Raw genomic sequence first — 60948 nt, 5'->3', positions numbered from 1 at the left:
CATAGGGAAGCTGATGAGGAAACACAACATGCACACTATCTACAGACCCACCAAGAAAATCCAACAAATGCTTCGTTCAGCAAAGGACAAGAGGGATCCTCTCACCTCTGCAGGAGTCTACCATGTACCATGCAGCTGTGGACAAGTCTACATAGGGACCACCAAACGCAGCATTACCCAGACACGCATCAAGGAACATGAAAGGCACTGTAAACTACTCCAACCAGAGAAATCAGCCATAGAAGAACACCTGATGAACCAGCCTGGACACAGCATATTATTTGAGAACACAGAAATGCTGGACCACACCAACAACCACCATGTCAGACTACACAGAGAAGCCATTGAAATCCACAAGCATGTGGACAATTTCAACAGAAAGGAAGAGACCATGAAAATGAACAAAATCTGGCTACCAGTATTAAAAAACTGTAAAATTAAAACAGCTAAACAACAGAGAGGAAAAAACCAGGCACAGATTAACACCTCCCAGCAAGAGATTTTCCCAGGCTCAGGCAGGCCTTCAAATGCTAATGAAGGTGATCAGCTAAACATTCACACCTAACTGCAGCAGGGAAGAGCTCCTTGCCCAACCCCAGCCATTCCACAGATATATAAACCCATTTTTCCTACTTCCAACAGACCTCACAACCTCTGAGGAAGCTTGCCATAGATGCAGGCGAAACGTCAGGAGAAATGCCTCTAGAACATGGCTCTATAGCCCAAAAAAACCCACAAGAACCTAGTGATTCCAGCCATGAAAGCCTTCGACAATACAATAAATATAAGAATTATATTTTTACATTACATATAATACTACTAATAGTGTTACAGTATAGTGTCATAGTACAATACAGTAATACATAATACTAATATTGTGCTGTGCTAATAATATAATATACTGTATTATTTCCATCTTGTCTTTCTTTCCCTCCCAAGGGGAAGGGAGGAAGGGGGCGGAACCCTTGTGTCCGGAGGCGGTGTTGCGCGCCGGCTCCTTTTGTGTGCTGCACCGCCAGGGGCCTTCGCTGGTGTTCCCGGAAACCATGGCCGGGTCCGCACTCTCTCCCAAGGCGCCCTTGCTGAAGCACCGCCGGACCACCCTCGAGCGGGCCGAGAAGTTCGTCTCCGAGGCCTACTTCCTGGACTGCAACCTCCGGGGAAGGTGGGCTCGTCCCTCGGCCACAGTCTTCCCCACCTAGGCCATCTCCTCGGGAGAGTTAACGCGGTTCCATCCCGCTCTGGGTCCCGGAAGTGGGAGTGTGGGGAGGCAGCGGCATGCCTGGTCTAGAGAAGGCCGGAAAGCAACTCCCACAACTCCCAGGATTCAGTCGCATGGCGCCGCTCCAGTTGAAGTGGTACCAAACCGCGTTAATTCTCCCGTGTGGATGCACCTCTGGGCTCACCCTCCCCTACAAATGCGCTTTCCTCCCTATCTCCTCTTTGAACTCTGTAACATTTTACCTCGTACATTTGCCTGGTTTTATTATGCAGTTTTAGATTGCTGATTTTATTTGTTATTTCATATTTTGTGAGATATATATATATATATTGTCGTGTCAGGAGCGACTTGAGAAACTGCAAGTTGCTTCTGGCGTGAGAGAATTGGCCGTCTGCAAGGACGTTGCCCAGGGGACGTTGCTCGGATGAATGGATGTTTCTATCATCCTTGTGGGAGGCTTCTCTCATGTCCCCTTTGCATGAGGAGCTGGAGCTGACAGAGGGAGCTCATCCACAAACTTCCAACCTGTCGGTCTTCAGTCCTGCTGGGACAAGGGTTGAACCCATTGCGCCACGGGGGGCTCCTAGCCAGACAAGTGACAAAATGTCATGAATGAAGAGTGGAGACTAGGACGCGGAACAATGGCTTCAAACTACAAGAGAGGAGATTCCATCTGAACATGAGGAAGAACTTCCTGACTGTGAGAGCCGTTCAGCAGTGGAACTCTCTGCCCCGGAGTGTAGTGGAGGCTCCTTCTTTTAAACAGAGGCTGGATGGCCATCTGTCAGGGGTGATTTGAATGCAATATTCCTGCTTCTTGGCAGGGGGTTGGACTGGATGGCCCATGAGGTCTCTTCCAACTCTTCAATTCTATGATTCTATGATTCTTTGCCACCTGGAAAACTGACCTTGGGACAGGGTCAGCCTGATCATTCTTGGAAAGGGTCTTGGAGCCACCACCAAGAAGCCTCTCCTCTTGCTACTGAAGGCCTTCTCCTAAAACTCTTCTGAGAGGCTCATATCAGAGAATACAGTCAGTCAACTAAATATCAAGAAAGGGGACTACTCAAAGGATTCGAACCTGCAATAATAATAATAATAAACCTTTATTTGTACCCCGCTACCATCTCCCGAGGGACTCGGTGCGGCTTACAGTAGGCCGAGACCCAATACAACAATAAACGAGACAACAACAATACAGCAGTAAATAAAACTCAAGCAATAACATTAACATTAACAACACAACGCAATTAAAACCAATGTCAGGGCCAGATGTAAAGGTTAAAATTTAAAAAGCTGGGCATGACCGGGTGAAATGGATAGATATTTTGGAGAATAGGTAGGGCGCGCAGACAGTCCTAGATCTCTAGTAACGTGCATTTGGGACAAAGTGGTTGGAGTTTCCTATTCTGTGAAGGCACACTGAAACAACCACGTTTTCAAGCTCCTAAAGACTGCCAACGTCGGGGCATGCCTGCTATCCTTTGGGAGTGAGTTCCAGAGTCGACGGGCCACCACAGAGAAGGCCCTGTCCCTTGTCCCCACCAATCGCGCTTGCGATGCAGGTGGGATCGTGAGCAGGGCTCTCCGGAAGATCAAAGAGGTCATGTGGGTTCGTATACTGAAATGCGGTCACACTTGTAGGCGGGTCCCAAACCGTTTAGGGCTTTGTAGGTAAGAACCTGCACCTTGTATTGGGACCGGAAAATGAATGGCAGCCGATGGAGCTCCTTAAACAGGAGGGTTGACCACTCCCTGTAAGGAGCACCAGTTAACAATCTGGCCGCCGCCCGTTGAACCAGTTGGAATTTCGGGGCTGTTTTCAAGGGCAGCCCCACATAGAGTGCATTACAGTAGTCTAATCTGGAGGTGACTAAGGCATGGACCACCCTAGCCAGATCCGCCTTCACGAGGTACGGTCGCAGTTGGCGCACGAGTCTTAATTGTGCAAAGGCCCTCCTGGACACCGCCAGCGCCTGAGCTTCAAGCATAAGTGAAGCATAAGTGAAGAGTCAAGGAGGACACCCAGACTGCGGACTTCAGGGGGAGTGTAACCCCGTCCAACACAGGTTGCCACCCTATACCCCGATCCAGTTTACGATCGACCAGGAGGACCTCTGTCTTGTCGGGTTGATCTTCAGCTTGTTCCTCCTCATCCAGACAGCCACAGCGGCCAGGCAGTCGTCTAGCACCCGAGGGGCTTCCTTGGAATTAGGTGGAACAGAGTAGTAGAGCTGCGTGTCATCTGCGTACAGATGGCACCCAACTCCAAAACTGCAATACTTTGTGATGATGTATTTTGTTATTGTGTGTTTATTGTGTTGTATTGTTTTGGGCCTGGCCTCATGTGAGCCGCTCCGAGTCCCCTTCAGGGAGATGGAGGCGGGGTATAAATAAAGTGTATCATTATTATTCATTATTTATTATCTCCCAACACCGAAACAGATTACAAAGGATATTCACGAGAACGGCTTTGACGCTGCCATAGAACATCCGGATTATCTTCTCTGAACGGGATTATCTGGCAGTGTCATCATCATCCTCATCATCATCTTGATTTATAGACTCAGAGAATCCTGGAGTTGGGAGAGGCCATCCAGTCCAACCCCATTCTGCCCAGAAGCAGGAATATTGCATTCAAAGCACCCCTGACAGATGGCCACACAGCCTCTGTTTAAGAGTCTCCAAAGAAGGAGCCTCCACCAGACTCTGGGGCAGAGAGTTCCACTGCTGAACAGCTCTCACAGTCAGGAAGTTCTTAGAATCATAGAATCCTAGAGTTGGAAGAGACCTGGTGGTTCATCCAGTCCAACCCCATTTGGCCAAGAAGCGGGACAATTGTGTTCAAAGCACTCCCGACAGATGGCCACCCAGCCTCTGTTTAAGAGCCTTCAAAGAAGGAGCCTCTACAACACTCTGGGGCAGAGAGTTCCACTGCTGAATGGCTCTCACAGTCAGAAAGTTCTTTCTCATGTTCAGATGGAATCTCCAACTTATGGTCATCTAAAACATCTCTAGATATCTCCAACTTCTGGCCATATCATAGAATCATAGAGTTAGAAAAGACACATGGTGGGCCATCATCCAGTCCAACCCCATTCTGCCAAGAAACAGGAAAATTGCATCCAAAGAACCCTCGACAGATGGCCACACAGCCTCTGTTTAAAAGCCTCCAAAGAAGGAGCCTCCACCACACTACGAGGCAGAGAGTTCCTCTGCTGAACAGCACTTCTCACAATCAGGAAGTTCTTCCTCATGTTCAGATGGAATCTCCAACTTATGGTCATCTAAAACATCTCAAGATATCTCCAACTTACGGCCATATCATAGAGTTAGAAAAGACACATGGTGGGCCATTATCCAGTCCAACCCCATTCTGCCAAGAAACAGGAAAATTGCATTCAAAGCACCCCCGACAGATGGCCATCCAGCGTCTGTTTAAAAGCCTCCAAAGAAGGAGCCTCCACCACACTTGCAGCAGAGGGTTCCTCTGCTGAATGGCTCTCCTTACAGTTAGGAAGCTCTTCCTCATGTTCAGATGGAATCTCCTTTCTTGTAGTTTGAAGCCATGGCTCCTAGTCCTAGTTTTGAGGGCAGCAGAAAACAAGCCTGCTTCCTCTTCCTTATGACATCCTTTCATGTATGTAAACATGGCTCTCATGTCTCCTCTCAACCTTCTCTTCTGCAGGCTAAACACGCCTAGCTCTTTCAAGTGCTCCTCAGAGGGGTTATTCGTGGTCTCCAGACATTTGATCCTTCTAGTTGCCCTCTTCCTCTGCATACCCTCCAGATTGTCAGTATCTCTTTTGAATTGTGGTGCTCAGAACTGGACGTAGTATTCCAGGTAAACAGGCCTCACCAAAGCAAAAGAGAGAGTAGAATCATAGAACCTTAGAGTTGGAGGAGACCTGGGGGGCCATCATCTCGTCCAACCCCATTCTGCCAAGAAGCAGGAATATTGCATTCAGAGCACCCCTGACAGCTGTCATCCAGCCTCTGCTTAAGAGCCTCCAAAGAAGGAGCCTCCACCACACTCCGGGGCAGAGAGTTCCACTGCTGAACAGCTCTCACAGTCAGGACGTTCTTCCTCATGTTCAGATGGAATCTCCAACTTATGGTCATCTAAAACATCTCTAGATATCTCCAACTTGGTATCAGCCGTTGATTGAGGTTCTGGGTTTGAGCCTGCCACTTTTGGACTCTTGCTTGCTGAGGTGTTCCTGTCTCTGTTGATCTTAGGAAGCTATTTCTTGATTTAAGGCATTGCTGGCTGATATCCAAACAGAGGATGGGCCAGAGATGTCACTGTCTTGGTCCTTTCATTGCTGGCTGCTACTTCTCGATGGATGTCAGGGGGTGCAATACCGGCTAGACAGTGTAATTTCTCCAGTGGTGTGGGGTGCAGACATCCTGTGATAATTTGGCATGTCTCATTCAGAGCCACACCCACTGTTTTAACATGGTGAGATGTGTTCCACACTGGGCATGCGTACTCAGCAGCAGAATAGCAAAACACAAGGGCAGATGTCTTCACTGTGTCTAGTTGTGATCCTCAGGTTGTGCCCGTGATATTATCTCTAGCACCCACTTTTTGCTTGACATGATAAATAAATAAAATAAAATAATTATTATTATTATTTGAAACACAAGAAGATGAGTCCACAGCAGACAGGATCACTCTTCTGGCTGTTGTATTGGATCACACGTCGTACACTTCCCAATTGTCTAGGACTGTTGTTGTTGTTGTTGTTGTTGTTATTATTATTTGGATCTACAACAGGCATGGGCCAATTTCAGCCTTCCCTGCAGGTGTTTTGGACTTCAACTCCCAAAATGTCTAGTAGCCTACCGGGCATTAGGAATGATGGGAGTTGAAGTCCAAAACACCTGGAGGGAGAGCCCAAGTTTGCCCATTCCTGCTCTAGAGCGACCAGATAACGTAGTCCCAAACTACAGTATATGGCAGTGTAGACCCAGCCTATGTGTGGCTGCAATATAGAGCTGTATATTATTTAATGATTTATATTATTTAATTCCAGGCTGTTTGGCGACACCTGCTCACTGGCCGCTCTCTCTTGCTTTGAAACCTCTCAACGAATCCCGTACGAGGAAGCCATTCGGCAAGAGTTCAGACCCATCAAAGTCGGGGAGGCTTTTGGTCTGACGTAAGTATTTGTTTAGAGAATAACGACCCGGATACTTCACTTTTGTCACATAGAACCAACTTCCGCCCTCCCTTCAGGTGTCTTGGGCGTCAACTCCCACAATTCCTAACAGCCAGTCGGAATTGTGGGAGTTGAAGTCCAAAAGGAGGGCCGAAGTTGGCCCATGCCTCATTTACACTGTGAAATTATGCACTTTGACACCACTTTAACTGCTACAGTGCAATGCTGTATAACCCTGAGAGTTGTGGTTTAGTGAGGGACTGGCACTCTTGGGCAGAGAAAGCTAAAGACCTTGTGAAGCCGCCGCTCCCGTGCTTCAGTTGCACTTGGCTGAGGCAGTTAAAGTGGTCTCAAACTGCATTCACCCTCCAGTGTAGCTGCACCTTGAGTTTCCCATCATTTTCCTGGCAACCCAGTAATCAAAACGACAATGAGCAATTTTAAGTGTCTGCTTGAAAAAGCAAACAAAATAAAATGGGTAGATTTTGGATTCAACTTAATGCTCAGATCAGTCAAATCGAAGGCCCGTCTCCAGTGCAACGCTTGCCCAATTCTGTATACTGTTTGCCTTTAAAGAGCATCCTTCTGTCCTTTCGCGAAGGTGGCACACCTGCTGGTTCAAAGCCGAGCTCGGTATCCCCGAAGAATGGGCCGGAAAAGAGGTGCACCTTCGTTGGGAGAGCGAAGGAGAAGGAATGGTTTGGAGGGACGGCCAGCCTGTTCAGGTGAGTGACTAATGGGTTGGTTGGTCCTTGTGCTTGGCATTGAGCTCTTTACAGTTCTAGCCCAGCTTCCTGGTCCGAATGCATCTGCCTCTATTTCCCATCCTCTGGGGAGGCCCTGATCTCGCTTCCGTCAACATCGCAAAGGCGTTTGGCGGGGACGAGAGACGGGGCCTTCTCAGTTGTGGCCCCCCGCCTGTGGAACGCTTTTAATTCCACAGAAAGGTGACTAGCCTGCCTTTCTGCTTTGGAAAGAGAGCAGTGAGCAGATTATGAAACAATGGGCTAATTTACACCAGTAGCTGTGTCCCTGGCTCTCTTTCTGTCAGACATATTTTATTGTATTTGTTGTCCTTCTCAGGGCTTGACCACTGAAGGTGAGAAGACCAGCTACATCCTCACCGATAGTCTCACAGAGACAGATCCTCACAGGTGAGCAAGGAAGCCCTCATAGACTTGCAGGTGGATTCCCTTTTGTTTCTTGTTCGTTTGAGGTCCTACTTTCTCCCTGATATGGGGCCCAAGACCTCTTACGGCCCCTCTATAAAGGCACAAGTCAAGTTTTCCCCTTGACATTAAGGCTAGTCGTGTCCGACTCTGGGACTCTGGTGGTCATCTCCATTTCTAAGCCAAAGAGTCGGCGTTGCCCGTAGACACCTCCAAGGTCATGTGGCCAGCATGACTGAATGGAGCACCATTACCTTCCCGCTGGAACAGTATCTATTTATCTACTCACATTTCCATGTTTTCGAACTGCTGGGTTGGCAGAAGCTGGGGCTAACGACGGGAGCTCACCCCGTCCCGCGGAATTAAAACAAAATATAGCAACAGTATTAAAAAAAAACCCAAATAAACTATGGCCAAGAAAAGGTATTTATAAAATACTTCTCATCTGAGAGAGGTCGCCAACCCATCAGGTTTGATTCAAATATAGACCTATTGAAAGAGCTAATTTTGTGCGAGAGTGCGGTCGGTCCCAAGAACCAATCATATGCTGTCGTGGTCTGAATGTCGGATAAAGAATCATAAAGTCATAGAATCCTAAGAGTTGGAAGAGACCACATGGGCCATGTAGTCCAACCAAGCACAATCAAAGCGTCCCTGACAGATGGCCATCCAGCCTCTGTTTAAAAGCTTCCAAGGATGGAGCTTCCACCGGACTCAGAGGCAGAGAGTTCCACTGCTGAACAGCCCTAAGAAGTTCTTCCTCATGTTCAGGTGGAATCTCCTTTCCTGCAGAGGCCAGGGTTTAAACCTTTGCTTGCGCTTCGACTTTGGGCAGGCAAAGGCAAAGCCTCTCTTGCTGAGAAAGCCCCGCGATCAGTGTGCCTTGGAGTGCTGTAAGTCTTGAACAGGCAGGAATATTTTAAATATAGATGTGTTATTGTGATTTTGCATGCTTATATTGTCTTGTTCATTTTATGTTTATGTTGTTTACTTTATGATGTTACTTGGAAACCGCTCTGAGACCCCTCGGGGAGATAGAGCGGTATATAAATAAAGTGTTGTTGTTGTTGTTCTTGTTGTTGTTATCAGTCAGAAATCTGCCTGGAAAGCACACAGCAGCACAACTGCAATCTCAATACCGTTTGAGGGCGGCTGGTTGGGGAAAGTGGTCTCAAGCAGAGGAAGGAGGGTTGCTGACTGTCCCCCCCCCCCCCCCCCCCCATTTGCAGCTTGACGTTGTACGTGGAGGTGGCCTGCAATGGTCTCTTTGGAGCCGGCAAGGAGAGCATGATCGCACCCCCGGATCCGAACAAGACGTTCTCCTTGCGCAGAGCGGAGCTGGCGGTCTACAACAGGGATGTCCACCAACTCCTGCTCGACTTGGAGATCCTTCTTGACATGGCCAAGGTGCACTTCACATTTCGGCAGCTTTTATCGGCAACTGCAGGAGAGATTTTATGAATCCTTCCAGTATTTTCTGTTAGTCAGAGGAGTTCTGTGTGCCAAGTTTGGTTCAGTTCTCTTTGGTGGGGTTGAGAATTCTCTTTGATTGTAGGTAAACTATAAATCCCAACAACTACAGCTCCCAAATGCCAAGGTCTATTTTCCCCAAACTCCAAATGTTCACATTTGGACATATTGAGGATTCGTGCCAAGTTTGGTCCAGATCCATCATTGTTTGTGTCCACAGTGCTCTCTGGATGGAGGTGAATTAGAACTCCCAAACTCAAGGTCAATGCCCACCAAATCCTGTTGGTTCTGGGAGTTCTGTGTGCCAAGTTTGGTTCAATTCCATCATTGATAGAGTTCAGAATGCTCTTTGATTGTATAAATCCCAGAAACTACAATATTTACATGACGATTCATAACAGGAGCAAAATGACATTTATGGAAGTAGCAACGAAAATAATTGTATGCTTGGGGGTCACCACAACTTGAGGAGCTGTGTTAAGGGGCCGCAGCATTAGGAAGGTTGAGAAATACTGCTCTAGCTCAAGTTTAGTATAATTAGTATGGTACAATTAGTATAATTGAAATATAGGGCTTGCTGTTATTTGCAATGTCAGGAATCCCTCTTTCCTGTGTCTTGGAAGAGATCCCAATGAAGATGAGCGTAGTCCTGTAGATGGAAGGCGGTCTAATGAATTAGACGAGGGCTGGAGAACACATGAAACCCAGCTGGATGAGGCCCGATATGTTTACGCTCTGCATTGTCTCGGGTTGCCATTGTCATTCCTTGTTCAACAGCTGCTTGGGGAGGAGAACCAGCGGAGTTTCCAGGCCCTTTACGCAGCCAATCGGATGGTGAACCTTTGCGACGTGACCGACCCTTCGACCTTCCCTGCGGTGCACGAAGTGGCCTGCTCAGTCTTCAGGCAGAAGAATGGGGAGAGCCAGCACACCGTCCATGCCATGGGCCACTGCCATATTGATTCTGGTGAGAGGAATGCTCTAGGGGAAGAGAAATCAGGGATAGGGGACCAGATTTGGGGGCGCACACTGAAGCGAAGGGATCGTTTTTGGGGAAGAACAATGTTCAGACTGAAAAAGAAGAGGACAGAGTGGTTTTTCTCTAAATTTCCTCTATATTTCCAGTGCTATGCATCTTGACATTTAATAATAATAATAATAATAATAATAATAATATCCTGACATATAATAATAATAATAATAATAATAATAATAATAGTAATCTTTATTTATACCCCACCACCATCTCCCCAAAGGGGGCTCAGGGCGGCTTACTATTTCCAGTGCTGTGCATCCTGACATTTAATAATAATAATAATAATAATAATAATAATAATAATAAACTTTATTTATACCCCGCCACTATCTTCCCAAAGGGGACTTGGGGCGGCTTACTATTTTCAGTGCTGTGCATCCTGACATTTAATAATAATAATAATAATAATATCCTGACATTTAATAATAATAATAATAATAATAATAATAATAATAATAATAATCTTTATTTATACCCTGCCTCCATCTCCCCAAAGGGGACTCAGGGTGGCTTACTATTTCCAGTGCTGTTCATCCTGACATTTAATAATAATAATAATAATAATAATATCCTGACATTTAATAATAATAATAATAATAATGCAAACATGTAAACAAAGCAAAAGTACAGCTAACTGAAGCCTGCACTTCTCATCTCAGCCTGGCTGTGGCCTTACGAGGAGACGATTCGTAAATGCGCTCGCAGCTGGATCACGGTTGTTCGGCTCATGGAAAAAAACCCAGAGTTCACCTTTGTGTGCTCACAGGTAGGAATGCCTCTCTTTTATGCCTTTTTAGATGTTATCTATGACATTGAGAAGTTCACTGTGGATGGAATGCAAGAGAGAGAGGGTTCAAGGGTAGGAGAGGATCTCTTTCACACATATTACCAGGTCTAGATTCCCTGATTGGAATCAATAAATAATAATAATAATCATCATCATCATCATCATCATCTTTATTTCTACCCTGCCACCATCTCCCCAAAGGGGACTCGGGGCGGCTTATATGAGGCCAAGCCCAGTAGTGCCATCAATTCTAGGCATATTCCATTAAAATGTCCAAATAGCAGGTAATTGTTTCCCCATTAGCGCAGATTCCTTCCCTATGTATTGATTTATTTGTTCAAATGTTGTACCCTTAATAATTATATGTATTGTTGAAGGCGTTCTTGTCTGGAATCACCTGGGGCTCCAGTGGCGCAGTGGGTTAAACCCACTGAAGACCGACAGGTCGCAGGTTCGAATCCGGGGAGAGGCGGATGAGCTCCCTCTATCAGCTCCAACTCCTCATGCGGGGACATGAGAGAAGCCTCCCACAAGGATGATAAATCATCCAGGCATCCCCTGGGCAACGTCCTTGCAGATGGCCAATTCTCTCACACCAGAAGCGACTTGCATCCTCACTACCTCTGAGGATGCTTGCCAAAATGCAGGCGAAACGTCAGGAGAGAATGCCTCTAGACCATGGCCATACAGCCCAAAAAAACCTACAACAACCCAGACTTACAGTTTCTCAGGTCGCTCCTGACACGACAAAAAACCCCCCAAAAAACGGGTTGCTCTGAGTTTTCTGGATTGTCTGGCCATGTTCCAGAAGCATTCTCTCCTGACATTTCACCCACTTCTATGAGAGGCATTCTCAAAGGTTGTGTAGTCTGTTGGAAACAAGGCAAGTGGGGTTTATATATCTGTGGAATGATGCCCAGGGTGGGAGAAGAACTATGCTAGTTTCTAACAGACCCCTCAACCTATGAGGATGCCTGCCAGAGTTGTGGGCAAAACATCAGGAGAGAATGCTTCTGGAACATGGCCAGACAACCCAGAAAACTCACAGCAACTTCATAGTTATAGTCAGCCATCAACATTGATTGACGTTAGGGCTGCAGAACCCTGCAAAAGTGGGGGAAATGGGAATAAGGAATGACTTGAAATTCCTAGGGAGCGTTGTTCTGTGAACCTCTTGATCCTGCCGTGCAATTCAGTGCTCATAGTTGTGCTAGAAACTTCTACAATAGAGATTCCTCTAGGCACCCTTTGAATCAAATCTGCAAAAGTTGAGCCTGTAAATATGGAGAGGCAATTGCAAATTTATTCAAAGCGCATTGTATGGGAAAGTGATTCAGCGTGACTTGGGTGATTTCTTAGCTTAACGGGTTGGTGCATTTCGGGTGGGTGAAGTGCAGTCTTACTGAGATTATGTATGCGTTACTTTTGGCGGCCGTCTTCCCTCCAGGCCCAGCAGTTTGAATGGGTGAAGGCATGGTATCCTGGATTGTATACTGAGATTCAACATTTTGCCAAAGAAGGGCGTTTCATCCCCGTTGGAGGCACCTGGGTGGAAATGGTGAGGATCCAGGACCCACTTTTGTGGGTGTCACACAGGCTGCTGAGACCAGAGAGAACATCGTATTTTTCCCCTGGGAATTTTCTAGGTCCTCTTTCTAGAAAATTGTTGTAGTTTATCCTTCGATGTTTCTGGGGATTCTTGGCCTGCAAGTCGGCAGGAGATTTTAAGTCCTGGAACGGAGTGGTCTCTGCGCCCAGTCTCTCATGAAGGCCACATTCCAGAGAGGGGCCCAGATGTGGGCGAGGGTTGCACTCCAGGACAGGAATAACCCTCTGACTGTAAAACACCACACGTTGAATAGGAAAACAATCCTTTTATTGAAGATAAGTAAAAACAGCAAAGTAAAGACAAACACTTTAAAGGAATAGGTAAATCCAATTAGGTAAGAAGATAAGCAGGAACAAATCAGTCCAAGGTAGAGTTCAGCAATGCCAAAAAATAAAGTCCACAACTCTAACAAAATCCAAAAAAACAGGAAACATTGATCCAAGGCATGAGCAGGTAATCCCAAGAGACAAAACTCTGACCAGGAAACAAGAAATCTTTTAAGCATGAATCTTCCAAGCAAGGCTTCTCTACGTCGAGGACAAGAACTAAACGATGCTTCATCTGACTGTATTTTCCATGCTTGGAAATTTTAAGTCTTTCCAAGCACTCAGAATCTGGTTTCACTTTCCTTGAGCGGCCCATATCTTTTTCTCTTGAAGCCTGCCAGAACACCGAAGGCCTTGCTCGGCTTGTCTGTTTTGACTAATTTCCGCCCGCCTATCTATATGTGCATTAGTTCCTGCAGGTTGTTTTCCACCCCCAAATCCTGTTTTCTGAGTTGTTTTCCACCCCCAAATCCTGTTTTCTGAGTTGTTTTCAAACCCCAAATCCTGTTTTCTGAGTTGTTTTCAAGCCCAAAATCCTGTTTTCTGAGTTGTTTTCAAGCCCCAAATCCTGTTTTCTGAGTTGTTTTCAAGCCACAAATCCTGGGAACTCTCTGGGTGCAATTCAGGGAGTAAACCATCATCCCTATACCCAGTAGGAATGTTCTCATGGGAAACTACACTTTGAACAGGTGTCTCTCTGTCATTCTCTGCATCAATATCACTGACCAAACCATTGCCATCTTGAACCTCATTGACATCATTCCCCGCATCCAAAGTACCCTGATCCTGAAACACAATCACAGGCTGAACGCCAACAGTGAGAAGGAGATATGATAGCCATGTATAAATATGTTAGAGGAAGCCACAGGGAGGAGGGAGCAAGCTTGTTTTCTGCTTCCTTGGAGACTAGGACGCGGAACAATGGATTCAAACTACAAGAGAGGAGATTCCATCTGAACATGAGGAAGAACTTCCTGACTGTGAGAGCCGTTCAGCAGTGGAACTCTCTACCCTGGAGTGTGGTGGAGGCTCCTTCTTTGGAAGCTTTTAAACAGGGGCTGGATGGCCATCTGTCAGGGGTGATTTGAGTGCAATGTTCCTGCTTCTTGGCAGAATGGGGTTGGACTGGATGGCCCATGAGGTCTCTTCCAACTCTTTGATTCTATGATTCTATGATTCTAAGCCCTTCAGTGGAAAGCAAGGCCAGAGTCAGAAAGGAGCTCAGAGGATGAGATTCCAGGTGGATGGTGTGTCGATAGATAGGAGATTTACATTCTGTGAACATAGAGCTGCTCAACAGAGTTTGCCAAGGTCAGAGCGCTTGTTCGCCAGAAAGTCGCTATCCGTTTCTCAAGGGAGAAGGCATGATTTTCTGTCAAGAGGGCTTTTTCGGCAGTCTGGTCAATGTTGATGTTTGAGGAGACATCTCTTGCCAAGTCAAACCTTCTAAGGGATTTCCAGTTCCATGTTTCCTGTTTATTTTTTTTCTATTTTTTCCTCTATTTTTTTCTTTTTCTCTTCTCTCTCTCTCTCTCTCTCACTAAAAATTCTTCCTTTTTCCCTTACTTTCCTATTGCTTCCAAATTTCCATGCTTCCTAATTTCAAAAGTTATTCTTTTTTTTTAACTAGATTTTTTATTATCCACAAAGGGAAAAAAGTATTTAGATTTTTTACAGAAAAAGTGTGGGAACATTGAAACAATAGGAAAGTAAGGGGAAAAGGAAGAATTTTTAGAGAGAGAAAGAGAAAGAAAAAAGAGAAAAAGAAAAAAATAGAGGAAAAAAATAGAAAAAAGAGTCCCATTGACTTCCAATCTTTGCCACTTCAGTTCATCCTTTTCTTTCATTATAAATTCAAAAATCCATGTGTATTTATAAAAAACAAAACATAAAAAAGAATACAGAAGAGTCTCTACTTGAATTTTAACTTTATAGTTCTTTTTCGTATTCCTCGACCAGACTCCAGTCAGTCCTTTTAATTGGACTTCCCAAAATATTCTTCAAAAGGAATGTCAGTTTGTCCATGTCTCTAATTTCTCTTAGTTTACGTAACCAATCCTCAATCTCTGGTATTTTGTCCAATTTCCCAAGTTTGGCATAGGAAATTCTCGCCACCGTTATCATATAGGGAAAAGGAATGTCCTGGTTATGATTCCTGGCTTTCGATGCGTGGTGTTAAACACAGGGGTGTTTCCAAGAGAAAGGACCCTAGAGTCACCCTGGAAGGCATCCCAGACGTGGGGAGAGACAGGGGAGTGACAGGCTTGTCCCTTCTCTGGAAGACGGTGTGTGTTTGTGAATCCTTTTCAGGACGGGAACCTTCCAAGCGGGGAATCCATGGTGCGCCAGTTCCTGCAAGGACAGAGGTTCTTCCACCAAGAGTTTGGCAAGATGTGCTTGGAGGTACGGGACTGGTGCATTATTTTTAATTTTTTAATTATTACCTTTGGCCCAGCCATAGGTTTTTAAATGTTATTGCGTTATTGTTGATGTTATTGTATTATTGTTATTGTTGTTTTTTGCTGATGTATTATGGGCTCGACCTCAGGTAAGCCGCACCAAGTCCCTTGGGGAGATGGTAGCAGGGTACAAATAAAGTTTTTAAAAAAATTATTATTATTATTATTATTATTATTATTATTATTATTATTATTATTAAGGAATGCAGTTTGAGATCACTTTAAGTGTCCTGGCCCGTTGCTATGGAACCCTGGGATTTATGATTTGGTGAGGCTCTTTCACTCTTTGTAAGAAGAAGCCAAAGACCTTGTAAAACTACAGCTGCCATGGCTTTATTTACAGTATTTATTTACTTTTTAAATATGATTTTTATTGAGTGTTTTCTGAAGTTACAGGGAAAGTGGGGGAATATTTCCAAGGAGATAGGACAGTAGGAAAGGATAATTATGACAAGAAAGAAAAGGAAAAAGAAAAAAAAGATAAAAAATTATATAAAAATATTTAGTTCTTCTTGACTTCCTGGGTATCGTTATTTGGGGTGTCTTCCTTTTCTTTCTTTTTTTTCTTCTTCTTCGTTTATACAGTTTCTCTCCTTCTTTCGCTTGAGGTCCAGTCCAGTTATTTTAAATTATTATCTTAAAATTCTTCTTTTTTTAAGTATTCTGTAACTTTTTCCCAATTTGTTTCCTTTATCGGTGTATCTTTATGTCTAGATGGTAGATATGTGAGTCTGTCCATGTTTCTTATATCAAGTATTTTTTGTGTCCATTCTTCTATATCTGGTATTTTCTCTAATTAGCATATTCTAGCAGCTGTTGTTAGTAAAAATAATAATTTGTCTGTATATTTATCCATTTTTTGTTTCGTCATTCCCAATAAGAATCGTTCCGGTTTTAGAGATATTTTTATGTCTAGCATTTTCTGTATTGTCTCTTTTATCTTCTTCCAATAGATTACTGCTCTTTCGCAGGTCCACCACATATGGTAGAAAGTTCCCTCTTTTTTCCTGCATTTCCTGCATTCTGTATTTACATTTTTATAACATTTTCCTAATTTATGCGGTGTTATATACCATCTATAATAAATTTTAATCCAATTTTCTTTTAGGTCAGTTGCACATGAATATTTTAATTTTTTAGACCAAATTTCATCCCATTCCTCTTTCTTTATTTTCCTTCCTATATTTTCGTTCCATCTCTTCATGTAAGCGTTTTCTTCTTTTCTTTCTTTGTTCCATTCTTGTAGGTTTTTTATATATCTTCGTTATTATCTTTTTTTCTGTTTGTATTATCGAATCCCAAAAAGTCTTTTGTTCCGCAAAACCCAATCTTTCGTCTTTTTTGAAGCATTCCCAAATCTGTCTGTACTGGAACCATGAGATTTTATCATTTGTTTCTTTCATTTTTTCTTGCGATTTTAAAATTATCCTTCTTTTTTCTTTTTTAATAAGTCTTTATATTTTGGCCAATTGTTCCAGCCCAGTTCTAACGGGGATATCCATTGTGGAGTTTTTTCGCATATTTTCTTTTTATATTTTTCCCAGATTTTGTAGATTGCCGGCCTAATAAAATGGTTACCTTTTTTTCCTTTTTTCACTCCTTTGTACCATATATATTGATGCCATCTGGCTCTCAAGTCAACTCCTTCCAAGTTTAACAGTTTTTCATCTTCCAATTTTGCCCATTCTCTTGTCCACACTAGTATTTATTTACAGTATTTATATACTGCCTTTCTCACCCCTTGGGGGGGACTCAGAGTGGTTCCATAACGTTGCGTCATGGCAGTTAAAGTGGTGTCCAACTGCACTCATTCTGCAGTCTGGAAATAATAATAATAATAATAATAATAATAATAATAATAATAATCCTTTATTTATACCCCGCTACCATCTCCCCAAGGGACTCGGTGCAGCTTACAAGAGACCGAGCCCAAAATACATCAGAACAAAAACACAACCACAACAATACAATACAACAATAAATAACTCATTGCAAAGCAAAAACAATAACAAAATATCGCGACACAATTTAAAAAACCTGGCAGGGCCAAATGTAAAGGTTAAAAACATTTTAAAAATGCTGGGCATGACAAGGATGGATATTTTGGGGGGTAAGTGGGTGTGCAGACAATTCTAACTCTCTCGTAAAGTGCATTTGGGACATATTGCTTGGGATTCCTTAATCTGGGAAGGCACACTGGAACATCCATGTTTTCATGCTCCTTCTGAAGACTGCCAGAGTTGGGGAGTGCCTGATGTCCTTGGGGAGGGAGTTCCAGGCCAGAAACAGGCCAGAAATCTTGTTGGTTTGTTTTTAAATTGTGTGTGTGCGTGTGTGTCTGATATTTCTGGCCATAACATGTTGTCTGCATTCAGGAAGGGGAGTTTCTTCCTTCTGTGCTTCCCTGGGGAGCTTTTCTGACAGCATTTGGCCACTTTTGCAGGTCCAGGGACCCCGGCAAGGGTCAGCGATGTGCTGTTGTTCTTAGCGATGTCTTGACCTGCTCTTTTCCTCCCTTCTCAGTTCTGGCTGCCGGACACCTTTGGCTACTCAGCACAACTGCCCCAAATGATGCGCGGGTCTGGAATCTGCCGTTTCTTGACCCAGAAGCTCAGCTGGAACCTGGTGAACACTTTCCCTGTGAGTTACGCAGGAAGCCAGGAGCTGGGCGGGAGAGCTAGAGATCATCAATCACAGCTCATGGGATGTCATAGAGACCCGACTATAACAGGGGGTGTTAAATAGGTCAGTTAGGAAGAGTGGAATGGAGGAGATCTGAGTTAGGATTTGGGAGGCCAAGGGTGTGGAAGGAGTTGGTTTGAAAACAGCGGGTTACGTTGCACTGTCTGTGATTTTGGAAAAATGGCATTCATAACCTTTGGGGAAAGGAAAAATGATGTCATATCCTTTTGGCAAATGCGAATCTCCATGAACATCTGGAGACCACCTTTTGAAAACCACGAATCAAGGAAAGGCCTTGTTAGAAGTCAACCCTTTTGAAAAAGTGATGTTCGCAAACATTCATGTAATGGCACATGGATCACTCAGCTGTTAAACCGATAAACCGCTTTTCTGTGTACGAACCCACACGATCTCTTCGCTCATCTGGAGAGGCCCTGCTCACGCTCCCACCTCCTTTGCAGGCGCGATTGTTGAGGACTGTGCCTGGAGCAAACTTTTGTTGAGAGGTAATTAGATGTCCCTGCCTGCTTCCTCTCTGTTGTTGTGCTGTTGCAATTTTTTACTACTGGTAGCCAGTACCAATAGCACAACAACAGAGAGGAAGCAGGCAGGGACATCTCTCAACAAAGGTTTGCTCCAGGCACAGTCAGCCCATTTTATTCTAATCAAGGTGGTCAGTTGAAACATTCACACCTAGCTCCAGCAGACAAGAGTCCTTTGTCCCACCCTGGTCATTCCACAGATATATAAACCCTTTTTCCTAGTTCCAACAGACCTCATTACCTCTGAGGATGCTTGCCATAGATGCAGGCGAAACGTCAGGAGAGAATGCCTCTAGACCATGGCCATACAGCCCGAAAAAACCTACAACAACCCATTATTATTATTATTATTATTTCTCATGCAATCACTACTCACTGTTTCCATTTTTTGCATCTTTATCTGGGTGTTGCAATTCAGCAAGGAAGACCGGCCTTGCCTTCATTCCCATATTGTCCGTGGCAGCGGTCAACTTGAGCTCAGACTCAGGAAGGGCTTGTAAAGGGCAAAAGAGCCAAGTGGATGGAAGAAGTGGAGAGTCCCCTGGTTCCCTCACACTGTGCTTCTTTGAGTTCCTAAACCTTATTTTTGCCCCTCAACTCCTGGAACATTCCAGCCAGGGTGGGCAATGGGGGGCTGCAGGAAGCGCTCGTGAGGTCAAGCTCTTCATTGGGGGTCTTTTCCTTGCAGCACAATACCTTCCTTTGGGAAGGCCTTGACGGGTCTCAGGTGCTGGCTCACTTCCCGCCTGCAGATTCCTACGGGCTGTCCGGTCGTGTGGAGGAGGTACGTGAAGGCGGAGGTCTTGTGCCTCCTTTCCCAAAGACTTCCTTCCGCGGTGGGGGGTGTAAGGCAGTGCGGCCCCCGCTCGCAGGCAGGCAGGAGGAAAGGGAGACGCCCTAGAACGGTATGCAAAAGGTCAATAGGTATGGTAGGCCTTCTTCCCATTGCTCAATCCAACTAAAAAGTGTATTGTTTATTGATTAATTGTATTGTTTATTTGGTTATTGCTTGTTTTATGGATGTGTTGTTGGGCTTGGCCTCATGTAAGCCGCTCTGAGTCCCTTGGGGAGATGGTGGCGGGGTATAAATAAAGTATTATTATTATTATTATTATTATTATTAAACCCAAGGCATCAATGGGGATTAAGAGCCAGTTGACCATTGATTCGAGTTGAGACTCACTCCTGCACAAAATCATGTCAAAGGTGGGTGAAGCTACCTTCAGATTACACGCATAAGGTGCTGATAAAACATAAGTGAATTTCATGTCTAGGCTTGGGCGATCAAGAAAAATTTTGGTTCTAAACTTGCTTCGTTTCTAGGGGGTGCCAGCGTTTCGAATTTCAGAGGACTTCCAAAATGTATGATTTCAAAATTTCAATATTTACAAAATTTTGTAAATCTACGAATCGATTTGTTAATGGCGGACACGATTGCGCAATACGCGCAATACGTGAAAAAAACCTCCAAACAGGACAGGGGGAACTTCTGAAGCTTCCCTCTCCTTCTGTTGTTGACTGTTGGTGATAAAACTAACAACTAACCAAAACCAAACTCCAGTCTTTAAAACGCTTTAAAATGGCTTGTCTTCACCCAGCTAAACGTCTTCTTCCTGGCCCAACAGTTTGAAACTATTATTATTATTATTATTATTATTATTATTAAGAATGGATGGCCATCTGTCAAGGGTGCTTTAATTTTGCATTCCCTGCATGAAGGCAGAAGGGGGTTTGTGATTATTATTATTATTATTATTATTATTATTATTATTGAGAAGCATCTTCAAACAGGAATAGAGAATTCCTCCCTCCTCTCTCTCTCTCTCCTCTCTCCTTCTCCAAGGTTAAAACTATTATTATTATTATTATTATTATTAAGAATGGATGGCCATCTTTCAGGGGTGCTTTAATTGTGCATTCCCTGCATGAAGGCAGAAGGGGGTTTGTGATAATAATAATAATAATAATAATAATAATAATAATAATTATTATTATTATTATTATTATTATTATTGAGAAGCATCTTCAAACAGGAATAGAGAATTCCCCCCTCCTCTCTCTCTCTCTCCTCTCTCCTTCTCCAAGGTTAAAACTATTATTATTATTATTATCACAAACCCCCTTCTGCCTTCATGCAGGGAATGCACAATCAAAGCACCTCTGAAAGATGGCCATCCATTCTTAATAACAATAACAACAACAACAATAATAATAATAATAATAATAATATAAGGCTAATGTTTACCTGTCCAAACGTATCTCTCTCTCTCCATGGTCTGCTTCAGAGGCTGAGATCGTCAGGGGAAGCCCTGCTCTCGGTCTCGCAAGCACGGCTGGTGGGGACAAGAGACAGGGCCTTCTTAGTGGTGGCCCCTCGCCTATGGAACTCCCTCCCCAGTGACATTAGCTCTGCCCCCTCCCTCCTGACCTTCAGGGGAAAAAAACCTGAAAACATGGCTGTAGGATCAGGCTTTTGTCCAGTCGTGCAATATGAGACTACAAACTCATATAACGATGACTCGGACCGGCCCTGGAATACCCTTTGGATCATGTGATTTTAATTTATCTTTTTGTGCTATGTTTTCAATGGGTTTAGTTTTAACATTTTTGTTTATTTACCAATGTGTTAATAATATGGCATGGAATTGTTGCCTTTGTAAGGCGGCCCCGAGTCCCCTTGAGAAGGGGCGGGATATAAATATGGTACATAAATAAATGAAAACCCCCAAATCCAAGTATTTGCTTTGCAAAGCATCCCAATGAGGGGGGGGGGGCTCCCAGGGCGGGGCCAGAATGGCCGAGTTTTGGGCTGGAAAAGTGTTGCGAGGCAAACGTGCTGGCATCGCTTTCGTGTGGCCTCTTTTTCCTAGATGTTAAAAACGGTGAGAAATAACCGAGACAAGGGCCGCGTGAACCACAGCGCCGCCCTCTTTGGATTTGGAGACGGCGGTGGCGGCCCAACGCAGGACATGCTGGACCGGTTGCAAAGGATGAAGGATGTGGATGGCTTGCCCAGGTTGGTCCCACTGTTTTTAATTGTGTGTTGTCTTATTGATAATGTTGTGTATTTTATTGTTTATGTTTTTTAATTGCTTATATTGTTATTATTGCTTGTATTGTTGTGTTTGGGCTCGACCTCATGTAAGCCGCACCGAGTCCCTTGGGGAGATGGTAGTGGGGTACAAATAAAGTATTATTATTATTATTATTATTATTATTAAGGAATGCAGTTATAATAATAATAATTATATTATTATTATTATTATTATTATTATTATTATTATTATGTCCTCCACACAAACATTACTCCTTTTGAAACAGCTACGGTCCGGGCTATGGAATCGTAGAGTTGGATGAGACCCCAAGGACCATCCAAGCAACCCCATTTTGCCACACTCAAAGCCCTCCCGACAGATGGCCATCCAGCCTCGGTTGAAATTCTCCAAAGAAGGAGGCTCCACCAGTCAGAAAGACCGTTATCGTCCTATCCCTAAGTTTTAAGGTCCGCTGGAGAAAGCGGAAGAGGCTTCCTGCTCACAAAAATATCACAGTTTCTCGCCCACAGAAAAATTCAGGACATTTGAATATCAGGAGATATTCCTGATGTTCCAGCATTATTTTCAATTTTAATTTTACATTTGGCCTCCCCACAATTTTAATTGTATGTTGTCTTAGTGTTAATGTTTCATTATTTTATTGTCCATGATTTATTTTTAATTGCTTGTATTGTTGTTGTTATTGCTTGTATTGTTGTATTTGTTGTATTTGTTGTTGTATTTGGGCTCATGTAAGCCGCACCGAGTCCCTTGGGGAGCTGATAGCGGGGTACAAATAAAGTGTTGTTGTTGTTGTTATTATTATTATTATTATTATTATACTACAGTGAGATTAGACTACTTTAGTTTATGGTCCTGGCACAACGTATTTCAGAATAAGTATCCAAATATCCTATTTTTATTGGTCACAGAAGTATGGGGGGGTGGGGGACAGAGTGGGCTGTGTGTTACCTGCGAACCCACTCGATTCCTGTCGTCCTTCTCGTCGCTTTCCCCCAAACGGCGTCTTTCTGCCTTACAGGGTGCAGATGTCGTCCCCGGACCGGCTGTTCTCTTCTCTGGAGAAGGAGAAGGCCCAGCTCTGCACCTGGGTGGGAGAATTGTTCCTGGAGCTCCATAACGGCACATATACCACCCACGGGCAGGTGAGTCAAGGTCAAGCTTTCCCCTTGACATTCAGTCCAGCAGTGCCTGACTCTGGGGCTCATCTCCATTTCTAAGCGGAAGAGTCAGCGTTGCCCATAGACACCTCCAAGGTCATGTGGCCACTGGCAGGACTGCGTGGAGTGCCGTTACCTTCCTGCAGAAGTGATGCCTATTTTTTATTAATATTTATTAAGGTTTTTCTGAAATACGCTTAAAAGAGGGGGAACATATCAGGTGTATAGGAAAGTAGGAGTGGGTAATGGGGGAAGGTGGGTAGATAGGGGGGTGGAGGGTAGAGACGTTGAGGGTAGAGTTCCAATTTGTTTAACATTTACATGAAGCCCCTGGGGGAGATCATCCAGAGTTGTGGGGTCAGAGTGACGTTCCTTGTAAAAGGCTGTTATCTTATTATTGTCAATGCCTGACTTTCTAATTTTTGGTAATAACTTGTCCACTATGCTTATTTTTAAAAAAAATTCAGATCAAGAAGGGGAACCGGGAGTGTGAGCGCCTGCTCCATGACGTGGAGGTTCTGGGCAGCCTTGCCCTCTCGAGGAAGAGTTCCTTCCGGTACCCTTCGGCAAAGCTTCAGCATCTCTGGAGGTACCGCTTTGGATTTCTCCCACCTTGAGTTGCAGTGTGTCAAAGTGTTGTGTGGAGGACAAGACTGAAAGGCGAGCGTGCTTAGGGCATTGTGGACCAAACAGGAGGGACAGAGTGTCGTGGTGCATTATTCATGGCCATCTAAAGTACGTACTTGTGCTCAACCTTCATGAACCAAATGCAGTAGGATCCCCTGATGATCTAGGCGGGATGCGTTCCTGGGCTCAGGCGGGGAAAACAAAACCATGGCTAACAGCAAACCCAATTGGAGTGAGCAACTTCCAGCAGAAGGATGCGACAGAATTGCAGTAGAGGACCTAGAAAATTCCTCCAAGGAATACGCCTCGCATTTCTGGGACCTCCAGGGTGACTCCAGGTCAACTTCTGGTGGAAGCTCTTCAGCTTAGAAATGGAGATGAGCACCAGAGTCCCAGAGTCAGACACAACTGGACTTAGTGTCGGGGAAAACCATTACCTTCACCTAAAGTGAAACCATGTTGTTGTTGTTATTATTATTGTTGTTGTTGTTATTATACTACATTTATGCCCCACCCTTCTCACCCCAGTGGGTGGCTTACAATCCATGACATACAATGCCGCATTACACATATAATAATAAACATATGAATTTAAACAATTAACGTATCAATGTAAACATACAATAATAAAACATGACATAATTCGAATATAAATACAATAACAAGCTTAGAAGTAATTCAAATAGAAATACAATAAAAAAGCTTAAAAGTAAACATACAATAATTCAAATATAAATACAAAAAAGAGCTTAAAAGTAAACATTGAATCCCAACCAAAGTGGGCTGACATGTATCAATATCATGGATATGGAAGTTCATTTATTTATTTATGACATTTATATGCCGCCCTTCTCACCCTGAAGCGGCTTACAAGTAAAATGTAAATACAATATATTATAACCATAGCACAATATTAATATTATATATTATTATATTGTACTATAATATTATACTGTAATATTGTTAGTGATATTACATGTAATATAAAATATATAATTATAATATCATATTAGTAGTAGTATTATATTGTATTACATTATAATATCGATATTATATGTATATACAATATATTATATTATATTAGTTGTACTATACAGGTAGACAGGTTCCTCTCTTTCTTAACTCTCAGCTCCTTTCCTGTGTTTTTGTTTCCTCCTTTCTGGTTGCAGATTGCTGCTCCTGAACCAGTTCCATGATGTTTTGCCGGGCAGTTGTATCCAACTTGTAGCCGAGGATGCCATGAGATACTATGCAGGTAGGAAGAGGGAAACGCACAGCGAGGACGCCGTGGAGACTAGGACTCCATGGAACAATGGGTTCAAGTGACCAGAAAGGAGATTCCACTTGAACACTAGGAAGAACTTCTTGACTGTTCAACAGAGGAACTCTCTGCCTCGGAGTGTGGCAGAAGCTCCTTCTTTGAAGGCTTTTAAACAGACTAAATGGCCCTCTGTTGGGGGTGCTTTGATTGTGCTTTCCCTGCATAGCAGATGGGGGTTAGACTGGATGACCTCCGAGGTCTCTTTCAGCTCTATGATTCTAAAACTTAAACATGTAAACACTTAACATTTGATGTCTGAAGGGACACACAGATAACGACAGGTTGTCAACAATGGTGCTGCTGTCAGGGACAAACGGTAGCTCAAGTAGAGCTCCCACAAGGGGAACTATAAAGCCCTATACGGCTCCGGGCCAGCTTACTTGTCCGAATGTATCTCCCTCTACGTTCCGCCTTGTAGTTTAAGATCCACTGGGGAGGCCCTGCTCTCAGTCCCACCAGCCTCACAAATGCGTCTGGTAGGGACAAGTGGCAGGACTTTCTCAGTGGTGATCCCCCCCCCCCCGCCTGTGGAATTTGCTCCCCAGCGAGAATAGATTGGCATCCTCCCTCCTTTCCTTTAGGAAAGAACCAAAATTGTGGTCGTGGAGCCAGGCTTTTGACTAGCAGGCACTATGGCCACTTTGGACATTGAACTGGACCATATGATTGTTATGATAATGGAAACGGCTATGTGACTGTATATTTAATGTTATTGTTTTTAATCTATTGTGTATTTATGGCTCTATATTGTTGTTATATTGTAATATCGTGGCATCACATTGTTTCCAGTGTTAGCCACTCTGAGTCCCCCCTCGGGGGGTTGAAAATGGCGGGGTAGAAATGTTGTAAATAAATAATAAATCTATATAAATAAAAATAAAAATATTCGTTTGTGGGATTAACATAACCCAAAAACCACTGGGGGAATTAACAACAAATTTGGACACAAGACACATATCAGGCCAATGTATGTCCTTCACTAAAAAAAATGATTTTGTCATTTGGGAGTTGTAGTTGCTGCGATTTATAGTTCACCTACAATCACAGAGCATTCTGAACCCCACCAACAATGGAATTGAACCAAACTTGGCACACAGTTCTCCCATAACCAACAGAAAATACTGGAAGGGTTTGGTGGGCAGTGTCCCTTGGTTTTGGAGTTGTAGTTCACCTACATCCAGAGAGCACTGTGGACTCAAACAATGATGGATCTGGACCAAACTCTACACGAATACTCAATCTGCCCAAATGTGAACACTGGTGGAGTTTGGGGAATATAGAATCTTGACATTTGGGATTTGTAGTTGCTGGGATTTATAGTTCACCTACAATCACAGAGCATTCTGAACCCCACCAACGATAGAATTGGGCCAAACCTCCCACACAGAACCCCCATGTGGGCCACAGCAACGTGTGGCAGGGGACGGCTAGTAATAATATAAATAACTGTAGCTCAGCACAGAGAGCACATGCTCATCCCTCTCAGGCCAAGGCCTTTGTGTCGTATTTATTGTGTTCCAGAGGGCTCCCCTGAATCTGCATGTTTCTTCCTTTCTCCCAGAAATCCGAAGCTCTGGAGCCGAGCTTCTGAAAGATGCAATGCAGTCTTTGTTTGGAGACCAGTTGGGAAGCCACGGAAAGGCCGGCGGAAGCGTCCTCGTGGTGAACACATTGCCTTGGGAACGGACGGAAGTCGTTGCTAAAGCTGGAGCAGGAGGAGCAGAGACATTAGGTGCCCGTTTGGCTTCACATCCTTGGGTTTCTAAACATCGTATTTGGGTGCGCTGTGCCAGCTCCTTATACAAGTTTAGGCTAAATATAAAATATATATTTTTGTGTGTCTCTTAATCTTAGCCCTAGTGACTGTTCCCAGCGTGGGTTACTGTGCCGTCCAGGAGTCCTTGTCCCCTTGCCATCCAGTGACCGTGACCCAAGAGGTGAGAGAGTTTTGTGCCTTTTCCTTGAATAGCGTCCTCGTGGAAGAGGGGAGCTGTGGAACCCGGCCTCCTGCGACCCACGCCTGTTCCACCTTGTCTCCTGTGCTATGCTAATAATATAATATAATATGATATGATATAATATATTGTATATATGTCTAATATTTATATTATAATGTAATACAGTATAATACTACTACTTATTTATTTATTTATTTATCGTGTCAGGAGCAACCACACATTTGTATTACATTTTTAACAAAACAAACAGACAAAACACAAAGTTTGCAAGCTTGGTAGTTGATTAAATGTCCTTTGACCAGTATCTGGCCACTTGGAGTGCCTCTGGTGTTGCCGCAAGGAGGTCCTCCGTCGTGCATGTGGCAGGGCTTAGGTTGCATTGCAGCAGGTGGTCAGTGGTTTGCTCCTCTCCACACTCGCATATCGTGGATTCCACTTTGTGGCCCCATTTCTTGAGGTTGGCTCTGCATCTCGTGGTGCCAGAGCGCAGTCTGTTCAGCGCCTCCCAAGTTGCCCAGTCTTCTGTGTGCCCAGGGGGAGTCTCTCATTTGGAATCAGCCATTGATTGAGGTTCTGGGTTTGAGCCTGCCACTTTTGGACTCTCGCTTGCTGGGGTATTCCAGCGAGTGTCTCTGTAGATCTTAGAAAACTATTTCTTGATTTAAGGCGTTGACGTGCTGGCTGATACCCAAACAAGGAATGAGCTGGAGATGTCACTGCTTTGGTCCTTTCACTATTGGCTGTTACTTCCCAGTGAATGTCAGGTGGTGCAATACCGGCTAAACAGTGTAATTTCTCCAGTGATGTAGGGCGCAGACACCCCGTAATAATGCGGCATGTCTCATGAAGAGCCACATCCACTGTTTTAACGTGGTGAGATGTGTTCCACACTCGGCATGCATACTCAGCAGCAGAGTAGCAAAGAGCAAGGGCAGATGTCTTCACTGTGTCTGGTTGTGATCCCCAGGTTGTGCCAGTCAGTTTTTGTATGATATTGTTTTTAGCACCCACTTTTTGCTTGATACTCAGGCAGTGCTTCTTGTAGGTCAGAGCACGGTCCAGAGTGACTCCCAGGTATTTGGGTGCGCTGCAATGCTCCAGTGGGATTCCTTCCCAGGTGATCCTCAGAGCTCGGGATGCTTGTCTGTTCTTAAGGTGAAAGGCACATGTCTGTGTTTTAGATGGATTAGGGATCAGCTGTAATAGGCAGTAAGAGCACCTAGAGCTTTGGAAAGGTTCTGTTCAACCATCTCAAAGCTCCCTGCGTGAGCAGTGATGGCACGGTCATCAGCATAGATGAAACACTCTGTCCCTTCTGGCAGTGGCTGGTCATTTGTGTAGATGTTGAACATGGATGGAGCAAGCACGCTCCCCTGAGGCAGGCCGTTCTTCTGTTTCCGCCATCTGCTTCTCTGGCCCTGGAACTCAACAAAGAAGCTCCTGTTTTGTAGCAGGTTTCCTATGAGGCGGGAGAGATGGCAGTCCTTTGTGATATTATACATTTTTCTCAGGAGACAGTGGTTTACAGTATCATAAGCCACTGAGAGGTCTATGAAGACAGCTTTTTACTAATACTACTACTAATAATATGATATTATAATTATATATTTTATATTACATTTAATAATAATAATATTACAATTTATTGTATAGTACAATATAGTGATGTATAGCACTGATATTGTACTGTACTAATGGTATAATGTATTGTGTATTTATATATGTGTGTATATGTATCTTGTAAGCCGCTCTGAGTTCCCTTCAGGGTGAGAAGGGCGGCATAGAAATGTTGTAAATTAAAAAATAATCCTGCATTCGGTTTTCCCATTACTGTCTGATGTCTCTGGAAAAGGTTGGGGAGACATGGAAGGGTCTCGTTTGTCTTTCCGTTTTCGCATGTAGGTCGATGGCTCAGTGATAATGGAGAATGGCATCATCTGGGTTCGCCTGGATACAATGGGCCGCGTGACTTCATTGCGTCTGATGGAAGCTGAGAGGTACAGTTAAAATCAATTATTGCACAATTATCCCACAGTATGTCAGGATAGGGTAGAGTAGATTAAAATGTCTATACAAAACTTAAAAATTATATCTTCTAATATTAATGGTTTAAATAACGGCTATAAACGCAAGAAAGTGGTTCATTACTTGATATGAAAATAAAATGTTGAGTTTTTTGTACTTTCGGTCTTCTTCCTTGATTGTGATATCATTCCTTTCATTTCTTCCTTTAGAAAAAGCGAAGAGAAAAGAAAAAAGAAGATATCTAGTATATATGTTTACATATTATTTCTCCCTTTGTGCAAATCTCGTTCTTTTGTGTTTAGATAATTAATGCCTTCTTATTTCTTAAATGGTTGCCAGTTTGTTTTTTTCCTTGGTGTTGCTTGATGTCTTGTTAGGAGTTGAGTCAGTTCAGCCATATTCATTACGTCTATTGTTTTTATTTGCTATTGGTCTTTTGAAGGGGTTTCTTCCAGTCTCCAATTCTTTGCGAAGTAGGTATTTTAATTACAAAAATGTGAGTCCAGCACTGAATGGGTTAAATAGATGCAATGGCTCAGCAAAGGCTGCAGTTCTATATAAGCAGGTGTGCCTGTAGCTTAGAAACCATCAGTCTGAGGTAAACCTCAGTGGGAGAAAGGTCTCAATCTGTGAGGCCTCACAGTGTGAGATAAGCCGTTGTTTGTGAGAAGGCCTTACAGTGTGAGGTAGGCCTTACTCTGCAAGAAGGCCTCACAGTGTGAGGAAGGCCTTAGTCTGTGAGAAGGCCTCACAGGGTGAGGTGGGCCGTAGTCTGTGAGAAGGCCTCACAGGGTGAGGTGGGCCGTAGTCTGTGAGAAGGCCTCACAGTGTGAGGTAAGCTTTAGTCTGTGAGATGGCCTCACAGTGTGAGGTAGGCTTTAGTCTGCGAGAAGGCCTCACAGTGTGAGGAAGGCCTTTGTTTGTGAGAAGACCTCACAGTGTGAGGTAGGCCGTCATCTGTGAGAAGGCCTCACAGTGGAAGGCCTTAGTCTATGAGAAGGCTGAGTGTGAGAGGGCCTGGTGTGAGAAGCTTTGGTGAGAGAAGCCCCAGATTGAAGGCCTCGGGTGTAAAGCTACTATGTGAAGCTCCTGTATAATTTCGGTCTGAGAGGAGGCTCTGTGAGAGTGAAGCTGTTTATCTGAATGAGAAAGAAGCCCAGCGTGGAAGCAAAGAAGGAACTATAAAGAACTTTATTTGTCTTATGGAAACCTTGTTTTTGTAAATAGTGCAACCGTATGATTTATAAGCAGGTGTGCCTGTAGCTTAGGAGCCATCAGTCTGAGGTAAACCTCAGTGGGAGAAAGGTCTCAGTTTGTGAGAAGGCCTCACAGTGTGAGATAAGCCGTTGTTAGTGAGAAGGCCTTACAGTGTGAGGTAGGCCTTAGTCTGCGAGAAGGCCTCACAGTGTGAGGAAGGCCTTAGTCTGTGAGAAGGTCTCACAGTGTGAGGTAAACTTTAGTCTGTGAGATGGCTTCACAGTGTGAGGTAGGCTTTAGTCTGCGAGAAGGCCTCACAGTGTGAGGAAGGCCTTTGTTTGTGAGAAGGCCTCACAGTGTGAGGTAGACCTTCATCTGCGAGAAGGCCTCACAGTGGGAGGAAGGCCGTCTATGAGAAGGCCAAGTGTGAGAGGGCCTGGTGTGAGAAGCTTTGGTGAGAGAAGTCCCAAATTGAAGGCCTCGGGTGTAAAGCTACTATGTGAAGCTCCTGTGTAATTTCGGTCTGAGAGGAGGCTCTGTGAGAGTGAAGCTGTTTATCTGAATGAGAAAGAAGCCCAGTGTGGAAGCAAAGAAGGAACTATAAAGAACTTTATTTGTCTTACGGAAACCTTGTTTTTGTAAATAGTGCAACCATATGATTTTGCTTCAAAGAAAAGACTCCGAAGGAAGAGAGAACATTGGTCTCTGTGTTTCTGTTCTTCTTCTCACTTTGGGCTCCTGTTGCTGAGTTACGCTGCTGCTCATAAGTTACTCTCTTCATGGGGAGGGTCTTTTGTTACTAAACCCACTCGCCCAAGACAATAAACATGCAATTCCCCTTAAACCTTAACTCTGTTTGGAGTTGTAGCAACATACCTGACTGAGAGGCACCTGGCTTCTATGTAAACATCTACACAGAAGATTTTGTGATGATATGGTACAACTCAGCCGTGGGCAAACTTCGGCCCTCCACGTGTTTTGGACTCCAACTCCCACAATTCCTCACAGTCAGTAGGAGGGCCGACGTTTGCGTGGTCTAACGCATATACAAGTCTGCTTTGTTTGTTCCTCTGACATCTGCATCCAGAATATTTTCACATGTCCAGGTCTCGCTATCTAGAACCAATAAGTTCAAATTATGACTCCGTGTCTCTTTGTTCCAGAGAGTCCATCCCCGAAGGTTCCTGCGCTAACCAATTTGTGATATTTGATGATATTCCTTTGTACTGGGATGCTTGGGATGTGATGGACTATCATTTGGAGACTAGGTAAGAAGCAGTCCTCTTCCTGTGGGATTCTGGGAAACCAAGGATGGCTTGCCAAGAGCCACTGCTTGTAGACGTTTGTAAGACTCATTCCGTTTCGACACTCAAACAATTGAACTGTACTGAGTGGACTCTCCTTTGGACAAGAATTTATAGGCAATGACCCCAATGCGTCTCAATTCGAGCCTCTTCTCTTCCACCTTAGGAAACTGAACTAGATGCTTTGCTATTAGTAGATTCTTGTTGTTGTTGTTGTTGTTATTGTTGTTATTTGAAACACCACAAGTTGAGTCCACAGCAGACACTCTTCTGGCTGTTGTATTGGATCACACGTTGGACACTTCTCAAGTGTTTAGGACTGTGTGATGTATCTGCAAATAATGCGTACAGGCCTTTTGCAACTGGCAGATGGTAATCTTGTCAGCACCGATTGTGTTTAAGTGCAGGCCAAGGTCTAGAGGCACTGCACCCAGTTTGCCAATCACCACTGGGACCACCTTGACTGGCTTGTGCCAGAGTCTTTGCAGTTTGATCTTTAAATCCTCGTATCATGTCAGATTATTATTATTATTATTATTATTATTATTATTATTATTATTGCTGCTGCATATCCCAGAATCCTCCAGCCAGCACTGCCATTATGGTTGGCCTAACAATTCGATCTCATACACGATGTTCCATAGAGTCCATGCCAGGTCAACGAGCACAAGAGGACAATTGAGGACTCAAAGGAATTGTGTGCTGAAGCCCTATGTCATGTAAAGGATGCCAGGAAGACAACAGGAGGGTTTGGAAATAAGTTTTGTGTTCAGACCCTTGACTGGATGTTTGAGGTTCAGCCCCTTTTTTTGGATGAATTCCAGAGGAGTTTGCCGTGTTCATTTCTGTAACTCTTTCCGGCTTGAGGTCTCACCAGTTCTTTGTCGCAGGCAGATGGTATTTGTGGCAGAAGTTCCAATAATCATCTGAGCAATGGTAGTTTGCCTCTGCTTGTAGTATTATTATTGTGGACTATCATTTACTGTGTGTGCACAAAGTCCCAAATTCAATCTCCAGCATCTCCAGGTAGGTTTGAAGAACCTCCTCTATTGAGTGGATGTGGCCAATCATTGTTGGTAATAGTGAACTCAATAGACCGATGCTTTGACTTTGTGTAAGGTATCTTCTGCATCCTTACGCTCTTTCAGGAAACCCATCACGCATGTCCTGAAACCCTTGGAAATGGCCTTGTCGGGCGGTCTGCGTGGCAGTGCCAAGTTCTCCTTGCAGATCAACCAGAGGAGCATCCTCACCCAGGAAGTCATCTTGGACGCGGCTTCCCCTTGCGTCCGCTTTCAGACTCAGGTTTGATCTTCAGAACATTGTAGGCCTTCTCCTAAGGGATCGTGTACCTTTGGGGTTCACGGGTGCGTGGTTTTCTCTTGACTTCCTTCCTCTTCCTATATTATTATTTTTGTAGGTTGCTTGGAACGAAGCCCACCAATTCCTCAAGGTGGAATTCCCAGTCGGGGTTCGCAGCCCCAACGCTACGTACGAGATCCAGTTTGGCCACCTCCAGAGGCCAACACATTGGAACACCTCCTGGGACTGGGCCCGCTTTGAGGTCAGGACCGATTATCTGCCCCTTCCCGCCTGTCATTTTGCAAACAAATGAAAACTTGGCTTTGGGAGCAAGCATTTGGCCCGGCACAATTACCTGTGCAATACAGTCGGAATTGGCCTTGGATTGATCAGTATGATTCTCTGATTATCTGGCTTTGGATCTATGCACAAATAAATAAATAAATGCCTAATTTTAGAACCTAAGATTCCCTCGAAATCCTATCCATTGGTTGGCCTTCCCACCCTTTCCATCAGGGCTATGCAACATGGGTTCTCCAGATGGTCCCGTATTGCAGATCCTAGCCGGAGCAGCCAATGGTTGAGGAATTCTGGGAGTTGGGGTTCAACAGTACCCAAGGGGCCACCCACTTACTCCTAGCCCCTTCCAACAGGTGCCTCCTGTCTGAACATACATGTAACAGGAATGTCGATCTAGGGGAGGACTGGGATTTTAGGTTGCTGTTATGCCAGTTCATACATGGCATTTGAGAAAAGGATGCTTTTCCTGAACTGTAACTCCCAGCCTCTGTAAGACTGTAGGTTTTATATAGCAATATTAAATGATCACTCACAAGCCGGTTTTGCTTGAAAATGAATATATTGCTTGTATCTCTGCAGCAAAGAAAGACACTACTGACTTTTTTCCTCCACCACTTCCTTTTATACACCTTTCCTGCCCATCTCCCCTCCCCCCCCCCCCAGTTTCCCACCAGAAATAGCCACCAGTTTCCCCAGTAGGATGACTGCTCATTCCAGTTGGTTTGCTTCTGTCTGCAGGTGTGGAGCCACAAGTGGATGGATCTCTCTGAACATGGCTTTGGGGTTGCGCTGTTGAACGACTGCAAGTACGGTTGCTCGGTTCGGGGCAACGTGATGAGCCTTTCCTTGTGAGTTCTGGGGGTTGGCCCACCAATAAATGCAGGGTTTTCTCTGGGTGGGGGGTGGGTGAGGGTCTTCCATCCTCACAAGCTGAGTGCTTTTTCCTTTCACCGAAGAACAGAACCTCAAAACAGAAGTCTGTTCTCTATTGTGTACTGTGTCGATTACTTGAAGCAATGATGTAAATGGCTCCTTGATGTTCAGCACAGCTGATGCAAAGTCCAAGCTTCCCAATTCATCTCCCTCAGTTGCAGTCTGTTGGAAAGACTCCCAGCAGAAGGAAAAGACCTCAGAGCTTTTCTTTTGCCAAGGTTTTTTGAGGAAATTGCATTCATAACCTTTTTGAAAAGGAAAAATGATGTCGTGTCCTTTTGGCAAATGTGAATCTCCATGAACATCTGGAGACCACCTTTTATAGATAGGATGTAGTTTCTCTGTGTGGAGAACACGGGGCATCATTATTAATCAGTAGTCCAAAGTCTTTAAGTATGCATCTTCTTCTTGTTGTTGTTCATTCGTCCAGTCGTTTCCGACTCTACGTGACCTCATGGACCATCCCAGGCCAGAGCTCCCTGTTGGCCATCACCACCCCCAGGATCTCCTTCAAGATCAATCCAGTCCCTTCAAGGACGCCATCCACCCACCTTGCCCTTGGTCGGCCCCTCTTCCTTTTTCCTTCCCTTTTCCCCAGCATCATTCTCTTCTCCAAGCTTTCCTGTCTTCTCATGATGTGGCCAAAGTATTTCATCTTGGCCTCTACTATTCTTCCCTCCAGTGAGCAGTCGGACTTTATTTCCTGGAGGATGGACTGGTTGGATCTTCTTGCTGTCCAAGGCACTCTCAGAACTTTCCTCCAGCACCACAGTCCGAAAGCATCTGTCTTCCTTCACTCAATCTTCCTTATGGTGCAGCTCTCACATCCGTGGGTGACTATGGGGAATACCATTGCTTTGACTATGCGGATCTTTGTTGCCAGTGTGATGTCTCTACTCTTCACTCTTTTATCGAGATTGGACATTGCTCTCCTCTCAAGAAGTAAACGTCTCCTGATTTCCTGGCTGCACTCTGCATCTGCACTCATCTTTGCACCTAGAAATACAAAGTCTGTCACGGCCTCCACGTTTTCTCCCTCTATTTCCCAGTTGTCAGTCAGTCTGGTTGTCATCATCTGATGTTGAACTGCAACCCGGCTTTTGCGCTTTCTTCTTTCACCTTGGGTAGAAGGCTCCTCAGCTCCTCCTCGCTTTCGGCCATCAAAGTGGTGTCATCTGCATATCTCAGGTTGTTAATGTTTCTTCCAGCAATTTTCACCCCAGCTTTGCATTCATCAATCCCCTCACATCGCATGATGTGTTCTGCATACAAGTTGAATAGGTTGGGGGAGAGGATACAACCTTTCCGTACGCCGTTCCCAATCTTGAACCAGTCTGTTGTTCCAGGGTCAGTTCTGACTGTTGCTTATTTATTTATTTATCGTGTCAGGGGCAACCAGACCATTGTATTACATTTCTAACAGAACAAAACAAGCAAACAGATTTTTTTTTGAAAAAAACACAAAGTTTGCAAACTTGGTAGTTGATTAAATGTCCTTTGACCAGTATCTGGCCACTTGGGGTGCTCTGGTGTTACCGCAAGAAGGTCTTCCATCGTGCATGTAGCAGAGCTCAGGTTGCATTACAGCAGGTGGTCAGTGGTTTGCTCTTCTCCACACTCGCATATTGTGGACTCCACTTTGTAGCCCCGTTTCTTAAGATTGGCTCTGCATTTCGTGGTGCCAGAGCGCAGTCTGTTCAGCGCCTTCCAATTTGCCCAGTCTTCCGTGTGCCCAGGGGAGAGTCTCTCATTTGGTATCAGCCATTGGTTGAGGTTCTGGGTTTGAGCCTGCCACTTTTGGACTCTCGCTTGCTGGGGTGTCCCAGCGAGTGTCTCTGTAGATTTTAGAAAACTATTTCTTGATTTAAGGTGTTGACGTGCTGGCTGATACCCAAACAAGGGATGAGATGGAGATGTCACTGCCTTGGTCCTTTCACTATTGGCTGCTACTTCCCGGCGGATGTCAGGTGGTGCAATACCAGCTAAACAGTGTAATTTCTCCAGTTGTGTAGGGCGCAGACACCCCGTGTTGCTACTTGGTCCTTGTACAGATTCCTCAGGAGAGAGACAAGGTGGCTTGGTATGCCCATCCCACCAAGAACTTGCTGCAATTTGTTACGATCCACACAGTCCAAGCTTTAGAATAGTCAATGAAACAGAAACAGATGTTTTTCTGGAACTCCCTGCCTTTCTCCGTTCTCCAGCTTCCGGATATTGCTCATTGGGTCTCTCGTTCCTCTGCCTTTCCTATGAGCGTCCAAACTGTGTAACTGTACTCAATGTTCTTCAAAGCAAACATATAGTAAGCTGTTACTGCATAAGTCCAAAATGCAAACTGTCTCCATTGAAGTCCAAACGCATACTGCATCCACCTCCACTGAGGTGTAAAGTGAACTGTAAAGTGAACTGCTGAAGTCCAAAATCATACGGATACCAAAAGGGAGCCTTGAGTCTGCACATGCTCAGTACAGTCACATGTCTGTAGCCCCTCCCACACCAAAGAGGTGGGTTGACCTGGCAAATCAACATATACATACAATAAAGGTTAGCAAATCAACATATACATACAATAAATGTTAGCAAATACATACATGAAGGTTTGGAAGGTTGCTATTATAAACAAGGTTGGAAGACCCACCTACTATATTGTTCCCTTGACTCTTCCCCAAAGGTTAAGAGCGCCAAAGTCTCCGGACGCCTCTGCAGATATCAGTGACCACCAGTTTACTTATGCAGTGATGCCGCACGCAGGTAGGCAAGAGACGTCTTGGCCAATGGAGCGGAGAGGAGACGCTGCCCTCCTTGTTTCAGGGCTGGGTTGGTTGTATACAGGAATATTTGGTATCTGTGTGGAGCAAGCTGCAGCGTAACCAGCGTCATATGAGATTGGCCCCCTCCCTCCTAACACTCCCAAAGAGAGCCCGTACCTTGGGAAGTCTGACTTGGCCACGGTAGTCCATGCTCTGGTTATATCCCGCCTAGACTACTGCAATGCTCTCTATGTGGGGTTGCCTTTGAAGATGGCTCGGAAGCTTCAACTAGTCCAGCGTTCGGCAGCCATGATTCTAACAGGAGCGGGACGCAGGGAGCATACAACCCCCCTGTTGCGCCAACTCCACTGGCTACCGATTTGCTACCGGGCTCAATTCAAAGTGCTGGTGTTGACCTTTAAAGCCCTAAACGGTTCTGGCCCAAGCTACCTATCTGACGGCATCTCGGCCTATGAACCCACCAGGACTTTGAGATCTTCCGAGGAGGCCCTGCTCTTGATCCCGCCAGCGTCACAAGCACGGCTGGCGGGGACGAGAGATAGGGCCTTCTCGGTGGTGGCTCCCCGGCTGTGGAACGCCCTTCCCACAGATATTAGGTTAGCACCATCTCTAATGGTATTCCGCAAAAAAGTAAAGACCTGGTTATTTGTGCAGGCGTTCGAATAATTAGTGCAATGAATGGTAATGACATAGGAATGGAACAATGGATGATGAATCTGGATCGTGTTTTTAGTAATGAGACCTTGGTGAATGGTTATTATAGTAATTGTGTATTAATTGTGTATTAGATTAGGTTATTAACTGTTTTATATTGGTGTTGAATTTTGCTGTGTCCTGTGTCTTGTGAACCGCCGTGAGTCGCCTCCGGGCTGAGAACAGCGGTATAGAAGTAAAGTAAATAAATAAATAATAAAATAAAACCTGGCCTTTTGCGCAAGCATTTGCAGATGCAGCGGAATAAGCTATTTTAGATCCCTGGAATGATGGCACGATGCGACTGGAAAATGATTTTACTAATGAGACGTTGAGGACTTGCGTTTTATTGTTTTTATAGTCTCTATTTTTCTTATATGGTTTATATTATATGTTAATGTTTTAATAATATTTTATGTTATTGGGGGCATTGGATTTTGCCGTTGACCACAACGTTCTGGACTGAGTTGGATGTTGTTTTAACTCGATGAATTGTTTTCATATGCATTTTAGAACTTATTTTTTGTGTATGTTGCTTTTATGATGTTTTTTATTGTGCACTGAATTTTTGCTGTTAGCCGTTCCGAGTCCCTCCACGGAGGTAAAGAAGAACGGGATACAAAAGTTCTAAATACATAAATAAATAATAAATAAACAGAGTTCCTTTTCACTCTTTGCTGTATACAAGTGTTGAGGCCTCTTTGCTCCCGCAGGTTGCAAGGGTGCCACTACTGAGACATATTTCAGTCCCCCGGCACCTGGTTTTTTCTTCGGACAGGTTCCTTCCAGGAAGCCCAGGTGATCCACCAGGCGTACAATCTGAACTTCCCTCTCCACATCCTGCCGAGCGTCTCTGCACAGGGCCCAGCCTGGAGTGCCTTCTCCGTGGAGTCCCCAGCCGTTGTTTTGGAGGCAATCAAACAGGTCAGGCGTGCTAGGACGAGGAGGGACAGCAGGGCCGAAAGGCAGTCTAGAGTGTGGGTGGGCAGCGGAAGGGCTGGAAGCATTGCTTGTCCAACATGGCCATGTCTGGGCTGAAAGTGAGGGACGATGTGCCCAACTATATTGCCACAGGCATTTAGAAAGTCTTCAAAGGGTCCTTGGGAGGTTTTTGCCCATCACAACCAGGTGCAAGACGAATTGGATGCATCGCTTTTGATCTCTCTGCTCTCCAACATTATGGAAATGGGTGTTGAGCAGACCGGCTTGCTTCGTGTCCTTAGTTGCCCTTCAAAAACAGCCTTTAGACAATGTTGAAAGTAAAAGAAAAATGCTTTACTTCAGCAAATGCAATTGAAAAGTGCAAAGGAAAGCAAGGAAGTCTTAATCCAGACACAAACCGAAGTCTCTTACGAAGTCCCAAAAGAAACCCCAGTCTTCCATCAGACAACGGGCAGTGAACTAAGTCCTTAGCAGCAGACACAAAGCAGATTCCATTGGAGTGAAAGCATCAGCATCAGGGTCGTTGTTACCAGCGAAAACTGACTAATACTGCCTCTGATTTATAGCCCTGAATTCCCCACACAGGAGGTGCTAGGGCGTCTCCCAATTATCTCAGCATTTCCCTAAAGAGATCACATTCCTAAGTATTCAAAAGGGGAGGAGATAGTGACATGCAAAGATGAGTAAGGCAACTCCCCTTCTTAACCCCTTCTTAAAATGAGCTTGCTAGAGGAAATTGGGGAGGAATCCCTCAGTCTAATCTATCTAGGCTAACTACTTATTGAGAGATGGAGACTTGTGCAGTCAGGGATGAAACCCAAGAAAAAAAAAATAATAATAATAATAATAATAATCAATGGAAGGGACAGCTCACAAAAGCCGTTGTGTGCTGCATATAAAATAAACAATAAAAGGTAAAGGTTTTCGCCTGACATGAAGTCCAGTTGTGTCCGACTCTGGGACTCTGGTGCTCACCTCCATTTTTAATCCAAAGAGCCGGCGTTGTCTGTAGACACCTCCAAGGTCACGTGGCCATGGGCATGACTACATGGAGTGCCATTACCTTTCCCCCAAGGCAGTACCTATTGATCTACTTCCATTTGCATGTTTTCAAACTGCTGGGTTGGCAGAAACTGGGGCTCACTCCGCTACCCAGATTCGAACCGCCAACCTTTCAGTCAGCAAGTTCAGCAGTTTAACCCACTACGCCACTGGGAGCTCCAAATAAATCATACGTGAACATAAAAACAATAACACCACCATCAAACTTGCAGTCCAAGAGTCTGTTTCCCACCCTGTTCTTAATCTAAGTCCCTTCAGACTCCAGCCTCTCGCTGTATCTTCCAGGCTGAGGACAGAGCTGATGCACTCGTCGTCCGCCTCTACGAATCCCACGGCAGTACGGTCGTGACCTGGCTCCAAACATGTCTTCCAATCCAAGAGGCCATTATGTAAGTACAGATCATGCCCAGTGATCATGGGATTGCAACTCCCAGTATTTCTCATCGTGGCCATGCTGGTTCGGGTTCGTGGGAGCCACAGCCCATACCATACCGAGCTCTAGAGAGTTCTCTTTGCCTTATTATGGGTTTGATTTTATTGTGTTTGATTTTTCTCTGGATTATTTTGCAATTTTTTTCTTTTATTTGTCTTTTTGCAATGTTTATTTCATGCTTTTGTGTTATGTTGTTGTTATGTTACTATAATTGCACTACCGGGCTTGGCCTCGTGTAAGCCGCCCTGAGTCCCCTTTGGGGAGATGATGGCGGGGTATAAATAGTTTTCCCATCGTGGTCAACTGTGAATTGCACATATGGTAAATCACAGGTGACCACTCGGGAAACTACGGTTGCAGGTAAGCAACCTATATTTATTATTATTATTATTATTATTATTATTATCATCATTATTATTTTACTGACACAAAAGCACAGTATGTCACATCAAACGAGATCTGTATACTGGATTTCGTATTAAAAAATCATTATTATTATTATTATTATTATTATTATTATTATTTAGACCATGGCATGGAAGTGACAAGATGCTAGCTGAAATCATGGGACGTGGTTCAGGAATCCCATTTCCTCACTGTATGGTCACCTTCTTGTTTCTTAGGTGCGACCTCCTTGAACGGCCTGTTCCTCGCCATCGTTTTGCATGGGAGGGACGCGGCCTGCAGCTCTCCTTTACTCCTTTCCAAGTTCTCTCTGTTCTGCTAATTTTGAAAAAGCAAAGCTGAATCTGATGCAGCAGAAACGGTTCACCATTTCCTGGGGATCAGTTGGTTCGTTAATCATAACATGAGGAGCAGGACAAAAACGGAATATTTACATACCCAATCAGAGATATCACGGAGATGGGGCCAGAATCAAACCAGGAACTTAATTTATGATTTCTTATATATCTTTTTAAATGATCTTTATTTCAAGAATTTTACAACCAACCACTTCCGGTAGTGGCGAAGATGGCGAACGCAGCACATTTCTGAGGCTTCTCAGATTTCTGACCCGATCGAACTGCCTTAGGTTGAGCTGAGGCTCCCCTGCTCAGCAGATCGAAGCTGAGCAGTACAAACCCAAAGGGACCAAGCCAAAGACCAGACAGGTCTCCCTTTAACGGGTCCTTTAGGGCAAGGCACAACAAGGGCACCCGATGAGCTCAGGAAGACGACGCCAGCCACTAGTTTAAACCCAAGAAAACAAAAGGAAAAATTCACTACGAAAGAAGGGAACCCAGGACGGACTGAAAAGTCATAGGTCTTTATCTAAGAAGGGCAGCCAAGAGAAACTCTGAAAGTGGAAAAAAGAGGATCGTGGAATAGGACTAACGAAACGGCCTACTACTCGTAAGGAGCTTGAAAAAAAAGGGAGATATGAATAGTGGAGACAAGTGGTGTTACTCCTGAGTGAAATCCAATAGACCCACATCCCTGACAAAACCCAGCCGACTGCGACAAGGACGAAAAAAAGAAAGAAAGGAAACCTGCACGAACTCTCTCTCAGAGGAGACAGAGAAGAAGAGCAGCTGCGGCTCCTTTAAGGCTCACCCAAGCAGTCCAGACCGGAGACAAGCCCTCGTGCGCAAACCGTGAGAAATACCACTCTCTCTTTTTTTCTTCTTTACCACTCTCCCTTCCCTCCCCACACTCTCCCAACTCCGTCATCATCTCTTCCTCAAACACACCCTCCACATATACCTGCACTCCCGTATCTCCCACCGGCATCCCCACCTACCTTCCAGAATGGCAAAAAGAACTTGAGGAGTTGAGGAGAGAGTAAGGTGGGGTGCAGCTACGAGAAGAAGGAAGAAGAAATCGCAAGAAGAGATGGGACGGGACGACGAGAAACAAGGAGAGGGGAGAGGTTTAGAAGGCAAAAGTAGTGGTGTCACAACAGCGGGGAGAGGAAACGGGAGGGTGAAGATGGGAGAAGAGAAGGGAGCCAAAGAATAAGAAGAAGAGACATAAGCCAGCGGCTGAGCCGAAATTGGGAAGACGGACCCAAAGAAAGAGAGGAGAAGCAGAGAGACCAGAGCAAGAGGGACAGTGAGTAAATGACAAGAAATTAACCACCTTGAGACAAAACTGGCCCAGACTACACACATAGATGGGACGGACAGGAAAACGTGGGAGTGAATTTGGTATGAAGTGAATTCAAACAATTCCCTGATCGAAGTAACAGCCCAGTGAGGAAAGGAAAGGAAAGGAAAAAGATAATAAGTGAGTGAAGTGTGGGGAAGAGATACCTTAAAGAGTTAAGCACTCTGAAGTTTATATAGAGTGGAAGAATTATATAAATCCATATACAAAACACACTCAGAATAAATCAGAAAACAAGAAACAACCAAAAACAACTAACACAACCACTAACAAAGCAAAACAAAAAATAAACGACATGACGTCAACACAAAAAAAAAAGATGTACAAGGAAAAAGAAAGAGAAAAGAAGGGGATTGGAAGGAAGGACTCCTTTCCTGAAGAATTAAGCATCAGAGATGTGATGCGTGAGATGCTAAAATTACAAACAGAAATCCAAAGAATCCAAGACAACCAAGACAAACAAAACATTATAATCAAAGAGGAAATGGGTGACATGAAAAGAGAAATAAAAGAAGAGCTGCAGACAGCCCTCAAGAAAGAACTTTCAGAAGCAAGAGAAGAGATAGACAAACTAAAACAAGAAAATAAAGACTTAATAAGAGAAAATAAAATCATTAAAAACCAACAGGAAGGTCTCAAGAGAAAAATAAATACTCTGGAAGAAACAGCCGCCTCCCTAAAGCAACAATATGAGACTCAGAAAATTAAAGAAAAAGAATACCAATTAAGGTTTCGAAACATTCCCGAAGAAGAAAATGAAAATATTAGGGAAGTGATTACCGAAATGGTGATGCAGATATGGAAAAAGCCTAATGTAAATATTATTTTTTGACGGAGGAGTTGAAAAAAAGGAATATTAGATTCAAATGGGAAAAGAAAGAGGGGCTGATGGTACTCTGGAACAACACAAAATACTGGCTAACATCTGAACTCAAGGCTAAAGCATTTTGGGGGAAAATAAAAAAAGAGGATAAAGAATCTCAAGATAGAGGAGAGCAAGAAGACTCAAAAACATTTACCCCACAAAAAGGAAAAATAGAAGATGAAACAAGTGAAACCCAAACAGGCACGGATGGTATCAGAAAAAGAAGAGACTGAGGAGAAAATCACCGAAGGACTTTGCATTCTAGTCTGACTCAGCAACGGCAAATTCGGAGACAGAGAGAGAAACTGGGAAAACCTATGACTCAGAAAATTAAGTTAGTGTCTCATAATGTCAATGGACTTAACTCCCCCAATAAAAGGAAAAAATGGCACTGTCTAAAAAAAAGGGAAGTATGATATAATTTATCTGCAGGAGACACATATCACACAGAAACATGTCATGCATATAGAACAAAAAAAATTGGGAAAATTATACTATTCCTCCAGCGCTGAGAAAAAAAAGAGGAGTAGCAATCTATGTAAATGAAAAATGAACATCATCTGACTCAGGAAAGGCAAATTTGGAGACAGAGAGAAACTGGGAAAACCTATGACTCAGAAAATTAAGTTAGTGTCTCATAATGTCAATGGACTTAATTCCCCCTACCGCCCATTTAATCATGTTTCCTTTCACCAGTTCTGTTTCGGTCTTCCATTCTATAAGTTTTTGGTATAACCTTTTTATTCTTTTCTTTTCCCTCTTCATGACCAAATCCCATATTGTTTCTTGCATCTTTTACATCTTCCCTGTAGCTTTCCTTAATGTGTCGATATTGAAACCATGAAAAATGGTTTCCGCCCTTATTTATTCTATTGATTTCAATGACCAATCGTTATTCTTTTCAGTTCATAACAATTTATAATTTAGCCACTTCTTGGAAGGCGTCTCTCTTTTGTATATATTGTATATATTGTATATATATTTTGTTTTAGTATATAGTCTGTCTCTGTAATTTTCCCACACCTTTAATAAAGTTTCCCTTACAAAATGATTTGAGATTTGTTTTTCAACTTTTTCCTGATGCTACCAGAGGCAACCGTGCCAGCCTCGTCGAAGATCCGCTCCTTCCAAGCTTAGAATTTCCTTTTTGGGAAGAGCGGCCCACTCCTTTACCCACGTCAGTGCGGAGGCGTCCGAATATGTTTGTAGGTCGCGCAGTGCTAGTCCGCCTCTTTTTCTAGATTCAATTAAAACCTGATACTTGATCCTTGCCCAGATGTGAACACTGGTGGAGTTTGGGGGAAATGACCTTGACACTTGAGAGTTGTAGTTGCTGGGAGTTATAGTTCACCTACAATCAAAGAGCATTCTGAACTCCAGCAATGACGCAATTGAACCAAACTTGGCACACAGAACTCCCATGAACAACACAGATTACTGGAAGGGTTTGATGGACATTGACCTTGAGTACGGGAGTTGTAGTTCACCTACATCCAGAGAGCACTGTGGACTAGAACAATGATGGATCTGGACCAAATGTGGCATGAATACTCAATATTCCCAAATGTGAACATTGGTGGAGTGTGGGGGATATAGACCTTGACACTTGGGAGTTGTAGTTGCTGGGATTTATAGTTCACCTACAATCAAGGAGCCTTCTGAACCCCACCAATGACAGAATTGGGCCAAACTTCCCACACAAAACTCCCCTGCCGTGAAGGGACTCGCCTGGTGTGAGCCTCCGTCCAACCTCGCATGCTTTCCCTCGCCTGCACATGCTGCCATGTACCGAGCACGCCTTCTCTCCCCTCCCCACTTGGAGTCTCAGAAACATCCCTCCCCTTGGCTGAGGGACCTGCCAATCACAGCAGAGGAGGGCTTTTGGTGGGAGGATGTGCCATCTGTTTCCAAAGAGGAAGAGGAAGACAGGCAGAGAGATCTTCAGCTTTCTCTGCCAAAGGGGTTCCTACGACCACCAGAAATATATATTTTCTGATGATCTTTGGCGACCCCACTGACACCCCCTTGCGACCCACCCAGCGGTCCTGACCCCCAGGTTAAGAAACGCTGCTTTAAAAGGACGCAGTGTGAATTTAACTGTGTTAGGATCTGTCCGTAATAAAGAAATGTGGAGCTCAGAGGTCCAGATCTTGTCAACTGTCTGCTTCAGAGCGATCAGGGAGCCACCTTCAAGCAGACCACGGCATTTGAAAAATATATTTTATTATTGCATAGCCTTTTTAAAATGTGCATCAATCAAAGGGAAGATGCGAAAACAGAAAAGATTTGACCGTCATCATTAAGTGCGCCAGAATTCCAAGTCTGGGGGGGGGGGGGGTACGGAGGGTGGGCTCAATCCCACTCGTTTCCAAACCTGTCCAATCAATTGGCAATCAATGAAACCGAAGCTTTGATCTAAATGATGTGGGTGAGTCTGCCATCAACAGGGATCAATAAGCCTTTCCTTCTCAGGTTAAATCCTCAGGAACTCTCCTCTTCTGAATTTTCTATGGTATTAAGAGTGAAGAGAGGAAGGAACTTCCTTCCAGTTCAAATCTTACTTTTAGGAGATGTTTCTTGTTGTTCTTCAGAGAGCAGGAACATTGCCTCCAATTCATATAAAGCTAGCAAAATACTTTTCATTGGGAGATGGAAATGGCCAGAGGCAATACCATTAAGTTTGGGGTTATTCAGCTTTCACACGCCTGGATCATGTCGTAGCCGCAGCTGCTTGAGCTAAGAGGGGAGGAAAAAGAGTTATTAGTTGAGTCCTCTACAGTGGAACCTGCGGTTCTATATAAGGCAGGTGTGCCTGCAGCTTAGTAGGTCTCGATGTTAGTTCAATGTGAGAGAGGCCTGTCTGAGAGAGCCCTCAGTGTGAGAAGGCCTCAGTGTTCGTTCGCCTCAGCATGAGAGAAAACCTCAGTGTTAGTTCACCTCAGTGTGAGAGAGCCCTCAGCAAGAGAGAGCCCTCAGTGTGAGAAGGCCTCTAGGAGAAAGGCCTCAGCGTGAGAGAAAATCTCAGTGTTAGTTCGCCTCAGTGTGAGAAGGCCACAGTGGGAGAAAGGCCTCAGCGTGTGAGAAGGCTTCAGTGGGAGAAAGGCCTCAGCATGAGAGAAAACCTGTGTTAGTTCGCCTCAGTGTGAGAGAGCCCTCTGCATGAGGAGCCCACAGTGTGAGAAGGCTTCAGTGGGAGAAAGGCCTCAACGTGAGAGAAAACCTCAATGTTACTTCACCTTAGTGTGAGAGAGCCCTCTGCATGAGAGAGCCCTCAATGTGAGAAGGTCTCAGTGGGAGAAAAGTGTGAGAAAAAACCTCAGTGCTAGTTAGCCTCAGTGTGAGAGCCCTCAGCATGAGGGAGCCCTCAGTGTGAGAAGGCCTCAGTGGGAGAAAGGCCTCAGCATGAGAGAAAACCTCAGTGTTAGTTCATCTCAGTGTGACAGAGCCCTCAGTGTGAGAAAGCGTCAGTGGGAGAAAGGCTTCAGTATGAGAGAAAACCTCAGTGTTAGTTTGCCTCAGTGTGGGAGAGCCCTCGGCATGAGAGAGCCCTCAGTGTGAGAAGAGCTCAGTGTGAGAGAAAGCCTCAGGGTTAGTTTGCCTCGGTTTGAGAAGGCCTGGTGTGAGAAGTTTTGGCGAGAGAAGCCCCAGATTGAAGGCCTCATGTGTGAAGCTTCAGTGTGAAGACTGCTGTGTGTAAAGTTACTATGTGAAGCTCCTGTGTAAGTTCAGTATGAGAAGAGGGTCTGTGAGAGTGAAGCTATTTATCTGCATGAGAAAGAAGCCCAGCGTGGAAGCAAAGAAGGAAGTATAACGGACTTCATTTGTGTCATGAAAACCTTGTCCTTATAAATAGCACAACCATATTATTTTGCTACAAAGAAAAGCCTCCTAAGGAAGAGGTAACCTTGGTCTGTTCTTTGTATCCCTTTGGGCTCTTGGTGCTGGGTCATGCTGCTGCCCGTAAGTTACTCTGCTGTACATTCATGGGGAGGGTCTTTTGTTAACAAGCCCACTTGCCCAACAGAAGCATGCTACACAGAAGTCTCACCACGATGTTCTTCCCAAAAAATTTCCACCCCACAGTCTCATAAAATGACTTCAATATATGTGCAGAATATACTCCTCTTTTTTCCGAGCAGAGGCCGGATTCTTCTTGGACCCAGAGTCAGTCACCGGAGAGTCTTGGAGGATGGAGCTCTTTCTCCTGGGCCTGGCCTTGGGTGTCCTGGCTCCGTTGGCCACGGTGGCACCTTTGCTTCCTTTGGTTGCTTTGGTCCCCCGCTTCCTCCTCGGCCTCCCTCCTGGTCTCCTCGGCCACTTTGGGAAGAGTGCTGATCTAGGATTGTTTCAAGCCCGACCGGGCCCGCCTTCCACCTGGAAACCAATGCCTTCACTGCGGGAGAAGATGTGGGTCAAGAATAGGGCTCCACAGCCACCTACGAATCCACAAGGAAACCCATCATGGAAGACCATCTTACTCATCCAACAAGGGATCGCCTAAGTAAGTAAGTAAGTAAGTAAGTAAGGGCGACACTCCTCCCGCCATAAGAACCAGAGATGACACTGACACATAGATGGAGTAAAACATGGCCACAACTTAATTTATTGTCTACAGGAACAAGGGGTTGGCTGCCAGGCATGGGTTCTGGATCAAGATCGATCAGCCCGCTGCTGACTGATACGTAATGAGACCACCGGCACAATACCGGGCAACAAAACACGGTACCCCTGGGAACCGCCACATATTGCCTCCCTGGCCAGTAGGGGAGGGGCAGAAACCAGATGCCTGCCTCAGGGGAGCGTGCTTGCTCCATCCATGTTCAACATTTACACAAATGACCAGCCACTGCCAGAAGGGACAGAGAGTTTCATCTATGCTGATGACCGTGCCATTACCGCTCAAGCAGGGAGCTTTGAGATGGTTGAACAGAAGCTCTCCGAAGCTCTAGGTGCTCTTACTGCCTATTACAGGGAAAACCAGCTGATCCCTAACCCATCTAAAACACAGACATGTGCTTTTCACCTTAAGAACAGACAAGCATCCCGAGCTCTGAGGATGACCTGGGAAGGAATCCCACTGGAGCATTGCAGTGCACCCAAATACCTGGGAGTCACCCTGAACTCTGCTCTGACCTACAAGAAGCACTGTCTGAAAAGTGGGTGCTAGAAACAATATCATACGAAAGCTGACTGGCACAACCTGGGGACCACAACCAGACAGTGAAGACATCTGGCCTTGCACTTTGCTACTCTGCTGCTGAGTACGCATGCCCAGTGTGGAACACAATGCTAAAACAGTGGATGTAGCTCTTAATGAGGCATGCTGCATTATCATGGGGTGTCTGCGCCCTACACCACTGGAGAAATTAAACATTTTCACCACTGGAGAAAATGAAGGAAGACTGCCTTTTCTAGATGTCCTAGTCATCCGCAAACCAGATCAACAATTGGTTCACACCGTCTACAGAAAACCCCCCCACACAGATAGATATCTACATAAAAACTCCAACCATCACCCAAGTCAAAAAAGAAGCACCATGAAAGCCTTGGCAGACTGTGCAAAAAGAATCTGCGAACCCCACCTCCTCCAAGATGAACTGAACCACCTCAACTGGGCTCTCCAGGCCAATGGAGACTCCACCTCAGACATCAGAAGAGCTGCAAGACCAAGAACAAGCCACGAGAGTCAAGATGAAGATCCACCCAAAGGAAAAGTGTTCCTGCCATACATCAAGGGAACTACTGATCGCATAGGGAAGCTGATGAGGAAACACAACATACAAACAATCTACAAACCCACCAAGAAAATCCAACAAATGCTACGTTCAGCAAAGGACAAGAGGGATCCTCTCACCTCTGCAGGAGTCTACCGTATACCATGCAGCTGTGGACAAGTCTACAGAGGGACCACCAAACGCAGCAGCATTGCCCAAACACGTATCAAGGAACATGAAAGGCACTGCAGACTCCTTCAAGCAGAGAAGTCAGCCATAGCAGAGCACCTGATGAACCAACCTGGACACAGCATATTATTTGAGAACACAGAAATGCTGGACCACACCAACAACCACCATGTCAGACTACACAGAGAAGCCATTGAAATCCACAAGCATGTGGACAATTTCAACAGAAAGGAAGAGACCATGAAAATGAACAAAATCTGGCTACCAGTATTAAAAAACTCTAAAATTATAACAGCTAAACAACAGAGAGGAAAAAAATCAGGCACAGCAACAGATTTTCCCAGGCTCAGGCAGGCCTTCAAATGCTAATGAAGGTGATCAGCTAAACATTTACACCTAACTGCAGCAGGGAAGAGCTCCTTGCCCCACCCCAGCCATTCCACAGATATATAAACCCATTTTTCCTACTTCCAACAGACCTCACAACCTCTGAGGATGCTTGCCATAGATGCAGGCGAAACGTCAGGAGAAATGTCTCTAGAACATGGCTCTATAGCCCGAAAAAACCCACAAGAACCTAGTGATTCCAGCCATGAAAGCCTTCGACAATACAATAAACTCTCTTTCTTTACTTTGATAGTCCAGTGATAATACTTGTAGCCTTGCTTGGGCATCATCATCATTAATGTTTGTAAGGACTTGTTGTTGCCTTTCTATAATAGTTTTCCAGAGTAAAAAACTATCCTGGAGCTCTTCTTTATGCACTGCTATTACCTCAGGGTCTCTGGAGGCTGACAAAGTGTCCATGCCATACTGCAGGTGTTTCCAAGCACTTTCTGCCTTCACAATTAAATGACTTTCCCTTTCCAGCAACAGCTGTAGGGCCTTTTCTGCGGGGTGCCTAACTCTATGTGAACGGGAAATGTGTACATGCCTGTCTGCACTTCCATCAGAAAGCCCATCCATTTTTGTTGTTCGCTGGTTGCCGAAGCAACAACTCTATGTGGGTGAAGAGGACTGAGTGTGAGGCAAAATGCTCACACAGCCTGCTGTCACCATCTATGCTATAACAGTAAAACAAGAATTTACTGGAATAGGTTTAAGAGTCTTCTAACTCCTTTTCCTCAGAAAAATGCCAGAACAGGCTCCAAAACACCTTTTCCCGCTCTTTTTAAACTATAAGCACAAATCCCATAGAACTCTATGTACACTGGTGAAGGCAAAATATGCCACCGCTTCTTTTTGAGGGGACAATATGGCTGTCACAGTTCTGATTTTACTATAGTAGGCTTAAAGGATGAACACAAAATGGCTGCCAAACTGTAAAAAACCCCTTTTGGCGCCAAATGCCCCCTTAAGACAAATATCAGATGCTAGCCTTGCCCTTTTCACTCTCTGACAGGAAACAAGCCTCCAATATCTTTTTAAAGGGAAGGCAGGCAGCTTTTTTACTTTGAAAGCTGCCCCTAACTCTCCTTAACATAAAGGTATTCAATTTAGCAACACTTCACCCAAGTATTCCTATAATGTTGTTACATTTTCCAGTGGAAATGTGGAAACAGTGCCTTTTCCTCACACACACCCTGAGGGAGTGGGCTCTCTCTTTTCTTTCTTTGGCAAGCTAAAAAATGGCAAAGCCACACAGGTCACAAGCACTATGGAAGCTGTGCCTTTCTCTCTTCCACACAAGGAGTGGGCTCTCTATTTTTTAACTCTCTATAAGCAATCCGAATCGGCTACAAGGCCGATCAGGCTTCTTATCACTATGATGGCACACTGGGAAGATTAAGGAGAAAACTAAATGTGTCTGGCTATTTTCCCAGTGACCATCGGTATGCCCTAATTACTTTAATGCCCCCAAAAATAAAACCCTAAAAACAAGATTAAATTCAACAATTGTTTACTGAATAATCAAGGTATAAAAGTACAGTTTGATTATGATGGTGTTAGAACAGTGAAATATAAACTCTGAGGTAACAAACTACTATAATTTCTATGAGGTAAATATAACTATAAACTATGGGGAATGTATGACTATAACTATTCTATGAGGTAAATATTATCTATTCTTTATAACATCTACTATAAACTCTAAGGCAGACATTATCTATTCTATGGCAAATATGTATTATCTATGAACTATCTATCTATAAGCTTTTAAATTGTGGCAAGTTCTTGGTGGGATGGGGATCCCAAGCCACCCTGTCTCTCTCCCGAGGAATCTGTACAAAGACCAAGTAGCAACAGGAAGAACTGACCATGGAACCACAGATTGGTTCAAGATTGGGAAAGGAGTACAACAGGGTTTTCTATTCTCACCCAACCTATTCAACTTGTATGCAGAACACATCATGCGATATGCAGGGCTTGACAAATGGAAGGCTGGTGTGAAAATTGCTGGAAAAAACATTAACAACCTGAGATATGCAGATGATACCACTTTTATGGCCGAAAGCGAGGAGGAGCTGAGGAGCCTGATAAACAAGGTGAAAGAAGAAAGGGCAAAAGCTGGGTTGCAGCTAAACATAAGAAACCCAAGATGATGGCAACAAGAATGATTGACAACTGGGGAATAGAGGGAGAACACGTGGAGGCCGTGACAGACTTTGTATTTCTAGGCGCGAAGATGAGTGCAGATGCAGACTGCAGCCAGGAAATCAGGAGACGCTTCCTTCTTGGGAGGAGAGCAATGTCCAATCTTGATAAAAGAGTGAAGAGTAGAGACATCACGCTGGCAACAAAGATCCGCATACTTAAAGCAATGGTATTCTTTAGTGTGTGCCAGGGGCCATTTTGCCCATTTGGTGCCCTTTATTATTTATTTATGTATTTATTTATTTACAGTTCTTATATTCCGCCCTTCTCACCCCGCAGGGGACTCAGGGCGGATTACAGTAAACACATATATGGCAAACATTCAATGCCAGTTTGACAAACAATGTTTAACAGACAAATACACCGAGGCTATTTAACTTTTTTTTCTGGACAACAGGGGAGCTGCTGCTTTCATCGTGCATCAACGACACCGATGAAGTTCTTCCGCATTCCACATTCCCCGGAGACTTTTTTCTTTATGGCCTCATAAATTAGTTAAATTTAGCCTCCCACACAGGTGGTACCTTATTTTTCCTACTTGACAGATGCAACTGTCTTTCGGGTTGCAAAGGTCGACAACGGGCTACACAATGGCTGGACATCCACTCCAGCCCGGGCTGGCTTTGAACTCATGACCTTTTGGTCAGAGTGATCTTAATGCACCTGACACTCAGCCAGCTGCGCCACAATCCCGGGGCCAAATGTTGTTTAGGGCCTCTTTAGTGTGTGCCAGGGGCCACTTTGCCCATTTGGTGCCTTTTAGAAGTTGTTTAGGGTCTCTTTAGTGTAGAATCATAGAGTTGGAAGAGACCTCATGGGCCATCCAGCCCAACCCTCTGCCAAGATGCAGGAATATTGCATTCAAAGTACCTCTGACAGATGGCTATCCAGCCTCTTTTTAAAAGCTTCCAAAGAAGGAGCCTTCACCACACCCCAGGGCAGAGAGTTCCACTGCTGAACAACTGTCACAGTCAGGAAGTTCTTCCTCATGTTCAGATGGAATCTCCTTTCTTGTAGGTTGAAGCCATGGCTACAGGGCAACAGGAAGGAAGCCTGCTTGCTCCTCCCTGTGACTTCCCCTCACATACTTATACATGGCTCTCATGTCTCCTCTCAGCCTTCTCTTCTTCGGGCTAAACATGCCCAGCTCTTTAAGCCGCTCCTCATAGTATTCGATCTCACCAAAGCACAGTAAAAGCTAGTTCTAACTCTTTCCCACCAAAGCTGTGGCATTTCACCTATCCACCCCACACACCCCTTTCTTATCTATCCTAACGGGTACATTCCATTCCCACAGAACACGCAGCATCTCCCAGATTTCTCTCCACCCCCTTTGTCCAGGTGGCCCTTATCGGCCTCCAGTAATTCACTCCCAATGTCAAGACCCAGAAGCTTTAAAGAAGCCCAACACGCTGAAAAAGGTCCAAACACAAGTTTATTGATAACAAAAAGGACTTGGAGACACTTACTTCAGTGTCCAAAGTAAGAACTAAGAGTCTGTAGCAAAAACAAGGTGAAAAACACAACTTAAATATAATCCGGATTATCCCGGTATATAATCCGGTATAACTAAATGTGTAGCAAATCGCTTGAAACTCATAGAGTACAATAATAGTCCAAAACCACGTCAGGAAAAGGCAAAAGCATAATCAAGAAACGTTCCAGAGTCAAGGCACGATGTAAACTAAAGAAATAGTCCAGGAAGCAAAAGCGTTGTCCAAAACGGTCCGTAGTCGATAGCAGTAGAGTAGAAGTCATCAGTCACAAGATGAAAACGCAGGAACATAGGAATCTGTAGTCCAAGGACCCAAGCTTGAGAATTGTGGCAGGAACAAAGATTCACACCCCAAAAGAGACACTTTGCCTTCTGCAAAGATCCATGCAAACAATACCCACTTTTATCCTAAAGTTCCTCATCAGAAGATGAGGTGCTCCCCACCCTTTCATCATCACTCTCAGCTGCCCCATACTCTTACCTACAAGAAGCACTGCCTGAACATCAAGCAAAAAGTGGGTGCTAGAAACAATATCATACGAAAGCTGACTGGCACAACCTGGGGATCACAACCAGATACAGTGAAGACACCTGCCCTTGCGCTGTGCTACTCTGCTGCTGAGTATGCATGCCCAGTGTGGAACACATCTCACCATACTAAAACAGTGGATGTGGCTCTTAATGAGACATGCTGCATTATCACGGGGTGTCTGCGCCCTACACCACTGGAGAAATTACACTGCTTAGCCGGTATTGCACCACCTGGCATCCGCCGGGAAGTAGCAGCCAATAGTGAAAGGACCAAGGCAGAGACATCTCCAGCTCATCCCCTGTTTGGGTATCAGCCAGCACGCCAACGACTTAAATCTAGACATAGTTTTCTAAGATCTACAGAGACCCTCGCTGGAACACCCCAGCAAGCGAGAGTCCAAAAGTGGCAGGCTCAAACCCAGCACCTCAACCAATGGCTGATACCAAATGAGAGACTCCCTCCTGGGCACACAGAAGACTGGGCGACTTGGAAGGCATTGAACAGACTGCGCTCTGGCACCACGAGATGCAGAGCCAACCTTCAGAAATGGGGCTACAAAGTAGAATCCTCGACATGCGCGTGTGGAGAAGAACAAACCACTGACCACCTGCTGCAATGCAACCTGAGCCCTGCCACATGCACAATGGAGGACCTTCTTGCAGCAACACCGAAAGCACTCCAAGTGGCCAGATACTGGTCAAAGGACATTTAACCAGCTACCAAACTCACAAGTTGTGTACTTTTCTGTTTGCTCGCTTTGTTCTGTTAGACTGGTTGTTCTGACACGACAAATAAATAAATAAGCTGCCCCATTCCCTGGAGCTGAACCCGAACGCCCATCCCTCCACCTCTGCCAGCATCTGTCAAGACTTAGATCTTGCCAAGTGCTCCCCGGTTGCCATTCCTCTGTAAATCCTTCGAAGTCATCGCTGGAGGTGGGTTGGTTACAGATATCCCTAATCTCCTGTACATGGGTCCAATCGAGCCCATCCTCTTCCCCCATGTCACTCCCAGATCCATCACTCCCTTCATAGCCCATGAAGTCCTCGTCCTCCATAGGAGTGTTAAGTATATCACGGATACGCTTCCTTTGAGTTTCCTCATCAGACTCTGGATCGCGAGTAACCCGCTTGACTCCCAAGCTTTCCTCCCCATCCCCCATTTCACAGTCGGAGAAGCCCTCAAAGGTTTCAGAATCACTCGGGGGCATGATTATCTCTCTAATCTGCTTTCGCTGCTACTCCTCTTCCAAAACCTGTGCAGCCCTCTTCTCCCTCCTACCAGTAGTAGTAACGTTACCATCACGCTGAACTACAACACCCAAACTGTCATGGAATAGACGGGCAGCTTTGTTGACTTAAGCTTGAACGGACACATTCTGACATGACCATTATATTGTCATATTATTAGAAATATTACATGTAATATAGATATATAATTATAACATCATATTATTATTAGTAGTATTATATTGCATTACATTATATTATTATTAATATTATATGTATATACAATATATTACATAATATTACATTGCATTATATTATATTATTAGAATAGCACAGGAGACAAGGTGGAGCTATCCCCTGGCCCCCTCTCTCTTCACTCTGGCCCCGAGCGGCAGTGGGTGCTGGGGGGAGGGCTCCCCAACTGATGACATGTGCAGGAGACGAAATGTTAGTTCCTCTTCACCCCTTATTTACCTACTGAAACATGGCAATTTGAAGTGGCTGCAGATAGTGAGACCCAGGTCATGGATAGCAAAACCCAAAGTGCAGATATCGAGTCCCATTAAGGAGATACAAGTGCCGGCAGCGGCACCTACATCTGGAGAGCATTGTGAACTCAAACAACTATGGATCTGGACCAAATGTGGCACGAATACTCAATATGCCCAAATTTGAACACTGGTGGAGTTTGGGGGAAATAGACCCTGACATTTGGGAGTTGTAGCTGCTTGGATGTATAGTTCCCATGCCATTAAAGAGCATTCTGAACTCCAAGAACCATGGAATTGAACCAAACTTGGCATACAGAATCCCATGACCAAAAGAAAATACACAGAAGTTTGGGGAAAATATACATACCTTGACATGAGGGAGTTGCTGTTGCTTGGTGCATTCTGGAGGAGTCTGAGCCCACATCTGACAGGGAGGCTTGTGCCTCCAGCAAGCCCGGCAAGTGGTGAGAGCCAGGCGTGGGAGGATCCACCACGCTGCCTGGCCTTATGTTGAGCCTCTTGCCTGGCTGGCAGTGGTGAGAGCCAGGTGAGGGCCAGGCCTCATTTATTTATTTATTTATTTATTTGATGCATTTATTAACCGCCATTCTCAGCCCATTAGGGCGACTCATGGCGGTGTACAATACACATAAAAGACAATTTACAAAGAGGCCAATTACAACAACATATAAACTATACAACAATTAGAGACTACACTAAAAATCCGCTTCGTCTCATTGTGGAATCATAACCAGTCTCATATTCCTTGTTCCATTCCAGTCATCTTTACCACATTGTTATACCACTTAATTAAATGCCTTCTCGAACAGCCATGTCTTAAGGCTTTTTCGGAAGGACATGAGGGAGGGCGCCTGTCTGATGTCTGCAGGGAGAGTGTTCCACAGCCGGGGGGCCACCACCGAGAAGGCCCTCTCCCTCGTCCCCGCCAGACGTGCCTGTGAGGCAGGCGGGATCGAGAGAAGGGCCTCCCCAGACGATCTCAAGGTCCTCGTGGGCTCGTAGGCCAAGATGCGGTCCGAGAGGTATTTTGGGCCGGAACCGTTTAGGGCTTTGTAGGCCAAAACCAGCACCTTGAATTGGGTCCGGTAGCAAATCGGCAGCCAGTGGAGCTGGGACAACAAGGGCGTTGTGTGCTCCCTGCCACCCGCTCCAGTTAGTAACATGGCTGCCGCGCGCTGAACTAGCTGAAGCTTCCGGGCCGTCTTCAAGGGCAGCCCCACGTAGAGAGCGTTGGATGCGAAAGAGCCCTTGGATGCCTCGCAGCCTTGCCAGCTGGCGAGATTGCGAGATCACGAGGGAGCCTTCACGCGAGCCCTCAGCTGCTTTGTGGCCTTGTGGGCCATCGAGGCCACAATGCAGCCGAGGCTCGCACGAAGGAGCCCTTGGTTGCCTCACGGCCTTGCCAGCTGGCGGGACTGTGAGGGAGCCGAGGGAGCCTTCACGCTAGCCCTCAGCTGCTTTGTGGCCTTGCCAGCCGACAAGAGCACGAGGCAGCCAAGGGAATCTTCTTGCAAAGCCAGGCCTCACGCGGAAGAGCCCTTGACTGGCTAGCGGCCTTGTGGGCAGGGCCTATGGAAATGGCAAAATGACCCCCCGGGGGGTTGCAACCCCCAGGTTGAGAACCTCTGGTCTATAATAATAGGATTCCAGGATCCGTTGCTGGGGAAAGAGGAAATGTCATTGTGGAGAGCAGGGCAGGTCACCCCAACACCAGGGGGAAAATGCCAGGTGATCAATGTCTTTTCATATGTCCGTGTGGCTGCACAAAGAACAGGTGGTCCAACTCCGAGCCTGTTGTCTCTCACGCACAGCCAGTGGTATGGGTCAAAGATGATGGGTGATGGAGTCCTTTGTCATTAGGTGATGTCTGAGAAAGCCACTGGAAGGAATTCCCAGGTCAAGGGGTGCTGGGAAAAAGTCACCAAGGTCATGCAAAGTGGATTCATTCTCCAAAGTTTGATATCAAGACATAAGATATAAAATATTAAAACACACCTGAGGGGCCCACGGATACCGAGGGGGACCTGATAACTCCGGAGGCCTAGTATCCTCGGGGCAGTGGTGGACATACACAGGGGATCCACAAATACTGAGGGGGACTTCATGACTCTGGAGGCCTGGTATCTGCAGGGCAGGGGTAGACATACACAGGGAATCCGTGGATACCAAGGGGGACCTGATGACTCCGGGGGCCTGGTATCGACAGGGCAGTGGTGGACATACATAGGGGATCCACAGATCCTGAGGGGGACCTGATGACTCTGGAGGCCTGGTATCTGCGAGGCAGGGGTAGACATACACAGGGGATCCACGGATACAGAGGAGGACCTGATGACTCTGGGGGCCTGGTATCCGCGGGGCAGTGGTGGACATACACACGGGATCCGCGGATACCGAGGGGGACCTGATGACTCTGGAAGCCTGGTATCCGCTGGGCAGGGGTAGACATACATAGGGAATCCGAGGGGGACCCGATGACGCTGGAGGCCCTGGGTACCCACAGGGGAGACTGAAGTGCCAAAGGGTGAAATTGATTACATGTGGGTGTAAAGGAAGGAATATGGGGAGGGAGTAATCAAGCTGCTTTGTGAGGGCCCTGAGAGCCATGGGGCCATGTGGTTACGGGCAGGGCTGGCTGCCGGAGTAGAAAGAGGAAAGTCACAAAAGCCAAAAGGATACAAAGAGCTAGGAACAGAGGATAATGCGACACAGTGCACATTTATTGAGAGGTTGTTGTTGTTCATTCGTTCAGTCGTCTCCGACTCTTTGTGATCTCATGGACCAGCCCACGCCAGAGCTCCCTGTCAGCCGTCACCACCCCCAGCTCCTTCAAGGTCAGTCCAGTCACTTCAAGAATGCTATCTATCCATCTTGCCCTTGGTCAGCCCCTCTTCCTTTTGCCTTCCACTTTCCCCAGCATGATTGTCTTCTCTAGGCTTTGCTGTCTCCTCATGATGTGGCCAAAGGACTTCAACTTTGTCTCTAGTATCTTTCCCTCCAATGAGCAGTCGGGCTTTATTTCCTGGAGGATGGACTGGTTGGATCTTCTCGCAGTCCAAGGCACTCTCAGAACTTTCCTCCAACACCACAGTTCAAAAGCATCGATCTTCCTTCACTCATCCTTCCCTAAGGTCCAGCTCTCACATCCGTAGGTGACTACAAGGAATAGGCGGATCTTTGTTGCCAGTGTGATGTCTCTACTCTTTACTATTTTATCGAGACTGGACATTGCTCTCCTCCCAAGAAGTAAGCATCGTCTGATTTCCTGGCCACAGTCTGCATCTGCCGTAATCTTTGCGCCTAGAAATACAAAGTCTGTCACGGCCTCCTCATTTTCTCCCTCTATTTTCTAGTTGTCAATCATTCTTGTTGCCATAATCTTGGTTTTTTTGATGTTTAGCTGCAACCCTGCTTTTGCGCTTTCTTCTTTCACCTTGATTAGAAGGCTCCTCAGCTCCTCCTCAGCCATCAGAGTGGTGTCATCTGCATATCTGAGGTTGTTAATGTTCCTTCCAGCAATTTTCACCCCAGCCTTGCATTCATCAAGCCCCGCACATCGCATAATGTGTTCTGCATAAACGTTAAAAAGGTTGGGTGAGAGTATGCAGCCTTGCCGTACGCCTTTCCCACTCTTGAACCAGTCTGTTGTTCCGTGGTCAGTTCTTACTGTTGCTACTTGGTCCTTGTACAAGTTCCTCAGGAGAGAGGGAAGGGGGCTTGGGATGCCCATCCCACCAAGAACTTGCCACAGTTTATTATGATCCACACAGTCAAAGGCTTTAGAATAGTCAATGAAGCAAAAATAGATGTTTTTCTGAAACTCCCTGCCTTTCTCCATTATCCAGCGGATATTGGCAATCTGGTCTCTGGTTCCTCTGCCTTTTCTAAACCCAGCTTGAACATCTGGCAACTCTCTCTCCATGTATTGCTGGAGTCTTCCTTGCAGGATCTTGAGCATTACCTTACTGGCATGAGAAATAAGGGCCATTGTACGGAAGTTTGAGCAGTCTTTCGCATTTCCCCTTTTTGGTATGGGGATATAAGTTGATTTTTTCCAGTCTGATTTCTATTCTTGTGCTTTCCATATTTGCTGGCATATGGCCTGCATCACCTTGAGAGGTTACAAAGTAATAAAGGAAGAGTCCAAAGGGGCGCCGATAGCTATTGCCGGGCTCCTTCAGTGCTGCGAACATTCGCATAACTCCCAGCTACCGCCACCTGCGGAACTCTCCGTTGCAGTACCATCGTGGATACTTTAATATTTGGCCTGTGTTCCACATCTCTATTGAGTGATGGAGTGCAGAGTACACATGTGGTCTGGATGGGATGTCAATTAAGCCACCGTGTTTATATGTAGGAGTCCTACCTTAAGTCTGCTGTGGATTCCTAGAAGCTGAAAAGAAAAATGATTTCCCCTAAAACTGTGGAGACCAAAATCCACTGATTGTGGTAATGTGAAAATAATGACATAAACTCAATGTATACATCACAAGTACACATATCAATAAAACAGAACTGCCACATTCACATTAAGTAGAAACAACTGGTTCTTCTCTTGAAGGATGAAACAAAATCTTTGTGTGAGTAAATATCCTGTTCTTTATTCCATACTAGCTTGTGGACCTGGCGTTGCCCAGGTTATTTGAGAAAGGAATTGTGTATCAAGGTTGGTCTTTATCAGTTATTTATAGGGCTCACAGTGGTCTCAGGAAGTTAGTGAAGGTACTGCAAGTCCCATCATCCATCGTCCATCCTCCTTCAAAAAGCACCGGGATGTAGGGTGGGTCATGGGGGCTCTGTGTGCCAAGTTTGGTCTTGATTGGTCATTAGATGAGGGTTGCAGAAGTCTCGGGAAGTGAATGGAGGTACTTCAAGTCCCATCATCCATGGTCCACCCTCCCCCAAACTGCACCAGGATGTAGAGTGGGTCATGGGAGCTCTGTGTGCCAAGTTTGGTCTTTGTTGGGGGCCGCAGTGTTTTGTGGGAACCGAAGGGTTTGAAAGTACTACAAATCCCATCATCCATTGTCTGTGCTCCCCAATCCAATGGGATTCTGGCCTGCATCAATAGGAGCCTAGTGTCTAGATCTAGGGAAGTCATGCTACCCATGCTCTATTCCGCCTTGGTTAGACCACACCTGGAATATTGTGTCAAATTCTGGGCAACACAATTCAAGAGAGACATTGACAAGCTGGAATGTGTCCAGAGGAGGGTGACTAAAATGATCAAGGGTATGGAGAACAAGCCCTATGAGGAGCGGCTTAAGGAGCTGGGCATGTTTAGCCTGAAGAAGAGAAGGCTGAGAGGAGATATGATAGTAAAGGTAAAGGTTGTCCCCTGACATTAAGTCCAGTCATGTCTGACTCTGGGGTGTGGTGCTCATCTCCATTTCTAAGCCGAAGAGCCAGCGTTGTCCGTAGACACCTCCAAGGTCATGTGACTGGTATGACTGCATGGAGCGCCGTTACCTTACCTTACCTATTGATCTACTCACATTTGCATGTTTTTGAACTGCTAGGTTGGCAGAAGCTAGGGCTGACAGCGGAAGCTCACGCCGCTCCCGGGAATCGAACCTGCGACCTTTTGGTCAACATGCTCAGCAGCTCAGTGCTTTAACCCACTGCACCACCGGGCCCCCCGGTGATATGATAGCCATGTATAAATATGTGAGAGGAAGCCACAGGGAGGAGGGAGCAAGCTTGTTTTCTGCTTCCCTGGAGACTAGGACACGAAACAATGGCTTCAAACTACAAAGTACTTCCATCTGAACATGAGGAAGAACTTCCTGACTGTGAGAGCCGTTCAGCAGTGGAACTCTCTGCCCCGGAGTGTGGTGGAGGCTCCTCCTTTGGAGGCTTTTAAACAGAGGCTGGATGGCCATCTGTCAGGGGTGATTTGAATGCAATATTCCTGCTTCTTGGCAGAATGGGGTTGGACTGGATGGCCCATGAGGTCTCTTCCAACTCTTTGATTCTATGATTCTATATGGTTTCTGATTGGCCAGCCTCAACTCTCCAAGATTCCCAAGTGGCTGAGAAGGGAAAGGAAATTTGCATATGGTTTCTGATTGGCCAGCCTCAACAGGAGCCCCTGGTGGCACAGAGGGTTAAACCCCGAACTGAAAACCCAGAGGCAGCCATCTTCCCTCGTCTACGCTGG

At 45.1% G+C, this 60948-nt stretch overlaps 1 protein-coding gene and 2 long non-coding RNA genes across 3 annotated transcripts; 1 reads left to right on the top strand and 2 right to left on the bottom strand.

The window, feature by feature from the left end:
* The first annotated feature begins 1003 nt into the window (after nucleotides 1-1003).
* LOC132762576 (alpha-mannosidase 2C1-like) lies at nucleotides 1004-43573 on the top strand. The gene is made up of 26 exons (XM_067471291.1): nucleotides 1004-1165; nucleotides 6262-6387; nucleotides 6989-7112; nucleotides 7471-7541; nucleotides 8786-8963; nucleotides 9804-9993; nucleotides 10722-10828; nucleotides 12297-12407; nucleotides 15095-15187; nucleotides 17767-17883; nucleotides 19156-19251; nucleotides 21338-21483; nucleotides 22545-22668; nucleotides 23151-23272; nucleotides 24480-24565; nucleotides 26193-26363; nucleotides 26486-26568; nucleotides 28492-28586; nucleotides 30975-31079; nucleotides 32264-32420; nucleotides 32536-32679; nucleotides 33456-33565; nucleotides 36322-36401; nucleotides 37893-38038; nucleotides 39404-39507; nucleotides 40175-43573. Exons 1-26 carry the CDS (start codon nucleotides 1047-1049, stop codon nucleotides 40296-40298), a joined length of 3129 nt encoding a protein of 1042 aa, XP_067327392.1. The 5' UTR covers nucleotides 1004-1046; the 3' UTR covers nucleotides 40299-43573.
* Nucleotides 10801-22566, bottom strand: LOC137097603 (uncharacterized). Its single transcript, XR_010910296.1, has 3 exons — nucleotides 22475-22566; nucleotides 18844-19364; nucleotides 10801-10886 (listed from the first exon to the last, which is right to left on the bottom strand). It is a non-coding gene; the product is annotated as an uncharacterized lncRNA (long non-coding RNA).
* A 1153-nt stretch (nucleotides 43574-44726) lies between the features above and the next one.
* LOC137097627 (uncharacterized) lies at nucleotides 44727-46764 on the bottom strand. The gene is made up of 2 exons (XR_010910307.1): nucleotides 46666-46764; nucleotides 44727-45258 (listed from the first exon to the last, which is right to left on the bottom strand). It is a non-coding gene; the product is annotated as an uncharacterized lncRNA (long non-coding RNA).
* Between the last annotated feature and the right edge of the window lie 14184 nt (nucleotides 46765-60948).

This window comes from Anolis sagrei, chromosome 9 (genome assembly GCF_037176765.1).
Source record: "Anolis sagrei isolate rAnoSag1 chromosome 9, rAnoSag1.mat, whole genome shotgun sequence".
NCBI lineage: Eukaryota > Metazoa > Chordata > Lepidosauria > Squamata > Dactyloidae > Anolis > Anolis sagrei.
The sequence above is the reverse complement of the archived record's forward strand: the minus strand, read 5'-3'. Positions and strand labels throughout refer to the sequence as shown.

Coding starts and splice junctions, on each gene's coding strand:
- LOC132762576 (XM_067471291.1), top strand. CDS start 1,047: ATGGCCGGGTCCGCACTCTCTCCCAAGGCGCCCTTGCTGAAGCACCGC. Junction 22,669..23,150: donor CATATACCACCCACGGGCAG/GTGAGTCAAGGT, acceptor AAAAAAATTCAG/ATCAAGAAGGGGAACCGGGA. Junction 28,587..30,974: donor CGTCTGATGGAAGCTGAGAG/GTACAGTTAAAA, acceptor TCTTTGTTCCAG/AGAGTCCATCCCCGAAGGTT.